At 49.9% G+C, this 67,948-nt stretch overlaps 2 protein-coding genes and 1 non-coding gene across 3 annotated transcripts; all 3 read left to right on the forward strand.

Moving 5' to 3' along the window:
- Positions 1 to 1,466: 1,466 nt before the first annotated feature.
- On the forward strand, positions 1,467 to 26,725 carry CFAP45 (cilia and flagella associated protein 45). Its single transcript, XM_052637976.1, has 12 exons — positions 1,467 to 1,520; positions 4,514 to 4,639; positions 7,494 to 7,630; positions 9,864 to 10,008; positions 10,340 to 10,510; positions 11,702 to 11,880; positions 13,920 to 14,049; positions 18,263 to 18,409; positions 20,871 to 20,984; positions 21,573 to 21,766; positions 26,044 to 26,268; positions 26,647 to 26,725. The coding sequence occupies exons 1-12, from the start codon at positions 1,467 to 1,469 to the stop codon at positions 26,723 to 26,725; spliced, it is 1,701 nt and encodes a 566-aa protein (XP_052493936.1).
- Positions 26,726 to 43,638: 16,913 nt separating this feature from the next.
- VSIG8 (V-set and immunoglobulin domain containing 8) lies at positions 43,639 to 51,065 on the forward strand. The gene is made up of 7 exons (XM_052638151.1): positions 43,639 to 43,687; positions 47,242 to 47,417; positions 47,938 to 48,139; positions 48,263 to 48,484; positions 49,218 to 49,337; positions 49,664 to 49,871; positions 50,786 to 51,065. Exons 1-7 carry the CDS (start codon positions 43,639 to 43,641, stop codon positions 51,063 to 51,065), a joined length of 1,257 nt encoding a protein of 418 aa, XP_052494111.1.
- Positions 51,066 to 53,083: 2,018 nt separating this feature from the next.
- Positions 53,084 to 53,240, forward strand: LOC128045907 (U1 spliceosomal RNA). Its single transcript, XR_008199233.1, has one exon. It is a non-coding gene; the product is annotated as a U1 spliceosomal RNA (small nuclear RNA).
- The last annotated feature ends 14,708 nt before the right edge of the window (positions 53,241 to 67,948 follow it).

Here is a 67,948-nt window from a genome sequence, read left to right on the forward strand (position 1 = left end):
GTTAATGATAAAGGCAACAAATCTCTGGAGAAGAGCAGTTCCCAACTTCTGAGGACTTTCTGCAATGTTGCAGTGGGGGTCTCCTTTCACTTATGCTTTTTATGATGCATATTTATCCCTGGATGTCCATACTTATCTCCACCCGGGGATCTAGTGTCTCTTTTGCACATAGGTTTATGGGCCCAGTGCTATGTCTGTGAGGTCCTAGCATCGCACTTGGCATCTAAGGGCTCACAGGAAGTGTTAGTTCTCTTTTTCTCCTCTTTCGAAAATGTCTTATCTCCAAGTCAAATGAATCAGTGAGTTGCACCTGTTTAGAGCTGTGGGCTTCAGCTTACCCAAATCAGGGATTCCCCATCCAAGGGCCACTCAGAGTGGGGCTTTGGTTTGTGGACTGAGCCCTTCTGAAGTCCCTTGGACAGGATAGGGCATATGAGCACCTTTGAGAAGTAGTGGGTCAAGTTAGTGATCTCTGCCCTTTGGCAGGCTAGGGGTGTGTGTGTGTGTGTGTGTGTGTGTGTGTGTGTGTGTGTGTGGTGCTACTTACTAGCTTTTCAGGCTGTTTGGAGGAGTGGGGAGAGGTGATGGTTGGAGACAGGGTCACAATTAGGCACACTTTTAGGACCCTTACAAAAACAATAAATAACATCCCCCAGAAGGAGGGACAGGGCCTTGGTGTTGAGTAGGATGTCATCTTCAAATGGTACCCCACAGATGGCCAACCTGGTTGTTTTTGAGGAGAGAGAGGACCTGAGTGCAAGGCAAGATGCCTGGTACATGGGCATCCCCACCTTCTTCGTAACCAAAAGGAGATAGAATCAGGTCAAGAGCATGAAGCCAGTGGTGAACCTATGTGCGAAAGAAACTAGATCCCTGAGTGGAGAGCACACCCAGGAAAGGACAGGGCTTCGTCTTTGTTCAGTTGACAGGTGTTACAGTTACATCAGGGAAACTCCACACCGCTCTGTTCCAGCCCCGTTCCAGCTCCTTTTCAGCTGTCTTGTTGGAATTGAGCTGAACATCCCGGATCTCAGGACATCTGGCACTGTAGCTTTTGAAGGGCTGCACTCTCTGTGTTCAGAGTCAGGGCACCAGGTCCGCTGCTTTGTTTAGTTAAAATAGTGCCCCCTTCCCCTGTCTCAGCCATAAAGAGAGTTACCTTTTCAATGCAAATCATTATTCAAAATGAGAAATACCTTAAGATGCTAATGCTCACCTGAAATTACTGTTAAACATTTTTGTGAACTTTCTTTCAGTGCCACATTTCGGTTTCGTAAGAGCGTTTTTACTGCAATACTTAGATATTTCTTATAATCTGCTTTCTTTCAAACTTGGTACATTAGGGAGATCACCCTGCATCTATAATGATGTAAAAATCGTATTCTGTTTAACCAGTTAATCTTTCTGTACCAGAGTCTCTCCTGGGGCCCCCAGCAGGGGCTGAATTCTTACAGACCTAGGATGGGATGCTATTTGAAGAGTTAAGGAGTCAGCGAGGTCACCAAAAGGAAAACATAAAGGTTAGGGCTGGCATCTTTTTCTGTCTCAATCCTCTTCTTCCCCAATCATCCTTGTCTCCTCAATGGTCTTTCCTTCCCTACCAGAGATGTCTTCCCTCAAGGAAGATGAGCACTCTAGGCACAGGTCAGCTTCTTGGGGATATTTATAATTTGTTAAGTCATGCAAGAAATAAAACCAGCCCTTCACCTCCTGGAAGAACCTCTTGGCTACTGCTTCTGGCCCAGAGGGATCTAACTTTCCATTTCTACTTGTTCCTTCATGTTTTCTAGTACTTTTATGCAGTGACCTCCCTAATCCTTCTTGTTGCTTTTGGCAAAACTGGTTATTCTAACCCTGGTGTAAGGCTTGTGGCTTCAAAGTCAGCATTTCCCGAGTGAGGTTTCTCAGCCACCCAACCCCAGAGCTCAACGCTTCCTTCTGCTCTGCCCAGCGGCTGCTTTTCTGTGGTCAACATCTGTTTTCCTTCCTCTGTTCTGACTTCGAGGCTCAGGCAGTCGAGTATTTCTTGTGTGACTTCCTCTTGACCTGGGTACCAAGGGCGTAGGAGGGAGATGACACAGTCCCAGCGCTGGAGGATCCTTCAGTCTGGTGGACGCCCAAGCCTGAGGGGAAGGCTGCAGGAGCCCTTGGAAAGAAACAGGAAAACAAACGCAAAACAACAATAATGCTTTCCATTTGTGCTCCAAAGCCCTTTCACCTACGTTATTTTCCCCAGCGCAGACCACATACGTGATGTGGAAAATGTGAAGTGGTGGTATATTCTGGAAAGGCTTCTGTCTCAGTCTGGTCTGCAGACCCCAAGAGGTCGTTTTGCTTGGTTTCATTCATTCATTCTTCATCAAATGCATATCGAGGTCCTGCTACATGCCAGACTCTGTACCTTTCCCCTTGGAACTGACACCATCTCTTGTGATCCGATGCCCTCCATCTTTTCAGGTTATTCCTAAAGCTTTGCCTCAGTCCCACCTGTTGTGGATTCTATTCATTCCTTCTTATTCTATTTTTGGTGGAAAGGGGAGCTGTTGCTCCCCACTCTCCATGTAATAACCCTTCAGAGTCTGTTATTAGGCATCCTTGGGGCTCCTGTATTTACTTTTCATGAATTCAAGCTTTTCTGCTCTGCTGTATTGGGGCTGACAGAGGCTGTAAAGCAAGGCGCCCTCTGTGAGCCTTTTGCTGGCTGTGCCAGGCTGGGAGGGAAGGGCACACTCAGCTATGCTTGTATGGAATGGAGCCAGCCGGAGAATAATTGCCCGATTTGCTGCAAAAACCTGCCACAGGTGGAACAGGTGCTGCAGGGAGTTCTCTGTGATCATGGCAGATTAGAGAGAGCATTCAAAACATATCGTCCAGTGTTTAGTGACCTGGAATGCACGGTCATTTCCCTGTCCACCCTGTCCCCTTGACGGCTGCTCATTCCCAGGCTTGGTCGACCTGACGCGTCCAGCCCTTTGCACCAGGGTCTTCCATCTCCGAGAACTGCAGGAGATGGGGGCTCCTCCAGAATGAGATTTAGGGTAACCCTGGAGTTGTCCCACAGTCCTCACAGAAACCGCCCCCTGGAGACAGACTTCTCTTTAGGCTGAACTGAAGCGAGACTGACCTTGGGGAATGGAGGTTGTGTTAGTCAGGGTTCTTGGTTATGAACAACAGAGCCAGAACTCCAATTTAGGGAGAAGGGAATGTATGGAGAGGATTTTGGAGAGTGCACAGAGTTCACGCCAAGGCTGGGCAGCTAGGCTTGGAAAATGAAAACACACAGGAACTGCAGCCAGAACTGAGGCCCAAATCACAACCCGGCACTGGCCTGGCAAAGACCCTTGATGCCACCCCCAGGGCTGGCACTTTATCATGGCAGCTGCTCCTGGTGCCCTTATCAGCATTGCCGCAGACACAGGGTGTGACTGCCACTGCTGCCTTTGTCAGAAGGGGTTTCCATGTCCCCTTCTTATATCACTAGCTCTCTATTCATTGTCAGGCTTGGGGGAGCTGATGGCTCACCTAGGTCCTTTGCCCAGGCTTGGAAGGCAGCTATCTGATGTTTTCAGCTTCTATGCTCGGAGATGATCCCTGTCTCCTTCAGCTCATTAGATGGGAGAGACAAGGATCCAACTGAGAACAGTACTGGATGGCTAAAAACGGACTCAGGCATGTTCAAGGGGTTTCCCCAGTGACTCAGTGGTAAAGAATCTACCTGCAATGCGGGAGATGCGGGTTCGATCATTGGGTCAGGAGGTTCCCCTGGAGGAGGGCATGGCAACCCACTGCAGTATTCTTGCCAGGAAAATCGAGTGTAGCCTGGCGGGCTACAGTCCATGGGGTCGCAAAGAGTGGAATACGCGTGAAGTGACTGAGCATGCGTGCACGCACATGCGCATTCAAGGAGTCCTGAGAGTCAGAGCCTCCTGGTGGACACAAGTTCAGGGTGAACCTGTTTGCCTGATTGCAGCTGGCAGTCGTTCATCCACTGAAGTTTATCAGGCATCAACCACCTGCCGGCTGTGTGCAGGGTGCTTCTCAGCGTTAGTGTCCTCGGATCCCTACCGTAACCTTGTGAGATGGTGGGGACATGGAGGAGGTCAGATGGTAGCATCAGCTGTGAAGGGGGCTTGGTGTTCAGATGACGAGGTTGGAGGTGACGACACTGTGCCTTTCTGGAGAGGAGAGCCCATGTGGCCTCACAAGAGACTGCTCGCGGGAAATGAGAACTGGGCTGACACTGAATCATCCTCCTGCCCTCCTTCCTTCCCTGCTGCGCAAGGGCTTGGACTTCTTCAGCTCAGAAACCTCAGAAGTCCTCCTTCTTGCTGGGCTGGTGTCCAGGGAAGCCACTGCTCCTGTAGGGCGTCTCCTGTGTTTCAGGATTTACCCAGGTGCTTTCCCAAACACCCACCCAACCTTCCCTCAGCACGGGCTGGCGAAGCGTCTGCCTTACCCTGGGTGCAGATGGCGGTCGGTACTGATGAGCCCAAATTTCTGCCTCTCCTTGCAGCCATTAAGCACAGCTGGCGTGCTGAGCTCCGCCTCTACTGCTTCCAACAGGTCAAGGAGTAGGCCTCGCTATCGGACCAAAGCCCTGAGCTCCGAGGTGGATGAGAGCCTTTTTGGAGCTATCAAGGTAATGGTCACTCAGTCCCTCCAGGGAGCTGTCACCTGGAGGCAGTGACCTGAACTGGCTAGTGTTGCTCAGGACAAAGCTAGCTCTGGACAGGTTACCGCCTCTCCCAGGGAACTCTCAGACTGAAGGAATTGGGGGTTTCTGAGGCTCTAGTGGACAAGCTCAGACACTTTGTGGGGCTCATGTAAACAGGCTACCTGGTTTCCTCCACCCTTGAAATCTTTACATCTGTGCAGCATTTGAAGATGTGTTATAATGCTGAACGGAGGCTCAACTGCTGAACCCTCAGTGTCTGCTCTGCTCAGCGAACGCCCTGTGATGGAAACGTTTGAGTGTCGGTGGCCCAGGCTTGCAGATATAGAACAACATAATTGTTGTTCAACATAATCCCCCCTCCATCCAAGAACAGCTCAGAGTAGAACACAAATCATCCTTCTTTCCCAGCTGCTCAGCTAAAACAGTTACTTTGCTTTGGAAAACGAGCACGTAAATATTTATTTGCAAATATCACCCAGTCTAAGAGGTTGATGACTAGAGGAGGAGAGCCAGAGAGTTACTTGGAGCGATCTTGGTTACACATGACATTCAGAAGGTGGGAAGGAAGGAGAACAAGAGAATGAGATGCGGAGAGAAGAGTGGTGAGAGATTGAGAAAGAAAAGGGACATTGGAGCTGTTAAGAGAGTAAATCCTAAGAGTTCTCAGCACAGAAAAATTTGTCTGTTTTTTTCAATTTTGTATCGATATGAGATGATGGCTGTTCTCTAAACTTACTGTGATTATCACTTCATGATGACAAATAGTTATACTATACCTTAAACCTAAACAGTAGGGTCATGTAGACAAGGCTATGGTTTTTCCAGTGGTCATGTATGGATGTGAGAGATGGACTGTAAAGAAAGCTGAGCACTGAAGAATTGATGCCTTTGAGCTGTGGTGTTGGAGAAGATTCTTGAGAGTCCCTTGGACTACAAGGAGATCCAACCAGTCCATCCTAAAGGAAATCAGTCCTGGGTGTTTGTTGGAAGGACTGATGTTGAAGCTGAAACTCCAATATTTTGGCCACCTGATGCTAAGAGTTGACTCATTTGAAAAGACCCTGGTGCTGGGAAAGATTGAAGGCAGGAGGAGAAGGGGATGACAGAGGATGAGATGGCTGGATGGCATCACCGACTCAATGGACATAAGTTTGAGTAAACTCCGGGAGTTGGTGATGGACAGGGAGGCCTGGCGTGCTGAGGTTCATGGGGTTACAAAGAGTTGGACACAACTGAGTGGCTGAACTGAACTGAAACAGCAGGTCAACTATGTCCCAATAAAACTGGAAGGGAGGGAAAAAGAGAGAAAAAAATAGAGGAAAGGGAAAAAGAAGAAAGACACCAGTAGTGGTTTAAGCACTGGCGTGAACACCACTAGCTGCAGGTGGACCAGGGAGAGAAGAGTTGATGTCTCCCGTTTGTTGCAGTTCAGTTGCTAAGTTATGTCCAATTCTTTGTGACCCCACGGACTGCAGCACACCAGGCTTCTTAGTCCTTTACTATCTCCGGGCATTTGCTCAAACTCATGTCCACTGAGTCAGTGATGCCGTCCAACCATCTCATCCTCTGTTGTCTCCTCCTCTTGCCCTCAATCTTTCCCAGCATCAGGGTCTTTTTGATGTCTACCCTTACCCTTCAGTCTTCTCACTGTGAATCAAAAAGGACTTTACAGATTGTTCCAGATGGGTATCTTTCTGCCTTTAGAAGCTGTTTCCTATTGACAAGGGAAAGAATCAAAGCAATTCACTTTCACTTACAGTCATGTTGTTTATTTGTCTTGAGTCCATGGGGGCTCTTCTAGCTAAAGTGAAGACAGGTTTGGAAATGGCCCACTTCTCCAGATTTAGTCCTGCCGGCTTGCCAAAGGGGGCGGTGGCACACTGCCTATTGCTGGCTCAGTCTTCTGGGATTATTGTTGGACCAGAGTCTCGGAAGCCTCCCAGCCAGCAGCAGAGGGCAGAAGCGGCCTGTGACCTGACTGAGTTGAGCCACTTGGAAGCAGAGACGGGCGCCAGGCGGCAGCAGCACCCCGGGAACGGGTGTGTGCAGTGCCGGTCTCCAGACAGGAAGGGCTCCACCTAAGCCATGCCCCTGCCTGCACTCAGGATCGCAGACACTGTGTTCATGACACATGAAGTCCTCTTCTCTGTGGACAATCCCTGAAACAAATGATTTTGTTTTCTTGTTATCTAACTCCTTCATGGTCAGAAAGTTGAAAAAAACTCATGTATCTAATTTGTGTTTTCCTTGCTGAATTCTAACTCACTGACTGCCTCATCATATTAGATTTAAGGGCAGATCCACCAGGCCATATTTCTAACTTCCCCCATAGGGCTTTTTTTGGGGGGGAGGGGATCAAAGTAAATGAATAATTAGAAAAGACTGAAAATAACAAATATCATAGATTGAATGTGTCCCTAAGGAACTGTATGCTAAAGGCCCTCAATGTGGTCCAAGAGAGCTAATTAGTTTTTCTTTTGTAAATGATGGAGGGAGAAGAACCAAAATACCCCAAGTTTTCATTCCTGATGGTTTCAGGTTAGGAATGGACACACACTAGCAAAACTCTCCCTGGGCCTCCATCCCTCTGGGAGTATCTGCACGAGTTATAGAGAAGCCTTGCTCTCGGAGAGCCAGTTGTTACAGATCACATCTGGCCGCCACGCTGCTTGCTCAGTGCCCTGGCTACTCTGGGTGCCCCTGCAGTCTGGGCTCCAGCTGATTTCCCCTGACGCTGGATGGGGTGGAGATGCCACCCTCCGCTAACCAGCAAGAAGTTGGGTGACCAGCTTCTAAGCTGCCCTTCCTGACCCCCCAGCCCCTGACCCGGAGTGACAGCCCCATCGTGCTGCTCCGAGACAAGCATGCCATTCGGAAAACCCTCACGGCGCTGGGCTTGGACCACAAGCCGGAGAGCATCCAGCTCATCACCCGGGACATGGTCCGGGAGCTAATGTGAGTACCCAGGGCACGGAGCCCTTCTGTGAGGACATGTGTTGGGGGAGGGGGAGCCCACCTGGTCTCGTCCTGTCGCTGCGGACCCCACCTCTTTCCTATCCATTTCCTGCCTTTGGTTCCTTGGTTCCTGTTTCTTCTCCATTTTGACCTGCTTCTCCCCGCCTTGTATCTATTACCGCCACTGCCCTCGATTCCCAGCTACTGGCTACTGTGGGTCCTGTGGGGCTGGTAGAGGGTAGGTTCTTGGGGGAGGGGGTCCCTTCTGAGCCCTGAATAGTGCACTGGGTCGGGGAGGTGTCCAGATGAGTCATTTCCTTCTGGCCGCATCAAGAATCTGAAGCAAAGGAAAAACTGACCGGATGCCTAATTAGTCCCAGGGCTTCTTCCCAGGCTCTGAGGCCAGAAGAGGAAATTCCCCAAAGCTCTGGGGTTCCTTTGGGATTAGGTCAGCACGGCTTCCTGACTGCAGCAGCCCCCTTGCTTGGGCCCTCCTGTGGGGTTAGGCCCAGCTCAGTCACATGAAGGGAGCCAACCCTGTCACTCAGAGGTTTAGCTCTTCTGCTGGTGCTCCATTCTCCAAACCATTCTTCCAACTATGGCTCCACTCATGACAAACTTGCATTCCCAGAAAATGCATCCTGTGTCGCGATCTGGGGAGGCAGGGCTGGTCCACAGGTCCAAGAGCGCCGTCTGGTCAGCTCTGGCGTTGAAGGGCCAGATGTGGTAGCAGCCCTGCAGACACGCTTGTGGCCCAAGAAAGGGCTCCTTCTCTTTATTTATTTATTTGTGTGTTTAGCTGAGTCGGGTGTTAGTAGGGGCACACGGGATCTTCCTTGAGTCCTGAGGGATGTCAGGCTCCAGCGTGCGCAGGCTCAGTGGTTGCGGTGTGCAAGCTTAGTTGCTCTGCCAAATGTGGGATCATAGTTCCCAGCCAGGGAAGGAAACAGCGTCCCCTGCATTGCAAGGCAGAGTCTTTTTTTCTAATGTATTGTTAATTGAAGGATAATTGCTTTACAGTATTGCATTGGTTTCTACCAAACATGCACATGAATCAGCCATGGGTTTACGCATGGCCTCTCCCACTTAAACATCCCTCTCACCTCCGTCCCCATCCCACCCCTCTAGGTTGTTACCAAGCCAAACAGATTCTTAATCACTGGACGACCAGTGAAGTCCCAAGGGCTCCTTCTTGGACTGGTCCAGCCCTAAAAACACGTTGGAGGCCAAGTCTCGGGTAGCTTGTCAGGGTTCTGAGAACAACGCGAGACGCTGTCTCAGATTCACATCATTCCTAGTCACTCCAGATCCCAGGCTGTTTGGGGCCACAGCGCCCAGGGAAAAACAAAGTCTTGGCTAAGCCTCAAGTCCACTTACTCATGTGTCCACCTCCTGGACACCTCTCCCCAACCAGTTTTATGGGATGAGGTTTCACTTCCTGCCTCAGACCATCTGCGTCTGTTTGCCGTGTGCCTGCTAGACGCCCCACCCAGAAGCAGCTTTATGCCCACTCCCCTGGTCCGTCGCTAATGTATGTCCTCTGTTTGTAATCATTATAATTACCTATTGGTTTGTTGAATGCGTTGGGCAGCTAGGAAAGTCTGTAGACATGTCTCTGGCTACTGTTGATTTTAATTAATATTTAGGGTTCAAAGCTTCCCTCTGGGCTGGAGGCACAGGGATGGTTTCGTTCCTCACTGGCCTCCACTTCATCCTCGTCTGGCGTGCCCTTGCCCTTTTTATGTCATTCTTGAGGAATCATCTGTTTTAAAAGTTCAATTCGGCAGCTTTATTTTGAGTCCTCACTCTGTGCCCAGTGCTGAGCCAGAGACCGGGCTGCCTGTGGGATTACAGCAGAGCCTGAATCCCGCAGGAGCTTGTGATCTCGAAAGGCAAACAGACGTTGCCCACAGCACAGGCAGGGACAGCGGAGGGGAGGAGGTGGATGCGTATGGGCACATGGGGGCGGGTGCAGAGGAGGTACCGTGTGACCCGGACCTTTGAGACAAAGTTCTTAAAACGTTCCTTTTTCAGCCGGTGATGCTACTCTACCCTTGCCTGAGGCTGCTTCTCCCCAGTGGACCCATTCCGCTGCCTCTCCTGCCTGATTCTTTGAGGCAGGACGGGCAGCGATGAGGGTGCGGTAGAGAGCAGAGCAGCCTGCAGAGTAGTGCTAAGAGCGCCCCCCCGCCCGCCGCCACCCCTGCCTAATTTTATTCATTCTTTGTGTCAGCATTCCCACCAAGGACCCTTCTGGGCAATCCCTTATCCTGAGCCCTGAGGAGTTTGAGCGGATCAAATGGGCATCCCACGTCCTGACTAGAGAAGAACTCGAGGCCAGGGAGCAGGCCTTCAAGAAGGAGAAGGAAGCCATGGTGGTACCTAACCCCGACCCCATCTTCGCGGAGTGGGGGTTGACGAGAAGGGCTGGGGAGAGGCCAGCCTCCCACAAGACTGGGAGCTTTAGTTAGGGGACCCTGAAGTAAGGTGTGAATGTGCTGAAGAAGATGTGTTACAGAATAAAGATCTGGTGGGAGCAACTGCGGGGCCAGGGGAGGGGTGAGGACGCCAGGCTGGGAAACCTCTGGCCTGTGACAGTGTGATGGGGTGATGTGAAACTCGTCTGAGGTCACCCATGGCAGCCAGGCTAGTGCCCAGGGCACGGAGCGCTGGAGCAAGTCCCCGCTGATGCCAGCGTGGCTCCCGTAGGACACAGTGACCACACGCAAGAAAATCATGAAACAGAAGGAAATGGTTTGGAGGAACAACAGGAAGCTCAGCGACCTGGAGGAGGCAGCCAAGGAGAGGGCCCAGAACCTTCTGCAGAGAGCCAACCAGCTGCGGATGGAGCAGGAGGAAGAGCTGAAGGATATGAAAAAGGTGGGCTCTCCATTCTCCTTCTCTGCTCTCATCTCTCTCTCTTTTTTTTGACCTTGCCACACTCAGTGTGCGGGATCTTAGTTCTCTGACCAGGGGCTGAATTCATGCCTTGTGCAGTGGAAGAACAGAGTCCTAAGCACTGGCCCACCAGGGAATCCCTCCCTCCTCTTCTCTGTTATTCACACGCCTGAAAGCATGGGCTAGAGATGGGGTGCAGGGTTGAAAGGTGAGGGGCTGGCCTTGGCAGGCGAATGGAGTAGATTGGGTTGAGGAGAGCTCTACCTATGGAGTGCCTGCTGTGTGACCTTCAGCAAGTCACTTGCACTCCCTGAGTCAAACTTTCTTCGTTTGTGAAATGAGGGTGGTGAAACTACTAAGCAGCATTATTAGGATGAAATATGCTAATGTATGAGAGATACTCTGCAAACTGCGGGTTGAAAAATACATGTTACTTGTATCTTTATCCTGCTCCTTCAATTCTGGCCACATACAGTGGTGCATACAATGGGGTTCTTCTTGTTGCTCTCAAAGTGCTTCCTTTAGCCAGAGCATAAAGACCAGAGGCCCATTTGAATTCTACTGTGTTACTCATTTGCATGTGGTTCACTTCCCGGCCAAAGGAAAATGCTGACTCCCCACCCTCTTCATCCAGAGTTTCTGTCTCTCAGGCACATCTTCTCTCCTTAATGCTTCCTTTTATTTTCCAAAGCTTTTACTCCACAGCTCTTATTGATGGCTCCTGATTTTTTCATCTCCTTATGTGTCAGGTTGGGCTCTTTTAGCTTAAAAATTCAGTGGCTCGGCCTCTGCAAGAATGTTTATTTTCCTGAAGAGTAGAATTGGGGGGAGGTCTTCATTTGAGGTTCAGGGGTCCCTAAGGGGACCATGAACTTCTAAAGGTTTATGGAAATTTTGTGTGTATAGATGTAAGTGAATTTTATGGAGTAGAAGACCCATAGCTTTCATCTTATTCCCAAAGAGTGATCCATGACCCCCCCTCTGCCCCAAACACCAGACCCAGTACCCTGAAAGATGCTATTGCTTTTCTGGGTTTGTGAGCACACTTGATAGGCTTCTGCTCCCATTTCTCCCCACTCCAGCATCCACATCCCTGTGGTGTATCACCCCACCCCCCACCATCCCCATCCTTACTCCCAGACCTAGTACCGCAAGTTCAATTCCACTCTCCAGATCATCCTCAATGCCAAGTGCCATGCCATTCGGGATGCCCAGATTCTGGAGAAGCAGCTGATCCAAAAAGAACTGGATGCAGAGGAGAAGCGGTTGAATCAGATGATGGAGGTGGAGCGGCAGAAATCTGTTCAAAGGCAGGAGGAGCTAGACAGAAAGAGGAGGGAGGAGAGAATCCGGTAAAGAGGTGGTTGTGGCATTTCCCTCTCTAAGTCTTTTCCATGCATCTTTAGGTCCATATAGCCTTGCAGAGAAGGACATGAGAAATGGTCATTATCATCCTTTGTTATTATTACAAAACCTTTATGGGAATGATTCAGAAAGCCACAGAACGTCTTTTTTTTTTCTTTTTAATTTTTATTGTGTATTGAAGTATAGCCAATTAACAAACAATGTTGTGATAGTTTCAGGTGAACCACAAAGGGACTCAGTCATACATATACATATATCCATTCTCGCCTAAACTCTCCTTGCATCCAGGCTGCCACATAACACTCAGCAGAGTTCCATGTGCTATATGGTAGGTCCTTGTTGGTTATCCATTTTAAACACAGCAGTGTGTACATGTCCAATCCCAAACAACTGTAGAACGTCTTAAAGCTTGTTTCTAAGATCACAACAGGTGTTTCACAATACGGCCCTGATTCACCCTCATTCTGCATCATTTCTTGCCATCCATTCTAGGAGGCTTTCCTTCATGTCCCCTAGCATGCCAGGTCTTCATATAATCTCATTATTTTTTGTTGTTCCCTAGGCTTTGAATACCCTCTCTTTCCTTTTTTCCTCTCCCACCCCGGAAAATGCTCTCTCTTCCTTCATAATGTGGCCTTGCTCTCCCCTCCCCTGAGAAACTTCCCTGACTTCACTGGGCAAGCTTCGAGCCTCCCTGCTCTGGGGCCCCTACACTGTGTTTGTGGTCTGACACGCCCCTCCTTGTGCTGCGGCTCCCTCACCCTCACCAGGCTGTATGCTCACTGAGGACAGGGTCCCTGTCTTGTTTCTGTAGCTTCTAACCTGCCAGAATGTTTGGGCTGTAGTAAATGCCTAATACAAGTTAGAATGAATAAATTTAATCCCCTCCAGTTTGCAGGAAAGGACAAATCCCAAAGCAGGTAAATTATAGAATCATAGTGTCCTAGATTTAGAATGCCAACCATATAATACAAGAATTACCCCTATAAATAGTCCTTGCACCACACTGAATGGCAGTTCTTTCTCCCTATTTGTATTCTGTTCTCTTGCGCCGTTCATCTGTGTACTTCTAGCAGGTACCTGGTCCATACAGTAGGCTCCCATGAAAAGTTTATTTCATGGCTAAATGGCTCTTCGTCTTTTGCACGAACAGTTCCAAGGGAGGGGAAATCCCTGCCTTTTTAGGCAGCTCTAATGAGTTCACCTGGTCCTTATACTGAGTCTAAACCTGCTTCCATGTAACTCTTTTTGCTCGTTGCTCTAGTATATTTCATATGGAGTCATGACGCCATTCAACAGTACTCTCTGAATGTCAGTGTCATACTCCTTCCCACAGATACTTGTCCTCATCTGTGTCTTCTCCCACTCTCCTAGCCTTTACTCAGAGATCATGGGATCTAGATGCTTCCAAGGTTGTTGACATCCCAATAACACAGAGGGAGTCACTGGCTGCACTGACTCTAGAATCTGGTTTCTCTGCTTTCTATTGTTGAGCAAGGGTACTGCTGAGTGTAGAGAATTCCTCAGACTCAGCCCTGTACACCAGCAGCCGATGGTCTTAAAATATGAGATTGGATATAAGAAGGACAGTTAGCTAACTAGGCATGGTAGATGGAGTGGGACGACAAGATACACTGGGTGAGAGCAGATGCTCCAGAGAAAGGAGTTCTGTGGGCTTCTTAACTCTGGGAAATCAGCTTGGGAAGGTCACTCCCTGTGATTACTTTGGGAAGTTTTGGGAGGTGGTAGGATTTCAGAAGACCTCAGGTACTGAAAGGAGAAGGTGTCTTATGGGCACACTCTTGGACAAACAAATGAAGGGAGGGAATCTCAGGAAGGGTGAGCCCCAGAATTAGGAGCTTGGAGGAGAAAGGACTGACCCCGCTTGTGGAACATAGTGGTATTTAGGGGGCATTCATCACGTTGTCCCTACAATGCCTCCCATCGTGGGTGTTATTTGGGTGGAGGTTAGAACAGAGACCTGGACTCTTGGTGTCTAAGACACCGTGGCACTGTTTCTTCCCAGAGGAAGACGGCACATTGTGGAACAGATGGAAAAGAACCAGGAGGAGCGATCGCTGCTTGCTGAACAGCGGGAGCAGGAGAAGGAGCAGATGCTGGAATACATGGAAAAGCTCCAAGAGGAGGATCTAAGGGTAACTGGGCTGCACAGATCATGCCAAGTTCTGCCAGCAACAAAGCCCTCCGACGCTGTGGGGTTGGAGGGGGTGGGCTGATGTTCCGTCAGACACACGCACGTTTCACAACATCATCACCGTCAACTTTTTATTGCCATATGAAACACTTGTTTGGCTGAGGCCTCATGAGGATGAGCAGTGATTTAGATACTGTCCCTGCCTTCCTGGGACTTGGGGTCCAGGACTGACATATCTGTGTAAACGGGCACACCAAGGAAAGATATTGCTGCATGCTTTGCACAAATAAACATAGGGATGTTTTATTGTCTTCCCTCAATTATCTTGGGATATTGTATACTTTGTACATGAACAGCAGCTGTCTTTTAGTTCCAGGCTCTCTGCTGTTACCTCACCCAAGGTACGTTGCATCCCAGTGTCATTAATTGTATCGACAAGCCAAACCTTTTTTCCTGTTAGCCTATCTAAAATTAGTAGGCATCTCCATTGCATAAGAAATAAATAACATAGCTACTCAAACCAAGTAGGCTTAAAAAAATCCCCTTCTATTGGCCTTACTGGATCTTTTGCAATATATGAAAGCCCCTGGCTCAGAGAGGAGGTACATGGCCAGCATTTGGAGCATTTATTCTTTTCCCCCTCAATTTTTTTACTTTGGAAACATTTTGCACACATAGACACATTCAAAGAACTGTACCACACCCATCAGTGCTTCACCTATATTTAATGATTGTTAATTCCATGGAGCTGCTTGTCTCTTTTAGATGTATATACGTATTTTGCTATTATTAAGCTATTTGAAAGTAAGTTTCCCATATCTTGGCACTTTGCCTAAATGCTTCAACTTGTATCTCTGACGAACAAAGACATTGGCTTGTCAGCAGTACCATTATCACATCCCCCCATCAAAATTTTGAGTCTGACCATTCTACAACATCCTTTAATATTTAATCTACATTCAAATTTACCCAGTTGTTCCAAAAATGTATTTGCCATGGTTCATCAGGATTCACACACTGTATTCACCGAAGTCTCCTTTGATCTGGCAGAGTTTCCTTACCCATTCACTGATTTTAATAACACTGATATTTTGAAGTACTCAGGCCAGCTGATTTGAAGAATGCCCCGTATTCTGATTTGCCAGGTTATTGCCTAATGGTGCATTTAACTCATGGAACCTGTATTCCTTTATTGTTCTCCTCTTCCCCCATGTTTATGATGACTGAATCGTCATCTCCCAGTGCACTTGATGGTGAGGGGTGACAGGGGGCCCGGCTGGGTCTCATGGGGAGGGGACCTCATAATTATGAAGGCTTCTCAGAGCGCCTGCAGTCTAAGGAACAGTGTGAGAAGTGGGAGGCAGATCACTGGGTGGCTAGGGAAGATGAGAGGGCAGGCAACTTCGTGAGCTGCTTGAGAAGGGGACCAACAAGGCCAAGAAGACAGACAAGACCTGGCCAAGCTCCTGGCTCAGGAAAGGGCCAGAAAGGATAGGTCTGGGGTAGACATGCAGAATACTGGAGAACCCAAATTCGCTGTGGGGAATGGGCATTGGTGGGCTCACTGAGGGGGCTTTCCAGATGGCTCAGTGGTAAAGAATCTGCCTGCAGTGCAGAAGATGCAAGCGATGCCACAGGTTCAATCCCTGGGTTGGGAAAATCCCCTGGAGGAGGGCATGGCAACCCACTCCAGTATTCTTGCCTTGGAGAATCCCAGGGACAGAGGAACCTGGCAGGCTACAGTCTATAGGGTGGCACAGAGTCGGAGACAATTAAAGCGACTGAGAACACACGCAGGGGCTCATTGAGAGAGTTCCAGGTGTCGCTGAGTCAACAGTTGCTCAGGTGTTATGTCATTGTCCTTTTCTTGTCCTTCTAGGCACTCCCTGAGTCTTCAGGAAGTATTATGGGGCAGAGATAGAAACCTCTGCCTCACCAGTTTAGAACTGCATTAACTCTTTGCGAACAGTGCATGGAATTCTCCAGGCCGGAATACTGGAGTGGGTAGCCTTTCCCTTCTCCAGGAGATCTTCCCAACCCAGGGGTCAAACCCAGGTCTTGCACGTTGCAGGTGGATTCTTTACCAGCTGAGCCACCAGTTTTTCCCACCTTGCTAGCAAGATGGAGAGAGTGTCAGGAGTCAATGTGGGGTTGCTTTGCAATGGCTTCAAAGATGAGAAACAGGGAAAATTCTTTGGTTTCTTGAAAATGAAATGAACCCACAAAAACAAACCAAAAAAAGTAAATAAGCAAAGAAGTAAGGTAATGAATATATGATTATATGTATGTCATAGATCAGAAGTCAGCAGCTTTTCTAGCTTTGAGGGTCAGTGGGTTTAAATACTACCTTCAGATGGTAAAGAACCCACCTGCCAATGTAGGCAGACCTAAGAGACATGGGTTCGATCTCTGAGTTGGGAAGATGCCCTGGAGAAGGGAATGGAAACCCACTCCAGGGTCCTTGCCTGGATAGTCCCATAGACAGAAGAGCCCGGTGGGCTACAGTCCACAGAATTGCAAGAGTCAGACAAAGGATTAACACTTTTGCTTTCACTCTGAATACCAATATCGGGCCTAAAACTGATGGGGGAAAGAAAGGTAAGAAGGAAAGGAAGAAAGGGAGATGAGGAAGAGAGGCTGTGGGATTTGGAGCAGCAGGACAGGGGCTGTGGAGTGAGCCAGGAGGCTGGCGCGTGGAGACTGTGGGGTGCGGGCGGTCATGACTCAGGTGCCACACGGACCTGGCGGGAGGCAGATAGCACTGTGCTTTTCTGTTCAGGAGGCTCCCTGGAGGAAGGGCCCTGAACAGCACAGCAAGCCAAGCTGAGGGAGGGCCAGCAGTGTCGCCTGGGATGCATTAGGGCAGAAGCTGGGCAGATAGGACTGGAAGACCAGTGGGGGTTAGTCTTTGAAGATGTGGAGGCATCTGGGAGCAGTGTGGGAGGTGGGGTGAGTTGACATGTACGAGAGTTTGAAGCAAGGAGTCCAAGTTTGAGAGGATAGGGAGGACCCAGCCCAAGATCCCAGTGCCCCTCCGCATCAGGGCCTGGGGATGTGCTCAGAAGTGGTCTGACCACTGGGCGCTTTCAAAGGGTCCAGCTCATTTCTTAGAAGGGATCTTGTCACTCATGATGATGTGGACTCTGATCTCCATTACTCATTGTGCTTCTGAGATTTTTTTTTTTTTCCCTTTCTCACTTGCCTCTCACCTTCTTCCCCATCTTCCTTGCCTCATTATTGAGTATTTGCTGTTTTCCTCTCAGTATTGGGAAAGAGAAGACATGTGACACGTGGTCCCTGTCCTCTGGCTGGGACAGAATGAACACTCAGGAAGTGGGTGGGCCCCACAAAGCAGCATATAATCAAATCCCAGGAGGTATATCACCATCCTAGGTGCAAAGGGAATTCAGAAATGCAGAGAATGAAAACTTGGGGCAATCAAGTCAGAGTTCCAGAGACAATTGGAACTTTAATTAAGATAGACCGGGTTCCAAAATTCTGGGCTCTGGAGTTTATTAGCTCTATGGACCTGGGCAAGTCACTTAAACTCTGGGCCTCAGTTTTTCCATTTGCATGAGAAAGATAACAAGACCTAATTTTCAGGGTTTGGGGGGTACATTTAGGGATTAGAGGTAGGTTATATAAAGTTATATAAAGTACTTTCTATTCATAAGAATAGACTTCCCTGAGACTTCCCTGGTGGTTCAGTGGTTAAGACTTTGCACTTCCACTCCAGGGCGCAAGGTTTCCCTCCCTGGTCAGGAAACTAAGATACTGTGGCATGGCCCAAAAAAGGTACTCAGTTAGCATCATACTTTATTATTTTAATTATCATTATTGAACAGAGACCAAAAGTTTGGGTTAGAATAGGAGAAGGGAATTGAAGGCAAGAGGAAAACATTATGAACAAGTGATAGGATTTTGCCTGACATGCGGGAGACACTGAGTAGAATTTTAGGAGCCTTTACTCCTTGAGACTGAATAGAGATCAACAGTGTCAAGGCTGCCACAAAGTCAAGGTGGATGAAGACTGCCAAGGGCTGTTTGGCTAGAAGAGGTCATTCGTGATCCTGGAAAGAATAGTTTGAATCAAGGCCAGTAATGAGAACTAGGCTGCAGAGCGTGCATCTCTTTCCCTGCCTCCATCCGTGTCTCTCCATCCTGGTAGGCCAGTATCTTTCTGTCTCTCTTCTTCTCTCTCCCTTTGGTGGCAGGACCTGGAACAGAGGCACCAGCAAAAGCTGAAGATGCAGGCTGAGATCAAACGCATCAATGATGAAACCCAGAGGCAGAAAGCAGAGCTGCTGGCTCAGGAGAAGCTGGCTGACCAGATGGTGATGGAGTTCACCAAGAAGAAGATGGTAGGGACCCGCCTTCTGATGCCTGGGACTTCTGAGCAGGAATTGAATGTCTGTCTCAGGGAGGGGTAGGCATGAGTCCTGAGTGAACTCAGCAGAAGGCAGTCACGTCATCAGCCTGAAAATTCACATCCTTAGTTCAAGGGCCTGGCTCCTTATTCTTTCTACCTGGCCAGTCTCCTTGTTCATTACCAGAGAATAGCCTGCAAAGGACACCCTAATTAGCATGTTATCCTTGTTAACATCTTTGATTGGAATTTGGGATGAGGGTCAGGTTCAGGTAGGGAAGAAAATTAAAACTATTGGTAAAAGTGAAGATTTTGGGGATTCCTCATGACCTGGATAATTATATCTCCAGTAATTATGAGTCAGCTGCCCTGTAAGTTTCTTGTGAAAATTCCTATCTTGGGCACCCTTTACTTGGTGCTAGATTTGGAAAGCAGAGCCTTCAACCACCAGAACAAATACACTGTGGAGCAGAGAGCAATGCATGAGAACAGTTCCAGGGAAATATGCAGCTCGCGAATGCATTGATTCTTTCTGGGGTGATGGCATGATTGGAGTCTGTGAGGAATGGAGGGCAAAGAAAAGCTTTTAGACATGGTCTAGATGGAGTGAACATGGATTTCTGTCAGAAGAGAAGGGAGAAAAGTTACTCAATTCCTCATGTCGCAGTCCTGTCTCCCCTCCTAGCTTTGAGCTTCTGTGATGACACCACACTTCTCTAAGGAAGTCTTACTGGGGGAGGGTGTTGGTACAATTGGAAAAGGCATGTTTGATATACCTCAGTACTCCAAATGCAAACCACAGAAAATGAAGCTCAGCAAAGCTTGCTTATTGGTTCTGGCTTCTTCATTGAATGCCAGCTATATGCAGGCAACAGTGAGAATGCAAGACTTGGAACATGGGTTTCTGCATAATAACGATCATACCACTACCATTTATCAAGTGCTTAGTCTATGCACGGGCTCTGTGCTAAGTGCTTCGTGTGTGTTGTCTCATCTAATCACTCACTTCTTGCAAACCTAGTAACTGAGTGATGGAAAAGATCCTAAATGCCTCAGGGTGTCCAGATACCAGACTAGGCTGAACATACCTAGAATAATACCATGTACCTCATGTGGACGTCAGCAACTGTTCCTGAGTGGATGACGGTGGTGATAATAAGCCAATCACGTGTAGGAGTTGTGAACAGGTCTATTGGCTGCAGCAGAGAGTCTCTGGTGGTTGTGATGGGAAATGAGGTGGTGAGATGATGGAGAGCTGAGAGCAGTTGTTGGGGAGGCCTTGGACCTTGAGCAGCACCGCAAGTGTGGAATGATGAGGAATTGCCCTAGATTTCTGACCAGGAAAGGACAATGTATGACCTTCATACCCAGAAAGGTCATTAGCAGAAGGAGCTGAGAGAGGTGGAGACTGGTAAAGGGATTGGGCACTTGGGCATGACCACAACCCACCATAAGTCTCCAAGGATATCACAAGCCCCTCCCTGACCTCACAGTGGTCTCCACGTTTACAGCTGAGGCTGCCCCTAAAGGCTGCCCCGAAGGCAGAGATAGGTGGTGGAAGCCTCCAGAGTTCCCTGCCCTGCCATATAGGGCAACGCTGAGCAAAGAGACCAGCTTGACACACATCCAGCCATGCACACTTCACAGCAGATAACGCACTGTGGTGCACAGAGTCTAGACAGGTAGAACAAGGCTAAGGAAGATTCTTTATGGGGTGATCACTTTTCCACCCAACTGAAGCCATTCGTCTTATGAATACCCCAGAATGGTAGTTGGGAAGCTGCATATAGAAAGCTTTTAGGGCTATGTCTGCACTTTCAGAGAGGTGGGAAAGGGAACTAATTTTGATGGCTCACTCCTTAGGTAACTGCCAACCACTGGGGGACCGGACATCATAGGGCTGGCCATTTGCCCAAGGACTAATGAGATAACTTCCACCTGCTGTACTTTATAAGACAGGCAGGAAGCCACAGTTCCTATTTCTAGAAACTTGGCCCAGAGGCCTTACAACTTGGAAATTGTGAAGTAGAGGACACAGCATGAAGTCTGGGCTCACCTGTAGGTGAATCTGTCTGGTGGTTTACAAGCTGTGCAGTCTTGGACAGGACCCTTGAATTTTACGAGCATTAGTTTCTTCATATCGAATATCTATCTCATGAGACATTGCGAGGACTCTGGGATATTACAGGAGAAGACACTTTGTAAGCAGTGAAGCATCTTACAAATGCTGATTAGTTTCATAGCTATGCATTGCCAGTCATGTTGCCCTACATTAAAAGGAGTCACACAATTATCCTTCAATTAAAAAGCAATTATCCTTCAATTAAAAATAAATAAATTTTAAAAAACGGAGTCAGGGAGGGGTAGGGGGCATACTGAACAGACAGGGGCTCAGTTTCTTTCTGCAAGGCTGGGGCAGATGGGAGCCATTCTATGAGATCTTTTCTTCCTGGCAGGCCCGAGAAGCAGAGTTTGAGGCTGAGCAGGAGAGAATCCGGAGGGAGAAAGAGAAGGAGATTGCCCGCCTGAGGGCCATGCAGGAGAAGGCCCAGGATTACCAGGCAGAGCAGGTACCTGTTCGATCTTGGCTTCCCTCAGCCCCTCACACCCCCTTAACTCGTCCTTGGACGGCTTGTAAGAGAGCCTCAAGGGTGAGGGTATAGAAGAGAGGATGCGAGGTACCTCAGCTTCAGTAGTTTGAGGATGGAGGGGACACCTATGACAGCAAGCACGGAGGAGTGCATTACCTGCCTAACATCCAAGAGAGAGTTTCGGCTGCCACATAGAGAACTTTCAACCTTAACTAACCATTGAAATGTGTCACGGGAGGAGGAAACTGTGGCATCTCCATCATTAGCAGTTTTTAAAATGAGAAGCAATCGCAGGACCGCCTGGAGGTGTTTGAGGTATAGGGGAAGAACTGGGATAAGCTGGTGGGGTTGGGGGGGAGAAGGACAAGATGACCCTTCGGGGTATCTTCTGACCTGAAAGTTCTATGACAGGTTTCCGTTTGTTCTCTCGTAGCATTATCTTGTTGCTAGAGCAATTCCGGAGGTTTCTCGAAGCAGGCTGGGTCAGCTGGAGCAGGCATCTTCCTAAAGGGACCTGAGGGTGTTTTTTGCGCCCTCACTGGCCTCCCCCACCCTCTCCTTCCCCAGGATGCCCTGCGGGCCAAGCGCAATCAGGAGTTTGCCGACAGAGAGTGGCGCAGAAAGGAAAAGGAAAACGCACAGAAGAAGCTGGAAACAGAGGCCAAGCTGCGGAAAAGTCGACTAGAACAGGTGGCTTTCAAGGAGCACACTCTGGCTGTCCAGGTGCAACGGGACCGGGATGAGTTCGAGAGGATTCTCCGGTAGGAGGGGCTGGGACCCTCGGCTTCCTTTCTGAGTACTGTGGCAGGGATGGTCCGTACTGGTGGACAGGTGCCTTCCGGCATGTCCATAGACAGATGTGCAGCCACCTTGACCGCGCTGATGCGGGGCATTCTACCTCGATGGGTGACTGAAATATTTCAAAGACACTTGAGCCAAGAATTTTATTAGAGAATGGAAATATATTAATAGCACCTGGAATTGTTTAAGGAATTGGGGATTATTGGAATTATTTACCCAGGAGCATTAAAAGCATGAATAAAGATATAACTCTGGGCCCTTCTGCCGTCTCTGTCTCCATGTTCCTCAGCAAGTTTGGGCTGAAACTGCAGCAGGAGAGGTTGAGAACAGAGAACTCACACGCTCAGGGTTGCAAGTCATCAGAGCAGGGCTTTAAGGGAGGTCTTTGCCATTCATTTGACAAATATATATTAAGCACATAAATTCAAGGCTCTGTGCTGGATGCTATGGTCTTGATATTAGAGATGAATAAAACACCATCCTTGCCCATTCATGTAGGAAGGATGTTAGAGACTCATATCTGGATGGACCTCACCTATATGCATCCATCTTTCCTGCCTTGCCAGCTTGTTATCCTTTTACTTTTGTTCTCTCTGTTGGCTCAATGATAATTCCAGCCGTAAGTGGAAGTTAAGTGTTCACATCTCTCACTGTCTCTGTCTCCCTCCTCCTCCCCAAAGGCAGCCAGCAGTCTCAGCAGCTCTACTTTCTACTAGTTAGATCTGCCACCGCCAGATCGGGCCCCTGCGGTGTTCTCCTAGCTCTAACTGTTTTGGCCTAACTGGGAAAGACTCTCTTCTTACTCTGGTTCAGACTCTATAAGATTAAAAAAAGAAAAAAAATTAAAGGAAACAAACTGGGGAATCCCCTGGTGGTTCAGTGGTTAGGACTTAGCACGTCACTGCCTTGTTGGGGAATTAAGATCCTGCGTGCTGTGAAGTGCAGCCAAGCTTAAACCAAAAAAATTAAACAAATAAAGGAAACAAACGAAATTTGAATTGAGGCAGAGTGGTACAAACTGCAGAAATCATGCTCAGATAGATAGAGATTGAGTGGAGCAGCCCGGCTTTCTTGGTCTATATGCTCTCGGTCCTTCTTGCTACTGCCCCAGTTAGTTGCATGCCAGACCAGGCCCCTGGATTCCTGGGCAGAGACAGAACAGTCTATAGGACTCGTCGTCCTTGCCGGAGCTAAGTTCTTGGACTTGTATGGGACTGTGGACCCTCAGCCTACCTCCACTGGCTGTGATGTCCTTTGGCTTTGTAGCTCTCCTTGCCCTCAAGGGTCAGGCCATGGTCTCCAGATACCTGATAAAGATGGCACTTTCCTTAACGGCCCCAAAGCTTCGGCCCCTGGACTCCAGGTTGCCTTTTAGATATCTGCCCTCCCCAGCCTCTGTGCTCTTGGACATCTGGGTTGCCTTTAGCAGTCACTGCTGCTGCTCTTGCTAAGTTGCTTCAGTCGTGTCCGACTCTGTGCAACCCCATAGATGGCAGCCCACTAGGCTCCCCCATCCCTGGGATTCTCCAGGTAAGAACACTGGAGTGGGTTGCCATTTCCTTCTCCAATGCATGAAAGTGAAAAGTGAAAGTGAAGTCACTCAGTCATGTCAGACTCTTAGCGACCCCATGGACTGCAGCCTACCAGGCTTCTCCGTCCATAGGATTTTCCAGGCAAGAGTACTGGAGTGGGTTGCCATTGCCTCCTTGGATTCAGTTCAGTTCAGTTCAGTTCAGTCGCTCAGTCGTGTCTGACTCTTTGTGACCCCATGAATCGCAGCACGCCAGGCCTCCCTGTCCATCACCAACTCCCAGAGTTCACTCAGACTCACGTCCATCGAGTCAGTGATGCCATCCAGCCATCTCATCCTCTGTCGTCCTCTTCTCCTCCTGCCCCCAGTCCCTCCCAGCATCCGAGTCTTTTCCAATGAGTCAACTCTTCGCATGAGGTGGCCAAAGTACTGGAGTTTCAGCTTTAGCATCATTCCTTCCAAAGAAATCCCTATACATGTTGGAAAGAAATTAAAGCCCTACTGTTGCCACTGACCCACTTGTCCCTTCTTTGCTTTGTTTGCCTGGAGCACATGGACTAGTCAGTTATTAACGCTAGACCAGCCCTTTGGAGAAGTTCAGTCTCATTTTTCGTTCTAGGTTAGCATCGGGACCTAGTGTCTCCAGGGCCACGTGACCACCATGGTGGGCACCTCCAAGTGCTAGCAGCGTCTCTGCCATGGCCAGCAATTGAGCTTTTGTTACTTCAAAAGCACGGCCTCCTCTATGGCTTATATATGGACTTCCTGCTTCTGGACAGAGGGATGCCTTTAACTGTCAGCCTGTTGACTAAGCATAAATAGCTGACCTACCCTACTCAGTGGTTCTTGGAAATGCCTGGCAGCTTTCAAAAGGTACTGGTGCCCAGGGACCACAGCCAGAGATTCTCATTGAACGGGTCTGGGATGAGGCCCAGGCACCAGTAGTTCTGAAAGTCCCCAGATGATGGTAATGCAGCCGGGCTCCAGGATCCTAGCCCCAATCCTGTGGAATGACTGGGCTCTTCCTGTTTGGGTTTCCGATTGCATGCCACCTCAGGGGCTGTCTGGTGACACATACAGGTCCCCTGTTTCCACCCTGTTTCACATCATGTGAAACGATAGAAAGCTGTTTTCTATATAGGAACATAATGGCAAGGCAGGCGGGAGAGTCTTCTGCTTTCATAGAAGTGTCAGCAGTTTTCTTTTGATAAACTGAGAAGCCTCTGTAGAAGGTATAGACATTTGGGAGGTATCTGCATGGTGTAAGAGAGTTGCTGGGGGACTTCCCTGGTGATCCAGTGGCTAAGAGTCCACACTCCTAAAGCAGGGGGCCCTGGTTTGATTCCTGGTCAGGGCTAGACCCTGCACGCCACAGTGCAGATCTTGTATATACAACTAAGACCTGGTGCAGACAAATAAGTAAATTAAAAAAACAAAAACAGAGTTGCTCGGAGTTGAGAGGACACGCCATGCATGGCGGAGCTTGGAAGACGACTGAAGGAAGTGAGTCAGGGAAGTGGTGCTCTTGGTTAGGGTATGAGTGACCTCAGTTGAGACATCCTGGCCTAAGATGATTTTACATTTTATTTTTGATTACACTGAGAAAGAAATAAGATGTTAGCTCAAGATGGCCTATGATTGCATTTCCTCTGAGATGTGAGTGCATTTCATTTGAGCTTTTTTTTGTTTTCTGAACATATCTGGTCTACAATGGCCATTTTCCCTTGGGTGTCAGGGTTCAATTAAGTTTTCTTGTGGAAGAGGCTCCTGAAAGAAGTTTAGAGTTGGAGCAGTGAGAGATAACAGGCAAAGTTCCTTCTTCTTCCAGCAATTAAGGAGAGCCAACATCACAGATTTTACTTCTTTGAACTTCCTAAGCATTGTCTTTGTTGGTTTTGTTAATGTCATTATTACTGATAATGGCAGGGATGTAAGGGAGAGAGGGAAAGATATCTCAGAACAAGTGGAGAGGAGTCGGGCATTGTTACCAGAGAGCAGAGGAGGACAATGGCTTCCACTGGGGCTTCCCTGGAGGCTCAGTGATAAAGAGTCACCTGCCAGTGCAGGAGATTCGGGTTCGATTCCTGGTCTGGGAAGATCCCACATGCTGCGGGGCAAGAAAGCCCATGTGCCACAACTGCTGAGCCTACGCTCTAGAGCCTGGCAGCTGCAACTACTGAGCCCGTGTGCCGTGGCTGATGAAGCCTGCCCGCCCTAGAGCCTGTGCTCGGCAACAAGTCAAGCCACTGCAGTGAGAAGCCTGTGACCACAGCTGAAGGGTAGCCCTGCCTGCTGCAACTGGAGAAAAGAAAGAAAACGCCCGAGAAGCAATGAAGACCCAGCAAAGCCAAAAATAAATAAATAGATAGTTTCCAGTGGGTGAAATCCCGGGTGTAGGGCCAGCTACAAAATCTATAGGGCCCGGTGAAAAATGAGAATGTAGAGCCCTTTGTTCAAAAATTAAAATAGCAGAGACTTAGGCCAAGCAAGGGGCCCTTCTAAACATGCCCATGACGGAGTCCCATGCCCATGAACCTGGGCCTGGCTGGGAACAGCCTTTGGGCTTGGTCTCTGAGCCACGGTAAGGGAGGGCTTTGGTCTCTGAAGCATGTTCCTAGAGGAGCCCACCCAGGAACTCCCCCAGACCCTTCCCTGGGCTGGGCCAGCTCAGCCTAGCCCGTTCGACAGTCCATGTCCCTCCTTCAGGGCCCAGCGAGAGCAGATTGAAAAGGAGCGGCTGGAGGAGGAGAAAAAGGCTACAGGGCGCCTGCAGCACGCCAACGAGCTCCGGCGCCAGGTGCGGGAGAACCAGCAGAAGCAGGTGCAGGCCCGGATCGCCACCTTCGACGAGGGCCGGCGCCTCAAGGAGGAGGCCCAGAAGCGGCATGAGCGCATTGAAGACATCAAAAGGAAAAAGCTCGAGGAGCTGAGGTGCACTGGGGTCCCCTCCTCCCCCGTTGCTCTCCCCTTGCCCAGGGAGGCAGCCTGGAATGTGCAGGGTTAGGGGAACGAAGGGACGGTGATAGGGGTGTAGGGAGGGCCTCCTGCCCGACTCCAGGCTCACATGGGCTGTTGCCCTCTGAAGGGGGCTCCTGCAGAATGTTCTGAAGCTGGGACTTCCTTGGTTGGCTCTCTGGGGAACTCCTTAGCAGGATGCTGGAGCCTTGACAGGGATATGTTTGGGGAATGAGTGGTGGGACCAGGCTCAGGGATACAGGTCCCTAGGTTCTTTAAGCCTGCTTCTGCTGTCTCTTTGGTCCCCACCCCACCACCCCCACCCCTTACGCCCACCCTTTGTTTTCCCTGCAGAGCCACTGGCCTTCCTGAGAAGTACTGCATTGAAGCTGAGCGCAAAGCTAACATCCCAGTCAACACTTCTGTGAACTGAGGGAACCCCTCTGCCCCTCAAGATGCCTTCAAGGGGGGCAGGTTCCTCCCCAGCTCTCGATGTCCATAGCTGCTGCTAATCTAGACAGTTCTGCGTTATAGATTAAATCTATTCTACTTCTGTAAGGGTAGTCCAGCTTTCTTGCTGGGGGGAATGTGGCTGCTCTGGACAAAATGGGGAACAAAATAGGTTATGGGGGCTCTGGGCTGTGAGCAGTAAGATGGTCGAGACAGAAATGAAAGGCTTCTCTCTCATGGGCAACCTCCTAAGCCGGGTGGTCCCTTTGTCCTGGGGTCTCCTGGCTTTTGCGGTGACCCTCTGGCATGCTGTCTTCATGTCCACTTTCAGCTCAGTCTTATCTCTGTCCCCACTCTGTGCCAAGTGGAGAGGCATTTCATGGCAAGGAGCTAGAGATGCTGGCTCAGGGAGGGGCTGAGGCAAGGGCCGGGGCAGGAGGTGCCAGAGCTCTTACAGGCACATGCCTGTGACTCAGACCGTGAATGTTGAGAGGGTGACGTTTGAACCTGGGGCTCACCCTCCTGCCTCAGCTCTCTCCTGCCAGAGCCCTTTCAACTTTTGGTAGTCTCACCGCACAGGCACCAGCCCCATCTCCCATCAGAGCACCACCCTGCCTGCCCGGTCCCCTTACCCAACACAGCTGTCTCCTCACTCAAGTGGCCGGCTCTCTTTAGTCCCCCTCACTGCAACAAGTGGGGCTTCCCAAAGCCATCTTTCTCAGTGTTAGCTTGCCTCACTCTTCCTCAAAGTATTCTTCATTCATTCATTCACTCGCCCAAGTATCTCTGAGTACCTGCCAGATGCTAGGTACATTTCTAGTGAAGTCAATGTCCAGTGAACGCAGTGAACCTGGTTCCAGTCCCAGAGAAGCATCTCATCTGTGTCCATCAGTCTGCTCTTGCTTTCCACCAGATTTCTTGTATCTTTAGAAGAGTCTCAGCCTATTTAGAAGGACTTAATGATCAGGCTCCCAGTTTGGACTGTGTACTAGCTTCCAGAGATGGAGCCAGCTCCCCATTTTTGTATGTCTTTGCGGGGAAAGGGCCTCCATCCAGCTCCCATCACTATGGCAACCTCCCTCCCCCTCAGTTTCATTTCTCCAATCTGGAGTCTGGTCTTGTCTCCTTTGGTGGGTCCTGTGCTGAGAGGAGGCAGAGGACAGCTGCCGGGCACATCCCAGGTGTTTACAACACCAGGTTACAAGGGCCTTGGGCAAGAGTCCTTCATTTATAGGACCCAGGGAGTGTGGGCAAGCTGCTTCCTGTGCTGCCTCTGCCTCTGAATCTTCCCCAGGCTCCTTCCTCACCATCCCCACCAGGGAAGACTGCTGTCCCCTTCCTTCCTAAATCAGATGGGCAGCCTCACCAGTCGTGTGGGGAAGAGGCTTTCTCACCTTCCCTGCTCCCTTTCACTTCCCCTAAGTGCATCCCTCGTACCTGAAGAAGTTGGTCTTGTCCTCCAAAGGGGTCTTGTAAAGATGTGGTACCCAGCCTGGGATGGGAGAGACAACATGGCAGCTGCTGAGAGAGCCGGCCAACGTGCTTAGGGTCTAAGTATTCCTAGTTGTTGTTCAGTCACCACCTCTCTGTGACCCCATGGACTGTGGCACTCCAGGCTCCTCTGTCCTCCACTATCTCCCAGAGTTTGCTCAAATTCATGTCAACTGAGCCAGTGATGCCATTCAACCATCTCATCCTCTGTGGCCCCCTCCTCCTCCAATCTTTCCCAGCATCAGGGTCTTTTCTAACGAGTCAGCTGTTTGGAGTGAGTGGAATGGGTGAATTTAACTCAGATGACCATTATATCTACTACTGCAGGCAGGAATCCCTCAGAAGAAATGGAGTAGCCATTGTGGTCAACAAAAGAGTCCGAAATGCAGTACTTGGATGCAGTCTCAAAAACGACAGAATGATCTCTGTTTGTTTCCAAGGCAAACCATTCAATATCACGGTAATCCAAGTCTATGCCCCAACCAGTAACGCTGAAGAAACTGAAGTTGAACGTTTTTATGAAGACCTACAAGACCTTTTAGAACTAACACCCCAAAAATATGTCTTTTTCATTATAGGGGACTGGAATGCAAAAGTAGGAAGTCAAGAAACACCTGGAGTAACAGGCAAATTTGGCCTTGGAGTACGGAATGAAGCAGGGCAAAGGCTAATAGAATTTTGCCAAGAAAATGCACTGGTCATAGCAAACACCCTCTTCCAACAACAGAAGAGAAGACTCTACACATGGACATCACCACATGGTCAACACCGAAATCAGACTGATTATATTCTTTGCAGCCAAAGATGGAGAAGCTCTATACAGTCAACAAAAACAAGACCAGGAGCTGACTGTGGCTCAGATCATGAACTCCTTATTGCCAAATTCAGACTCAAATTGAAGAAAGTAGGGAAAACCACTAGACCATTTGGGTATGACCTAAATCAAATCCCTTATGATTATACAGTGGAAGTGAGAAATAGATTTAAGGGTCTAGATCTGATAGATAGAGTGCCTGATGAACTATGGAATGAGGTTCATGACATTGTACAGTAGACAGGGATCAAGACCATCCCCATGGAAAAGAAAAGCAAAAAGCAAAATGGCTGCCTGGGGAGGCCTTACAAATAGCTGTGAAAAGAAGAGAGGCGAAAAGCAAAGGAGAAAAGGAAAGATATTAGCATCTGAATGCAGAGTTCCAAAGAATAGCAAGAAGAGATAAGAAAGCCTTCTTCAACGATCAATGCAAAGAAATAGAGGAAAACAACAGAATGGGAAAGACTAGAGATCTCTTCAAGAAAATTAGAGATACCAAGGGAACATTTCATGCAAAGATGGGTTCGATAAAGGACAGAAATGGTATGGACCTAACAGAAGCAGAAGATGTTAAGAAGAGGTGGCAAGAATACACAGAAGAACTGTACAAAAAAGATCTTCACGACCCAGATAATCACGATGGTGTGATCACTCACCTAGAGACAGACATCCTGGAACGTGAAGTCAAATGGGCCTTAGAAAGCATCACTATGAACAAAGCTAGTGGAGGTGATGGAATTCCAGTTGAGCTGTTTCAAATCCTGAAAGATGATGGTGTGAAAGTGCTGCACTCAATATGCCAGCAAATTTGGAAAACTCAGCAGTGGCCACAGGAATGGAAAAGGTCAGTTTTCATTCCAATTCCAAAGAAAGGCAATGCCAAAGAATGCTCAAACTACCGCACAATTGCACTCATCTCACATGCTAGTAAATTAATGCTCAAAATTCTCCAAGCCAGGCTTCAGCAATACATGAACTGTGAACTCCCTGATGTTCAAGCTGGTTTTAGAAAAGACAGAGCAACCAGAGATCAAATTGCCAACATCCGCTGGATCATGGAAAAAGCAAGAGAGTTCCAGAAAAACATCTATTTCTGCTTTATTGACTATGCCAAAGCCTTTGACTGTGTGGATCACAATCAACTGTGGAAAATTCTGAAAGAGATGGGAATACCAGACCACCTGATCTGCCTCTTGAGAAATCTGTATGCAGGTCAGGAAGCAACAGTTCGAACTGGACATGGAACAACAGACTGGTTCCAAATAGGAAAAGGAGTACGTCAAGGCTGTATATTGTCACTCTGCTTATTCAACTTATATGCAGAGTACATCCTGAGAAACGCTGGACTGGAAGAAACACAAGCTGGAATCAAGATTGCCGGGAGAAATGTCAATAACCTCAGATATGCAGATGACACCACCCTTATGGCAGAAAGTGAAGAGGAACTAAAAAGCCTCTTGATGAAAGTGAAAGAGGAGAGTGAAAATGTTGGCTTAAAGCTCAACATTCAGAAAACGAAGATCATGGCATCTGGTCCCATCACTTCATGGGAAATAGATGGGGAAACAGTAGAAACAGTGTCAGACTTTATTTTTTGGGGTTCCAAAATCACTGCAGATGGTGACTGCAGCCATGAAATTAAAAGATGCTTACTCCTTGGAAGAAAAGTTATGACCAACCTAGATAGTATATTCAAAAGCAGAGACATTACTTTGCCAACTAAGGTCCATCTAGTCAAGGCTATGGTTTTTCCTGTGGTCATGTATGGATGTGAGAATTGGACTGTGAAGAAGGCTGAACGCCGAAGAATTGATGCTTTTGAACTGTGGTGTTGGAGAAGACTCTTGAGAGTCCCTTGGACTGCAAGGAGATCCAACCAGTCCATTCTGAAGGAGATCAGCCCTGGGATTTCTTTGGAAGGAATGATGCTAAAGCTGAAACTCCAGTACTTTGGCCACGTCATGTGAAGAGTTGACTCATTGGAAAGACTCTGATGCTGGGAGGGATTGGGAGCAGGAGGAGAAGGGGACGACTGAGGATGAGATGGCTGGAGGATGGCATCATGGACTCGATGGACGTGAGTCTGAGTGAACTCCGGGAGATGGTGATGGACAGGGAGGCCTGGCGTGCTGCGATTCATGGGGTTGCAAAGAGTCGGACACGACTGAGTGACTGAACTGATCTGAACTGAATAGCTGTTTGAACTGCGGTCAGATTTCCTTGCCATCAAGGGACTGGTCGCCAGTTGTTGTAGAAAGGGGGAGGCCCCCCTACAGGGCCCAAGAGTGGGCTCTTGTCTAACACTTGGGAAAGAATTGTCTGAGGAGACACATGCTGACAAAGCAAGAGATTTTATTGGGAAAGGGCCCCAGGTGGAGAGCAGTAGGGTAAGGGAACCCAGGAGAACTGCTTTGCTGCTTGGCTCGCAGTCTTGGGTTTTATGGTGATGGGATTAGTTTCCAGGTGGTCTTTGGCCAATCATTCTAATTCAGAGTCTTTCCTGGTGGCACACGCATCACTCAGCCAAGATGGATGCTAGTGGGAAGTGGACGGACACGTGGTGTCTCCTTTCAACCTTTCCGGAACTCTTCTGGTTGGTGGTGGCTTATTAGTTCCATATTCCTTATCGGGATCTCCTGTCATAAAACAACTCATGCAAATGGTTACTATGGTGCCTGGCCAGGGTGGGCGGTTTCAATCAGTGTGGTTCCCCTAACAACTCCCCCCTGAGAGACTTCATACTCAAGATACTTCTTGGGAATTGGGCAGAGGTCTCTTTCTTCTGTAACTTCTTCCTGCTGTGGATGGGTGTAGGCCTGCCTAGCAGAGTAGAAGTCTCTCTCTACCAGATCTAAGTCAAGGTATTTTTTTCCTGAAACCAGCATTCACCCTTGTAATAACAGCAATTTAGTTTGAAACTGTTGGCCCCTCTCAGAGATGAAATAGACAGGGGCCAAACAGGAGACCTAACAGGATTTTCATCTGTGGTGACCCTCAAGAGTCTTCTCCAGCACCACAATTTGTAAGCATCAATTCTTCAGCACTCAGCCTTTATGGTCCAACTCTAATATTCATACATGACTACTGGAAAACCCATAGCTTTGACTACCTGGACCTTTGTCGGCAAAGTGATGATTCTGCTTTTTAAAATGCTGTCTAGGTTTGTCATAGCTTTCCTTCAAAGGAGCAAGCATCTTTAAATTTTATGGCTGCAGTCAACGTCTGCAGTGATTTTGGAGCCCAAGGAAAAAAAAAATCTGTCACTGTTTCCACCTTTTCTCCATCTATTTGCCATGAAGTGATGGGACTGGATGCCATGATCTTAGTTTTCTTAACGCTGAGTTTCAAGCCAGCATTCTCACCCGCCTCTTTCACCCTCATCAAAAGGCTCTTTAGTTCCTCTTCATTTTCTGCCATTAGAGTGGTGTCATCTGTGTATCTAAGGTTGTTAATATTTCTCCTGGCAATCTTGATTCCAGCCAGGTATTTCGCATGATGTACTCTGCATATAAGTTAAATAAGCAGAGTGGCAATATACAGCCTTGTCCTATGCCTTTCCCAATTTTGAACCAGTTGTTTCATGTCTGGTTCTAACTGTTGCTTCCTGACCTGCATACAGGTTTCTCAGGAGACAGATAAAATTCTTTAAGAATTTTCCACAGTTTTTTGTGATCCACACAGTCAAAGGCTTTAGCAGTCAATAAAGCAGAATTTCCGAAATTCCCTTGCTTTCTCCATGATCCAGTGAATGTTGGCAATTTGGCCTTTGATTCCTCTACTTCTTTGAAACCCAGCTTGTACATCTGGAAGTTCTCAGTTCACGTACTGCTGAAGCCTGGCTTGAAAGGTTTTGAGCATCACTCTGCTCCAATGCATTATGCACTGTGTGGAGTGAGTGCAATTTGTACGGTAGTTTGAACATTCTTTGGCGTTACCCTTCTTTGGGATTGGAATGAGAACTGACCTTTTCCAGTACTGTGGCCACAGTTGAATTTTCCGAATTTGCTGACATACTGAGTGCCACACTTTTAATGCACAGTTAATAATACCTGCAGGGACCAAGGAGTGGGTCCTTACTTGTTCCAGGGGACCTTCTTCTCAGGAAAGTTAGAAACGGCCTTGGGTATCTAGAGTTTGCCCAGCTTCTTACCTATGTTATCCAGCTCAGGGCTGGGAGGAACAAGCTCCCTTGGAGTGAAGGTCAAGAAGAAAAGGGCTTGCATGCCCATTGCTAACTTCTGAGCCAGGTAGAGAAAAATGGTCCAATTTTGTGGGTTAAAAGCAAGACCAACACTTCTTCAGAACTCTTTGCAGGTGAAATGGAGCCTGTGTTATGCTGTGCTTAGCCACTCAGTCATGTCCGACTCTTTGCAACCCCATGGGCTGTAGCCTGCCAGGCTCCTCTGTCCATGGGGATTCTCCAGGCAAGAATACTGGAAGGGGTTGCCATGCCCTTCTCCATGGGATCTGCCCAACTCAGGGATCGAATCCAGGTCTCCTGCATTGCAGGCAAATACTTTACCGTCTGAGCCACCAGGGAAGCCCAAAATTGGAGCCTGACAGATCCCAAAGCCTAAAAGTGAGACTGTCTTGACATGGCCTGGCGTGGGCAGCTAGAAGTTACGTGACTGGGGTTTGCTTTGGAGATGGGAGAATGGAGCCACCTCTGATCAAATGAAGATAGTTTGGGGGAAAATCTTAAAGAGTTCTCCCCTCAGAGTTGTCCCCTCTAGGGATTCTCTGAGCTGGCCCATGATGTGAGAGAGGTTTGATTTCTTCTCTCAGGATAACTGAGAAGCCCCACACAGGCTTCTGTGGCTTCAGGACTGGCCTGAGTCATCAGCAGGAATCTAATCCCTAGAAGTGGAGCATTCCTGATAGCCAGGCAGGCAGCTGTCATCTGAGGCCAGCTGGCTGCCTCTGGTCACCTTTTATAAATCCTCCCCCTTTCTCACTGAGGAATGGCAAGGGAGATAATTACAGGGAAAGATTCACTGGTGTTAAATGGGGGCTGGAGGGTTCAGGCTGCGTGATATGGTGGAAGAGCCAGCAAGGGACTGTAGTAAGCCCAGCTTGCGGGGGGTGGGGGTGGGACACGGAGATAAAGAGAGAACATGAAATTGTTTTGAAAGCATAATGGATCTCCCCCCATGACTTCCCACCTGTCCCATTCAGGAACAACCAGCCGCAGACTTGTTACTTGAGGCCGGACTTTTGGGTGGGCAGTGTTTTCCCCTAGGGGTGGCTTCAACTTTCCCTCCTAGGGCTCAGGGGTAGAAATGAACTCTGCTATAGCAGCTTAGGGGTCTCTGGGAGGCTATGAAATTCCAAGCTGTGGTTCAGTGTGGAGGAAATCTGGGGGTAAGTAAGAAGCGCTCATTGGTGTATTGCCTTTGTTTACATACAGATGTTAGAACCTTGCAAGGAAAAAAAAAAAAGTGCCCAAGCTATTAACTTTGTTGTATGAGTACCTGTTTGACTTTGAGTGTCTGATTGACTATGAGTACCAGCTCCCTTTCTTCTGAACGTTGGGTGTTCTGGTTCTTGCAACATCAGAGTGGGCTGGTGCAGCCTGGAAAATCCAGTGGCTGGACGCCACCACAGAGCACTGAGTCAGGTCTGCAGGCAGCTGCCTCCTGGGCACGTGTGCCTATTGCCTGTGTCACACTGCACTGGTGCTTGGAGGCGGTCTCAGAACCTTTGCCCCTGCCGCAGAAGCAACACCAATGGGGCACGACTTAGCAGCCAGCTCTGGTGGCTGAGCCAGGCTGTCCCTGACTCAGTGGGGTCCTGGGATGTCCTCCAGTACCTCCCGAAAGCCTCAGTATCCCCGTCAGTGACTCTAGCCACCTCTGGGCATTAACTGGTCTCAATAAAAGTACTTTGACTAAGCTAGGCACTCAGGATATTTCAAAGCCAGTCAGGGTTTTTGGGGTGAGGAAGGGTGGCAGTTGTTGAGGTGACGGTGGAGGGGAGATGCTGGAGTCTCAGACAAGAAGTCTGGGTGTAGAGTCCATGGAGTGCCTCGCTCTGGTTCCTCACTCGTCCCCCGACACTGCTGCTTCTGGGGACCTAGGCGCCTGGGAGAGGACTGTGGGGAGGAGTGGCTCACTCCAGACCAGACGTCTCACATTCTAGGCTGCTGCCAAGGTGGCCTGCCCCCCTTTCCCTCCCTCTCCCACCCTCTGAGAGAGATCCTGGCAAATCATACCAAGGTTACCTGGGAGAAATTCATTTCCAACATCACGGAAATCTAGAGTCCCAGAAAAGACTAAGTTATTCTTGATTTGACTGGCTTTAAATAGCTTAGACCTTCCCGCTGTCCTCAACCTCCAAGCTCCCAAGCTCCCAGCCCTGCATTTCTTCCCACATTCTCCACATCCTCTTGGGAGCAGGGGAGCCATCACCTCCCTGCGCTTGGATGACTTTGAGACTGTGATAGGAATAGGGTCCCTGGAAAGAGGAGTCAAGGGGCTGAGTGGGAGTGGGGAGTTGGAGAAACTGCCCAGAGCTCATGAGCTTTTTTGTACAGATCCTGGGAAAGACTGCTTTGTCCCAGGAGCTAGTGGGAGTGAGCGCCAAATCATAGAATGTCAAGGCTGGAAACGACATCCAAGACTCTTTTACCCTGGAAACTTCTTTGTAAACTAATCAAATGGTTGGACCATCTGAGCTTGCACACCCTAAGAGATGGGCTGCTCATTACCTCATAAAGCAAAACCTAAACTGTCTTAGATCAACCCCAATGCTCAGAAAGTTCTTAACATGGAGTCACTACATGTCTTCCTGACCATTCTCCAGGGTCATAGTTCTGCTTCTTGGGACCGCATAAAACAAGTTCACGTTTTCTTCATGACGCCCCTCCAGATATCTCCTACCCCAGCTACTATGCAGCCTGACACCCTGGGGGAAGCGTGTGCAGTTCAGGAACACAGTGTTCTTCTGAGCATTTGGTAAGGGGAGAGAGAAGCGTGTTGGAGGGAGGAAGCGGGGGAAACTGGGAAATCTTCCACTTATCCCTTGGGCTGGGCATGTCGCTCTTCTGACAGTTCACACTCTTACCGCCCCAGGCAGCCCTGGCCAAGCTCTGTTGCCTTCGAGCCCCACCCCCTCTGGCACCACCTTCTGCTTTCCCAGTGTCCAGGCAACAGGAAACAAACAGGGAGGGCAGAGTGCGGGCTGGTCGGAAGGGCTTAGTGGGCAAGGCCTTGCAGCAGACACACACCCAGCTTTGCTCTGCTATCTGAAGGCTCCCCACAGCTTCCCTGGCAAATTCCAGGAAAACAAGGCAAGACTGGAAACCACTCAGGAGCAGCGGGCAAGGGGAAGCACAGCTCCCTCTGGGGACATGTGTTGGGGAATCCAGGTGGCAGAACCCAAGGCAAATTTTACTTCTATAAAGTAAAATTATATTTTCAGTTCAGTTCAGTCGTTTAGTCGTGTCCAACTCTTTGCGACCCCATGAATCTCACCATGCCAGGCCTCCCTGTTCATCACCAACTCCCGGAGTTCACTCAGACTCACGGCCATCGAGTCCGTGATGCCATCCAGCCATCTCATCCTCTGTCATCCCCTTCTCCTCCTGCTCCCAATCCCTCCCAGCATCTGAGTCTTTTCCAATGAGTCAACTCTTCACATGACGTGGCCAAAGTACTGGAGTTTCAGCTTTAGCATCATTCCTTCCAAAGAAATCCCAGGGCTGATCTCCTTCAGAATGGACTGGTTGGATCTCCTTGCAGTCCAAAGGACTCTCAAGAGTCTTCTCCAACACCACAGTTCAAAAGCATCAATTCTTCAGCACTCAGCCCTCTTCACAGTCCAACTCTCACATCCATACATGACTACTTAAAAAACCATAGCCTTGACTAGATGGACCTTTGTTGGCAAAGTAATATCTCTGCTTTTGAATATACTATCTAGGTTGGTCATAACTTTTCTTCCAAGGAGTAAGCGTCTTTTAATTTCATGGCTGCAGTCACCATCTGCAGTGATTTTGGAGCCCCCCCAAAATGAAGTCTGCCACTGTTTCCACTGTTTCCCCATCTATTTCCCATGAAGTGATGGGACCGGATGCCATGATCTTCATTTTCTGAATGTTGAGCTTTAAGCCAACTTTTTCACTCTCCTCTTTCACTTTTATCAAGAGGCTTTTTAGTTCTTCTTCACTTTCTGCCATAAGGGTGGTGTCATCTGCATATCTGAGGTTATTGATATTTCTCCTGGCAATCTTGATTCCAGCTTGTGTTTCTTCCAGTCCAGCGTTTCTCATGATGTACTCTGCATATAAGTTGAATAAGCAGGGTGACAATATACAGCCTTGACGTACTCCTTTTCCTATTTGGAACCAGTCTGTTGTTCCATGTCCAGTTCATATTGCTTCCTGACCTGCATACAGATTTCTCAAGAGACAGGTCAGGTGGTCTGGTATTCCCATCTCTTTCAGAATTTTCCACAGTTGATTGTGATCCACTCAGTCAAAGGCTTTGGCATAGTCAATAAAGCAGAAATAGATGTTTTTCTGGAACTCTCTTGCTTTTTCCATGATCCAGTGGATGTTGGCAATTTGATCTCTGGTTCCTCTGCCTTTTCTAAAACCAGTATAAATACTGATACCGAAGATCAAAGTCCTGTTGGACATGTAGGGTAATCATCACAAGGTCTCTCTCTCCCTGCATGCAAACATACACGGTCCAGGATGATCTGTCTTCATTGCCTGGTTTATCCCGGGGTCTAGCTCTGACTCCAGGGGGCACTTGGGCAGATAGGGTAGAAGGTCCCCAGAGGTTCAGTTCTCAAGGATTGTGCCTCCTCAGTCCAAAAATACCATCAGCTGTCTTTTCTAACTTCTCTCTCTCCTCTGCTGTGTCTGCCAGGGCTCTGGTTTATTTTTCAAGGACTGAAATACTCTGCCGGCCACCTCTTTCCACTCTCAGACAAACCAAGTACATCCTTAGTTATCCTTCAGATCGGTGTTTAAAGGTCATTTCCGCCACGCCAGGGGGTCTTGCCACATATGATGGGAGGTCATCAGCCTGTGATAGGAGCTGGTGCCCCTTCCCTTCTCTGTCTCCCCCTCCAGACTGAGCGCTCCAGAAGACAGAATTGTGTTAACCGTTGCTTCCCCAGGGCCTAGACACTAGGCTCGGCTGGTTTGTTGACTGGATGAAGGTTCTGCAAGAAATGGTTGGTCTCGTTGAGGTGAGTTCCCTTTTATCCTTAAGGACTGTTAATTCTTCAGGTTTGTCATCAGGGATTCACACAGTCTTTCAAAGTGAATTCTTCTTTCCTCCACTGTTCCCTTGATAATAATTCAGTTTGTAGTGTTTAAGCAGCCGCACTTTGCTAAGACATTCTGCTGATAAAGTAGGTTAGACCACTCCTTTCAGCGATGCGCACAATTTCGGGGCTGTCTGCTCTTCTGACTGTAGGTCAGCTCCAGGATGTCTCCTGCTGGCAGAAATCTGGGTGTATCCAGGCTCCCTCCTAGGGTCCCCGTTCTTCTGAAGTGGATGAGCAGGAATCACTGAGCCTTGGGAAGCCTGAGCTGAGATGTAAGGAGACCCTGGGTCTCACATCTCAGAAACTCTTGCCCTCTAGCCTTGACCAGGGCCTCAGTCCCTAAACCCTAATCTTGTTTCTGAAACTGAACCTCACTCGTGGATCTTATCCTTCTCTCTGTGTTCTCAGTCGCTCAGTTGTGTCCAACTCTTTGTGACCCCATGGACTGTAGCCCACCAGGCTCCTCTGTTCACGGGATTCTCCAGGCAAGAATACTGGAGTGGGTTGCCATTTCTCCTCCAGGGGATCCTCCCGACCCAGCGACTGAACGTGCATCTCTGGCGTCTCCTGCATTGGCAGGTGGAATCTTTACCACTGAGCCACCTGGGAAGCCTTTTCTAAACTGTAACTCTTCCCTGTCTGAACTCGACATGCTCCCATCACAGCACCTCTACCACCCCTAGGCACCTCCATTCTTCTTGTCCAAGCAGGACGTCACCTGGCGGATCTCTGACACCAAACCTCCACCGAGAGCTGGGATTCCCAGGCTTCTCTGTGCTGTGTACCAGGTGCCTCTGTTTGCCCTCTCTGAGCGTGAGACTGTCTGTCCCATGGCTCTCCTGCCACCAGAGCCTTTCCTCAGAGGTTTTCTCTGCTCAGCACTCCAAGGGTTGCTGTTTGCTCCCTGGATGTCACAGGGGTGAGCCTGGGCCCTGGAGGGGAGATGGGGAGCTTGAAGCTGAGCCTAGGAGGCCTGGGGGAGGGGTTGGGGATAGGTCCAGGCAGATGGGGGGAGCCTGTCGCCCCCCCACGGTGTCCTGGGGTTGGGCTGCCCCTCCTCTCAGAAGCAGCCTCTGGGCCTCTCTGGGTCCTTGTCTGCCTCTTCTCTCTGCCTCTGTACTCCTGATCACGCCTTTCCAAGTTTCTGTCTTTGAGTGTCTGTTTCTGCTTTAGAAGAGAAGCAAATATAACCCAGACTGGCGGTGTGTGTGTGTGTGTGTGTGCGTGCGTGCACGATAGAGGGGCCATTCTCCTCTAGGGAGCTATGGATTTCTCAAAGAAAAACAAGGGGCCCTTTGGGAAATTGGCGCGCTCTGTTGCAGACTGTAGCCTGGATCCTCTGCCTCCTGTCCCTCTCTCAGCTTCTGGGTGGGCCACCTGGATGGCATCTGTGTTTCCCTGCCCGTTTACTAACCTCTGCCTCTCCCACTCTCTCTCTCTCTCTCTATGGGGGCACACAGGGAATCCCAATACTTTCCTGGATCTGCCCAGACATTTATAGGACCTGAAAAGGAAGTGGGTGGGGCAATGGGATGTTTGGGGTGGAGACTGGTGGGGAAAAGGGAGGGAAAAACTGGGGGAGGGGGCCTCCTCCCCCAGGATGAAAGTCACAGAGAAAGGGGGGCTGTGGGCTGGTCCCAGAGGGAAGGGCCATGGGCTCGACTTGTGCTTTGAAAATTGAGCAGATACCCCAATGCCATCACTCCAATACTACCCTCTCAAACCCCTGCAGGGCTCAGGCGCAAGGCAGAAATGTCAACAGCTTCTTTTATGGGCCCCAGATTGCAAGGAGGTGGCAATTAGCCCTCAGTGGGTCAAAGGGGAACAACAATGTGTCCTGCCTTTTGAGACTTTGAGGAGCCCCTGCACGGAGACCTCAAAAGTGGCTGTTCTCTCAGGAGCATCTAGGCCCTTGGTCTCCCCTAGTGCCAATCTCCTCGACTTCAAAACCAGGAACCACCTCACCCAAGTAAAACTGCCTCTGATGGACCCCATCGTCCAGTTCCATTTGGTGTCAGAGCCCCACTCACCGATATAACTTCCTGCATCCCCTCCGCAAACACCCTTCTGGGAGCTTGACCAGATGGTGAGTTTAGGTCATGGAGCAGAATTTAAGAGGTTGTATTTCTTATGCGATTCAGTTGCTTTATATCTTTCAGATAGGCGTGCATGTATTTAGAACTCTTTCCCAAATTTGGAAACCCCACTGGACATGTGCCACTGGTATTATCACAGAAGAAAGGAATGGAAATTCCAGCCAAAGTCAGACTGAATGAATGAAGGCTGAGGTCTTTCTATATCATAAATACATCCTCATTTTTGATCCCCATGAATCCTCTGTCCATGTAACTTTAACCAAAGTTTTAACTCTAACCACAACCTCAGTTCAGTTCAGTTCAGTTCAGTCGCTCAGTCGTGTCTGACTCTTTGCGACCCCATGAATCTCACCATGCCAGGCCTCCCTGTCCTCACCAACTCCCGGAGTTCACTCAGACTCACGGCCATCGAGTCTGTGATGCCATCCAGCCATCTCATCCTCGGTCGTCCCCTTCTCCTCCTGCCCCCAATCCCTCCCAGCATCAGAGTCTTTTCCAATGAGTCAGCTCTTCCCATGAGGTGGCCAAAGTACTGGAGTTTCAGCTTTAGCATCATTCCTTCCAAAGAAATCCCAGGGCTGATCTCCTTCAGAATGGACTGGTTGGATCTCCTTGCAGTCCAAGGGACTCTCAAGAGTCTTCTCCAACACCACAGTTCAAAAGCATCAATTCTTCAGCGCTCAGCTTTCTTCACAGTCCAACTCTCACATCCATACATGACCACAGGAAAAACCATAGCCTTGACTAGACAGACCTTTGTTGGCAAAGTAAGGTCTCTGCTTTTGAATATGCCATCTAGGTTGGTCATAACTTTCCTTCCAAGGAATAAGCGTCTTTTAATTTCATGGCTGCAGTCACCATCTGCAGTGATTTTGGAGCCCCCCAAAATAAAGTCTGACACTGTTTCCACTGTTTCCCCATCGATTTCCCATGCCTATTCTAACTCAAATCCCAAACTCAAGTCTAACCCAGCTCTAAATCCAATCCTAAATCAATCTGAAGCCTGTGTTCGATTGCATTCCCAGGCAAAGCTGTAGATGACACTAAAACCCTGTTCCTTATCAAAACACCAATCCCAGCCATGAAGCCTAGCCTCAATTCTAGCTGTAGTTCTATCCTTAATCCCAACGTTAACTCTCATCCCAACCTCAAATCTGACCTCAGCCTCATTCCTCATTCCACCTAACCTCAATCTTAATCTCAGCTCCAGCCTTCTCTCCAACTCTAACAGTAGCTAAAATTCGGAATCCAGTTAAACTCCAGCCCTACATTTCAGTCTAAAGGAACCACAATCTTACTCCTCTCTTTTCAGACCCCCTCTTCCTGGCCCCACCTGTTCACCCCTCCACCTATCATTGCCTTTCCCCATGAGTGGGTCTCGTAACCCACAGGATTGCTATGCCCTTTTCTTGGTCCATTCTGGACTGAGAGTCTGGATGCCTGCTTGTTCTCCACTTAGTCAGGCCATAGCAGCATCACCTAGACTGAATCTTTGTGTTTTTCCAGACCTCTGTTTCCCCATCTGTAAAGTGGGAATAATGATCTGTGCTCTCCAGAGTGTGCAGGTCAATCCCATAATCCTTACAGTGAATAAGGAAATAAGGACATTTACAGTGTACAACTCGCGGGCCCTGGAGCACCCTGTTATTGTTGGGAGTGCAGCTGAGGGGCTGGAATGCAGAGATTCCAGCGTGGACTCCTTGTGCTTCCTTATTGTTCTATCTTATTTTTCCCAGAGGGGTGGGCCCTGGCAGCGTCCTGAGCCCCGTGACTCTCTCCTAGACTCTTCCCCATCCCCTTCCTGTGCCCCTGTCATCGATGGGGCAGGACCTCTAAGCCTTTGGAGAGGGTTGAATTGTTGAAAAAAGCCACTCATCGCTGGGCCCCTACCACTGCGTATGGGGCAGTCCTGGAGTCTAGGAGAGGCCCAAGACCTGTTCTGGGACCCCCCACCCCCTGGATCAACGAGCAAGGGCTGGCCCTCCATTTTCTCCCCCTGCCCAGCAGGACTTCTCATCCCAGCTCCAACCTGCCTGGAATGGCGGGCGCTTAGTCACCCTGATGACCGTCCACATCAGGAGGGTCCTTGGTTTCCCTGTGCACAGAAGCAAGGGCGCCATTCTGTCCCTGAGGGAAGGGTGTAAAGAGGGGCTTGGTGCCACTCAACAGACACTCTGGTGAGGGCTGTACATGTACGATGGCACGCCCCTTCCCCTGCCGTCCTGGTGCTCATTCCCCAGCAGCCTCTCTCCCGCCCGCCCACTCACCTCACTCCCTCTGCAACCACTGGGCCCTCTCCTCGCAGGCCTCACTGAACTGGTTTTAGTTGCGTGTGGAGCTGGGGGGCTGGATCCCCTGTAACACACCCGGTTCTGCAGGATCCCCTGCACCTGGGGGTGACCCTGTCTCAGGTATAGGCGCAGGGCACAGCTCCAGAGCGGGCAGCCAGGGGAAGAGCCTGCTTCCCCACAGACCCCTCCCCTCCTCCTTTCAGCTCAGGAGGCCTGACGCCCTTTGAAGTCCTGGGTCCCTTTCATCTGGGGCCTTCCCTCCAGTCCCAGCGTCCCCTTCCCTGGTGCCCTTTCCCATAGGTCTTGACCTGGGTGGGAGGGCGTCTGCAGGGTCAGGGAAAAGAGGAGGGCATGGGATTTGGAACCCTGTGTGTCAGACACAGTGCCCTGGGGTCAGCGCCAGCCTTTAGCTCCTGGTCACCCCTCCATCCCCAGTCTGGCTTCCCCTTCTTCTTCTCCATTCCACTGAGGGAAGAGGCAACAAATGAGTGGTGAGGGGTGCTCCGTGGACGCTGTAAAATTGGGCGACTGTTGTCACCCCGAGGATGGGGCCAGGAGGAAGTGGAAGTTTAACAGGTGCCTAATTACAAGTCCCGCTGGCTGTCCTGCGCCTCTCTCAGGATAGGGAAGAGCTTGGGGAAGGGCTGGGTGATGCCTGGGTAGGCCACTCTTTGTCACCCTGCTAATTAGGGCTCCTGGGACTCCTCCCCAAGGCGGGGACCAGGCCCCCTCCCTCCTGTAGAAATAACTCCGGCTGCTCCCCAGCAGAGCACTTGCTGCACCTTCCTGGGCCCTCCGCTCCCCTTCCCTCCACCTGTCCCCACACACCCACAGCCGCCGGCCGCAGCCACCGGCCCCAGGGATCCCAGCAGCCACCGGCCCCAGGGATCCCAGCCCCGGCGGAGGAAGCATCAAACCTAGAGATATGGGAGTCCGAAGAGCATTCCACCTTCTGCTCGCGTGCCTGAGCCCAGGTATGGGGCTGGGCAGGGGCGGGATGCCCACCTGAAGCTGGATGCACAGGAGAAAGGCAATGAGGGGCTCACAGAGGAGCCTGGAAGGTGGGCTCGGATTCCCTGGCAGGGTGCTGCCCACCCTCGCCCTGCTGGGCTGGGGTTTGGATGTTGCCAAGGGGACCTCTCCCCAGGAGAGTCCTGCACTTGAAGGTTTGGGGCATGTGTTCTTGGATGGCTCTTCACTGTGTCCATGAACCTGTGGGGCTCACACACGTTTGGACATGCTGTGAATGGGAGCATAGGGCTCACTAGGAGTTACTATGGGAACTGGGGGTGGGGGCTGAGGAGGAGCCTGGAAAGATCCCTTTTCTATTGGTCTGTGTGCTATTCTCAGTGGGAGGGCCTCCCACCCAGCCCACTTGCCTGAAGAGGGCAGAGGCTTGGGCTGGTGGAGAAAGAATGGGCTGCTTCCAGCAGGACTGGGCCCCTGCACTGTGAGAGCTCCAGGGTAGCACCCAGCCCGTCCAGGGTGAGCCTGGGGAGGGTGGGGAAGGTGACTCCCGGAGCCCCCTCCCTGGGACACACCTGGAGGGCAGGGCTCCGGACTGGACATCGAGGTCGCCTGCCCCCATCTGTGTGGGCATCGGTAGACATGGCTGAGATGCTCTCGGGGTCAGGGTGCAGGCTGAGGGGGCACAGGGGAGGAGCTCAGGGAGGGGGGGAGCCTGTGAGTGACTGCCTTTCTGGCAGCAAGCCTGCAACCCCTTCTCTGTCTGGTGGGAGCTGGCCTGGCTGAGCTTACTGTGGAAGCTGTGCTGTGGGGACCTGGCACATCTCTGTGTGTCGTGTGTACCTTTTGTGGGGGCTGCCGTTTCTCCCCTCCCTTCCCTTCTCCTCCCTTATCTGCAGAAGGAGGGTTCATGGCTCTGGAAGCAGCTTACAAATTCACAAAGGACTTACAAGCTGAGAGTAGACACGGCTATTGAGACATCTGTCCTCTTCCTTGGCAAGCCTGTTGTGATTTCCCTGCCCCTCCTCCAAGTCTCTGCACCCAACTCTCGCTCTTCCACTCTGGTCTTCTTCCATCCCCCCAGCTTCTCTCTCCTCTCACACTCCCTGGACGTACTTCCTTAGGACCACAGCAAGAGGAGTGAAGGTGAGACGCCAGGAATGACTTCCCCAGGAGAGTAAGAGGGCGCAGAAAGGCTGGGAAGAGGTTGGGAGAGATTTAGGGAGACTGAAAGGCTAGGGTGAGGCTCCCTGGCCTGGAACAAAGGCAGACACTCTGCCTAGTGCAGGGTGGAGACGCTCTCTTTCAGTCCTTCCCTCCCTCCCAAGCCCCCTGCCCAGAATACTTACCCTCCTGCCCAGCTGGCTCCCAGGGTGTGGAGAGCATTCTCTTGTTGGTTGCTTTCGACAGACAGTCCTTCCCCAGGGTGGAGCCTCTGCACTCCACTGAGTTCTGGCTCATCTCTGGCTTGCCGGCTTGCCTTGCGCCAGCCCAGGACCTGGCAGATGGTGTTAGGATCCTTATCTCAGGAGTGGGGTGGTGTTAGCATGGCCTGGGGCTAGAGAAGGCATCATCAAGTCCCGTTAGAGCCCCAGCAGCTAGTCTGCCTGCTCTGGGTTACCCTGGAGGCTTGAGCAGGGGTGGGGGGCGGGTTCAGGGCATGGCTGATGGCCCAGTTGGGATCCTGAGGGGCAGGTTCAGTGATGCCTGTGGTGCTGTGGATGTTGAAAGGGCACCTGCTGGCTCTCTAAGAACCAGACTAAGCTTCTGTAGCTTAGTCTTGAATGAATGCACATGGGGGATTGCCAGTGTATGCAGTGGGTGTAACTTCTGGATTAATATGTACCTGTGTTTGTGTGTAGCTGTGTGTCTGTATGGCTGTGTGGATCTGACAGTGTCTGTGTGTACAGGAAGGTGGGACTTCATAGGTAGGTATCCACATTTTGAAGGTGTGGAGTGTGTCTATGTGTTGATGTCTCTGGCTGTGACAATGTATAATCCTGTGTGTGTGAGACGCTCTCTAAGTGTGCAGGTGGTCCCGGGAGAGAGCCAGAGAAGCAAAAGCAGGATGGGTAACTGAGACCAGGGGCTGAGATGCCAAAGGACTCGCTGATTCTTGCAGAGTGAGCCAGGCTGGGCAAGGGGCCGGGGGCAAGGGGGTGCTGGAGACTGGGAGGTGGCATGCGGCCCCCTCAGCCAGGGTTGGGGCCCTTTGGGCACCGCCCCCCCCCCCACCCAACTTCGCGTTCCTCTGTAGGTCCAACCAGTTGGGGCTAGCACTTGCCTGGGGCTTCAGGGGAGGGAGGGAGAGATCAGTCCTGAGCTTCCAGATCCTGGCTCCTCACCCGGGGCTGACTCAGTGAGGCTAGGGCTGGTGGCAGCGGGAGGGGCCCCAAGTGGAGCGAGCATGTGACGGTGGCTGTACCTGAGCCACAGGATCACACAGGGGGCAGGACGCAGTGCACGCAACGCCACATGCCTTCATGCAAGGCTCACCCGTCCTATACTACAGACGACTGCAGCCATGGTCTCAGCACCGTCATTCACTGTCACACACGATGCAGCCAAGCTCCTGGTCTCAGCTGCACAAAGGCACACACTATCACTCAGAGCACTTACACAGCCAGGCACACACTGTCACACGGGCACACAGCCGCAGACATGCACTGTCGTACACAGACACACAGAGACTACCCATTCTTCTTCTCCTTGGGCCGGAAGGGGACTCCAGGGGTCATGGTGTCCATCCTCCTGCCTCTGGACACGACCACTTCACTTGGTCCAGACAGATGTGGCTTTTAACTAGCTAGTCGCTTCCATCAGAGCATTTAACAACTCGACGTGCTCCACATGTCTGCACACACAGGCACACACGCGCTCACACCCACAGGTACTGTCATGTGAATATAGAAGCAGACACTCCACCTAGCCATGTGCATAAATCTCCCTACAGTACACATAAGCAGACACAAACACCCATAAACACACAGTGTCCATATGTGGACATATCCACACACGCATAGATAATCAGGCATACACACAAGCATTCATATTTTATTTTAAAATTTTATTATTTTTATTTTGATGGTGCTGGGTCTTCCCTGCAGAACATGGGCTTTCTCGAGTTGTGGCGCACAGGCTCTAGAGCGTGTTGGCTCAATAGCTGTGGCGCATGGGCTTAGCTGCCTCACAGTGTGTAGGATCTTAGTTCCTCGACCAGGTATCACACTCACATCCCCTGCATTGGAGGGCGAATTCTTAACCACTGGACCACCAGAGAAGTCCCATATACAAGCATTCTTAACAACTATATATATACAATATAGAAACAGTATAGTTGCCATTCTACACAGTTATAGAATACAGACATGCTAACACAAGTCAGCACAGATATGCATTGTTCAAATCATGCACACTCTGAGAGCAGGCCCTACTCCCTGAGGAAACCGCACTGAGGCCTGGGCTGCCACTGACGAGGAATGGTGGAGAGAAGGGAGCTGAAGCTGATCACCCAAGCCCTGGTCCCGCTCCCCTTATCCCATCTGCCCTGCCTGTATCCTAGCACTGCTGTCTGCTGTACGGATCAACGGGGATGGCCAGGAGATCCTGTACCTGGCGGAAGGTGACAATGTGAGGCTGGGCTGCCCCTACATCCTGGACCCTGAGGACTACGGTCCTAACGGGCTGGACATCGAGTGGAAGCAGGTCAACTCAGACCCCTCACATCGGGAGAATGTGGTAAGTGCTGGGTACGTGATTCTCCTTACTCTACACTTCGTAGTATTTACTTGTTGGGCAGCTAGCACACTGCAGGGTAAATAAGAAAACCCAGCCCTTGAACTTTCCCCAAGGCTTCTCAGAGAATGGGGCAATGGGGAGGAGCTGTGTAATTTCCAATCAAGCCAGTCAGTCAGGCCACCTCCCCCCACCCTACTCCAAAAAGACAGACACTGTCCTGGCCCGACCTTATACTTCCAGCTCAGATAGTCTTTGAGTACCATCCAGCTTCTCTGTGTGCCTGTGGCTTTATTCACCTCATCCCATTTAATCCTCGCATGCCCCTGGGAGGTAGCTATTAGGCAGAGAGTGCCTGACTTCATATGATCTCACCCATTCTGTTAAAAGTCAGTGGATCAGGCATTATCACTCCCGTTTTTCATCCAAGAAAGCTGAGTCTCAGGAAAGTTCAGTGAATTGCCCCAGACAGCCAATCCTTGGCTCTGCCTGTCTCACCATCTCTGTTTTCTTCTCTTCACAGTTCCTTAGTTACCAGGACAAGAGGATCAACCATGGCAACCTCCCCCATCTGCAGCAGAGGGTCCGCTTTGCAGCCTCAGACCCCAGCCAGTACGATGCCTCCATTACCCTATCGAACCTGCAAGTCTCCGACACAGCCACCTACGAGTGCCGGGTGAAGAAGACCACTGTGGCCACCCGGAAGGTCATCATCACTGTCCAAGGTATGAGCAGACTCCTCTGGGATCCCCTTCCCCAGACTTCAGAATCAAGGGTGCCTTGGCCACCCTGAGCCTGGCTCTGCCTCTCGGCTGGGCCCTGGCTCACAACTACCCTCTTCCCTGTAGCGCGGCCTGCGGTGCCCTTGTGTTGGTCTGAGGGCCACTTTACACACGGCAATGATGTGGTACTGAAGTGCTTTGCCAATGGGGGCAGCCCACCTCTCACCTACAAGTGGGCCAAGATCAGCGGGCATACTCACCCCTACCGTGCTGGGTCCTACCATTCTCAGCACAGCTTCCACTCTGAGCTCTCCTACCAGGAGTCCTTCCACAGCTCCATCAGTCAAGGTGAGGGGGCCTTGGGAAAGGGGAAGATGGGGATGCTGGGTCCTGCTGGGGCTTCCCTAGCTCATCAGCGGCATCAACTGTGGGAGACTCCTCCTCTGAGCCTGTTCCAGAAGCTGCTATAGAGGGAAGAAGAGAAGGCAAAAGGGGAGAGTCAGTCGAAAGCAGTATGACTAATTCGCAAAGAGGATGGTTTCAGATAGAGCTGGGTTTGCACTCTGGCTGGACCACGACTGGCAGCAAGGCTCAGGCAAGTGGCTTGACCTCTCTGTGCTGTGGTTTCATTCTACGGTACATGAAAAGGGAATGGTAAGGGCCATTCTCCAAGGGTGTGTGAGAATTAAACAGGATGAGGTGTGTAAAGCTGCTGGCACAGAGAGATGCTGACTGGTACTCACAATCAAAGATGATCAGAGCTGGAAGGAACCTTAGAATTCCTCTGGTCTAACCCGGTCCTCACTGTACAAATGAGGAGACCGAGGCTCAGGGAGGGGGCATATTTCCCTAAGGTCAGAGAGTGAAATCATGGTCTCTTTCCTGTTGCTGGGAAAGGGGCCTTCCTTGCCTCTCTTTCAGCAGGGGAAGGTGACTCACCTGGACACAGTGGGGTGGACTTTTGTGTGTACATACACCCTCCTTTCCTGGGCCATCCCGCAGTGGTCTAGGCTGGGGTGAAGCTCTCAAACACCAAGCCCCTTGGCCTCACCATTGCCCTCCGATGCTCCTTCAGTTTCAGGCTTGAACAACGGTGACCTAGTGTTGAAGGACATTTCCTACAAGGATGATGGGCTGTATCAGTGCACAGTGGCCAACCATGTGGGCTACAGCGTGTGTGTGGTGGAGGTGAAGGTCTCAGGTGGGTGCAGGCAAAGGCTCGTTGGCTGGGAGGGTTGGATGGGAGGCAGCTGGGCTGTATTTTGGAGTCTCAGCAGGCTCAGCCTTACGGGTCTCATCAATGCATATAGCTCTGCCAAGGTCAGCCAGGAAGCCCTGGGAAAAACATGCAAATATGAGGCGTTAACTTGCCTCTCCCCATATATTCCTCACTGTGTGTCCAAGGGCCCTGGGACCCCCTGGATCCCCCATCCTTTTTCACACAGAAGCCCTGTGCTTGCCACTCCGGGTTAGCCAAGCACCTGCCAGGCTGCAGAAAGCCTGACTAGTCTCTACTTCTCTCCCCAGACACCCGGCGCATAGGAATCATCATCGGCGCAGTGCTGGGCTCTTTGCTCGCACTGGGATGCCTCTTGGTGGGCATCTGGGGGCTCGTCTGCTGCTGCTGCGGGGGCGCCGGGGTCGGCGGCGGCTCCCGCGGTACCTTCGGCTACGGCGGCGGGGTCGGCCGCGGGGTCGGCGGAGGGGCCTGCGGCGACTTGTCTAATGAGATCAGGTAAAACCTGATGCATGCTGCATGCTGCTGCGCGGCAGGGGACCGGCGCGCTGCTCCCTCTCACCCCTGCCTGCCACCGGCCGGCTGGGACCCCCACCCCTACCCTGCCTGCCATCGCCACGGAGTGCTGGGACCGCAGCATGTCAACTGGCCACTCATCGCATGGCTTTTGTCTTTCCTTCCCCTGCCAGTCTCCACTTCTGCTCCCCTGCCCTCCACATCCCTCGCGCCTTTGCACCTCTCTGTCTCGTCTAGACTGTAAGCTCCTGGAGGGCAGGACCTGTATTTATTTTTTCACTCTTCCCTTGTATCGCGCCGGTGAGAATTCTTGGACATGCCTATTTAAGAAGAGTTCATTAATATTAAGAATAGTGCTAATAACTTCTATTAGAAACAAACTAGAAATAAAAATAGAACAAGACTAGGAGTGCTAATGATTGCAATGCCCTGGGGATGGAGAAAAAGATGGAGAAGATTAAGAGAGGAGAGACGAGAAAAGAGGAAGAGAGAGGGCAAGGTCAGGGTTAAGGAAGGGAAGAAGGTCAGGGAAAGCAGCTCCTTCTGGATCTCCAAGGTTCCCTTTCTATCAGAGCTGGTGGTTCTGCGAAAACATCAGAAGGGGACAGGAGGGCGCCTAGATGCGGCGGCCTGCCCGGCCGTGGGCTGTCCGGCCATGTGTGGACAAGCCCGGTCCGGAGGAGGACGGGGACGGTGGCTCCGGGAACGCTGCGGAGCCGCGGGTCCAGCGAGGGGCAGAGGGGGAGAGTAGGTCGAGGCTGAGGCTGAGAGGCGAGGGGAGGCGGAGGGAGGCGCGGGAGCCGCGAGACTGCCAGGAGCCCCCGGCTCTGCCCAGGCCGCGCCCACGCCGCGCCGCGGAGGAGCCCGCTCACCCGCCCGCCTGTTGTTTTCCACAGAGAGGACGCCGTGGCGCCCGGGCGCCAGGCCCGCGGGCGCGGCAGCCGCGCCACCCACCTCCTGGGGCGCCCGACGCAGAACGTCAGCCACTCCCTGCGCCGCAAGTACGCGCCTCCGCCCTGCGGCGGCCCCGAGGGCGCGGCCCTGGCGCCCCGCCCCGCCCCCGCGGCCGCCGCCTGCGAAGCGGGCCCGTCCCCGGTCCACGTCCAGGTCCAGAGCGCCGAGCCCGCCGGCGCCGCCGAGGGGCCGCGGCCGAGCAAGGACGGGCTGCTGGTGTGAGCGCGCGGCCCTGGGCTGCGCCCCGGCTGGGAGCGGGGCGCGGGGCTCTCTGCTCGCCGCGGGGGACGCGCTCCGGCCGGCGCCGACCTCGGCTGCTCCCGGCCGCGCGGCGGCTGAGGGCTGAGGACGTTTCCCTCGGGAACTGAGTCGAGCGGCTGAGCCGCCTCCTCTAGACGTGGGAGAGGGCGGGAGAAGGCAGGGAAAGGCCATTTGGGCCCGCTCCTCATCCTCGGAGCCTGCAGGCTCCTGGAGAGGGAGAGAGGAGGAAGTGTCCGAGAGCGCACGAGGCCGGTGGCCCGTTTCCCCAGCCGAGGCAGAGAGCCCCGGGGGCTGGGTGGGTGGGGACCTGGACTGAACTGTGAGTGTGAGAGCTGAGCTCTGAGGCAGCAGTGTTAGCACAATAAAGAAAATGTAAGATTCGAGCCTGAGGTGGCTGTGGTTCCGCGGAGGTTTGGGCACGGGGTCAGGGTGGTGGGCCATGCTCAGGGGTAGGGGAGGGGTCGTTGCTTCCTGTGGTCCAGCATCATTTCCTCAACATGTGCCCCATACCCTCCTTGATCGGGAGCAGTCAGAGCTGGAAGGGGCTGTCTAATCCTACCCTTTCCCTAGGCAGATGGAGAAACGGAGACTCCTCAGGCTTGATTTTCAATCCAGAATCCTGCTTTTCTCTTTTATTCCAGAGATCAAAAGAGATAACAAGGAACTGGCAGGCATGACCTCTCTGAATATTCCCTGACCATTCTCAGCATCTTTCTTCCTTCTCCTCTCACCTACCAAATCCCGACTTCCTGATCTCTCCCAGATGTATGCCATCCTTTTCAACACTAGGAAGGGTTTCAGTAGAAAGACTAAATTCATCTAACCTAGCCCCCTTTCTCGGAGAAGGCAATGGCAACCCACTCCAGCACTCTTGCCTGGAAAATCCCATGGATGAAGGAGCCTGGTAGGCTGCAGTCCATGGGGTCGCTAAGAGTCAGGCACGACTGAGCGACTTCACTTTCACTTTTCAGTTTCATGCGTTGGAGAAGGAAATGGCAAACCACTCCAGTGTTCTTGCCTTGAGAATCCCAGGGACGGGGGAGCCTGGTGGGCTGCCATCTATGGGGTCGCACAGACTCGGACACGACTGAAGCGACTTAGCAGCAGCAGCAGCCGCAGCAGCCGCCCCCTTTTTAATGGAAAGGGGATTGACATTTATCGGGCACCCTCTGACTGCCAGGTGCTTTCTGATATTTCGTCTTATTTAATCCTGTGAGGTGCAGTATCCCATTATATAGATGAAGCAGCTGAGGCTCAGAGGTATTAAGTATCTTAACCAAGGTCACAGGTAATAACAGGCATGTTTGACTCTTAGGCATCATGCTTTTTCCCTGACATTTTAATTCCTTCTTCTACATTCCTGACAAAAGATATTTCAACCTCTTCTTGAATACCTGCAGTGGCACCTCCCAAATCAGTCCGTTTGGCCTCTGCCTGTCAGAGATATCTTTCTCCTGTTGAACTCAAATTGGGTCCCCGTGTTGTTTTTATCCCTTGGTCCAAGTGCTACTCTTAGTGAGCCCTAAGCATCACATTCTCAGTTCAACTGCCTCTAATGGACCAAGTGGCTGTACTCCACACTGGATGATTGCAACAGGCACACGACTGGACCTGTGCCTGGTTTAGGGGTTGAGAGTCTTCTGAGGAGAATAGTACTTCAAGGTCACTCTGCTCTACCTGCTTCTGCCCAGCCACCTGCCTCTGAGAGCGTAGCGCTTCCTTTTCTTTGTCTTTTTTTTTTTTTTTTTGGCTTCTTTTTCTCTTAAGGAGAAACAGGGCTCCTGAAGTCTTTCTGCTTTACCCTGTGGCCATGTGAACTGTGGGGAATGGATGGACCTCAGAGTTTGTTGATAGAGGACACTCTGAAACCTTGCTTGGTTGTACGTAACTAGGAAACCCTTCTTGTTGGCTTGGGTACTTGCAAAAGGGTAATGGCATCTCTGGTTCTGCCTTGATAGAGTTGGGGAGAGAAAGGAGAGATGATGGCAGGGGCGACGGTGATCACGAAGGTGGTTTTCCCAGGGCAAGTCTCACCCATTGCACTCTGAATGTGCTGCCCCTGTGATTTACTCAAATGTGGGAAACTCGGTGGCATAATTTGTGCTAGTGGGGGGACTGCATTCACACTTTCTCCTGAAGAAAAACAAAAGAAAGAAGAGACGATTGTGGAACAGAGGGAGCCAGGGAGAGATGTCTTAGAGTGGGGGTTGGGGGGTGGAGGTTGGGATTCTTGAGGATGGATGGGGAGGGATTAAGGGGACTAAGTAAGGGGAGCAGAGAACTGCAGGAACCATCCTTCCCTCATTTATTTGGAGACATTTAACAGCTCCTGTAGGATGATTTGTTCATAGAGAGAACTTCAGCAGGATGCTGGGCCTAGCACATGTTTGCCCTAAGGCTGGAGATTGAAGGGTGACTTGGGGAGGGCTCTCCCAGCCTTAGACCCTCCAGCTCAGCTCCCTGCAAGGAAGGGAGGTACAGAGGCAGCCAGCTGTGCAGGTTGTGTTGAATGACATCATCTTCTCCATTCCAGGAAACAGGGAGCCATGCTCAGACTTAGCCTTCCTTTGAAGGGTGAGAACAACAAGGTGCTGGCAAGAAAAGCTCATTAAGAAGCAGTAAGAGATTTTAGAGAGACTTTGGAAACAACTTTCGGCAGGGTGACTCAACAGGGAAGCCCAGGAAGTTCCTAAATCCCTAAATAAATGATCACTGCACTCGTCACTTCTGGGTGAGAAAGGATGGGAGTTTTTGCTCTGAAGGTTTTGCTTCAGGGACACCTTGGGCTTTTTCATTTTTCCTGCTTGTCAGTATTGGAGCACATTTATGGTAGTAAATGTTTACGAGTGGTTTTGGGAGCGAAGTTGAGTGTGTAGGGGGCCAAAAGGCCCTAATGTGTATCATTTGCTATTGCCCTGATGTAAACTCTCCCACCGTGGCTGACTTCAGGCTGCCGATGTGATGTCCTTGCCGTGGAGTCAGGGGAAGTGTGCGCTATCACACCATCTCTGCAGAAGTAAATAACCTCAAGAATTAAGACAGTCATGAATTGTAGCAGGCTAATTGGGATAGGATGAATTTTGAATGCTTATCTCTTGTGTCTCAGTAGAATTTATTTAATTGTAAATTTTAATACTTTTATTTTTCATAATGGTTGCATTTAACAACTGACTCGCCAAACTTGGGCAGACCATATCTGCAAGCAGGCAGAAGGCTGTGTACACAAATGTTGCTCCAAGCGAGGGAATCTTAAGTGCAGTCTCAAGTTTTCTCTTTCTTCCCAGAGACACACAGAACACCCACTTCCTAGTTCTGCCTTTTGGCATCCCAGCCTTGCCAAAACTGAATTCTAGTTTCTCTAGTCAATAAAAAATTATTCAGACAGTTTATGTGTCCTTGGTAACCATCAACAACATAACTTCCCATCCACACATCTTCCGTGAATGGCTCTCCTAGAACGTCCAACCCTGAGAAATCTACTCATGGACATCCTGAGTCCTTCCTGGCTCAGTTCCCTCTCTGATCCTCTTATTCAGGTTTTAGGGAGTCATTCTCTACTCATCCTCTCTTAAGTCCCCAAAACGTAACTGTGTGAAACCCCAGTGGTTTTTCTTCTGTGCTTCTGGTAGAATAACTATGCTTGCTGCCCCATTACATTTCAAATACTCCAGGCCCAGTCACACTGTGTGACTCTATGGAGGGATTAATTGTTTCCCTTGCTTTGCTGGAAACAAAGGGGTTTGGAGAGCTAATTACTCAATCACAGCTTAGGCAGAATTCTTTTGGAGGTTTAGTCCTGCCCCCTCTGCTTCCCAAGGGAGCCTCGGGTGAGGTTCTGGGTTCATGCTCCTTGTCCATCCAGTCCACCTGGAAGACTCATTTCATTTATTCCTGCTGTGTGGAAACAAAATGGATCCATTCAGTTCCTTGCAGTTATATTAGAAGAACACGCTGAAAGGCAAAGAGCGTTGAGAGGCACGGAACTGTGCAGGCGAGGAGATGGTGGTGGTTTTGGAGGATCTAGAACATGGGCTAGGTCACTGCCTGCCACCAGGGAGCGGGCAAAACAGCCTTCCGCCACCCATCTGCCACCCGAGGCCATTGCCCTCAGCAGCCTTCCTGGATTTATTTTATTTTACTTATTTTATTCCAGATGCATTTTAGAAGGACAGAGGATGGAACACTTAGGGAGGAGACCAAAGCCCTTAACAAAGGCAGGACACTTAGCAGAGGAGGGTGAAGGTGAAATTGTCAAGCTTATTTTTGTAGCAACTGAGTTTGAGGTGATGGTGGACCCATATTGGCTAGCCTGGGGAGAAAAGAAAGAAAGGAAGGAGGAAGAAAACTTGTAGTAAATATTTCTGGTTTAGTCATGTCTTGAGAGTCCCTTGGACAGCAGGGAGATCAATCAAGTCAATCCTTGTTTGAAGGAAATCTACCCTAAATATTCATTGGAAGGACTGATGCTGAAGTTGAAACTCCAATACCTTGGTTACCTGATGCAAAGAGCTGATGTTGGGAAAGATAAAGGGCAGGAGGAGAAGAGAACAACAGAGGATAAGATGGTTGAATGGCATCATTGACTCAATGGACATGAGTTTGAGCAAACCCCAGAAGCTGGTGAAGCCTGACGTGCTGTAGTCTGTGGGGTCACAAAGAGTTGGACACAGCTAAGCAGCTGAACAACAACAACATAAGAAAAAGCCCTAGTTTTGGAGTCGGACAGACCTGGGTTCCTCCTTATTAATAAGTTCCCAAAGCCTCAGTTTCTTCATCTGTAAAATGGAATAGTAAGAGGCTATTTTGTGTGATATGGTTTTAACAGAGCCTGGTACATAGTAGGGGCTTCCCTCATAGCTCAGTTGGTAAAAAAAATCTGCCTGCAATGCAGGAGACCCTGGTTTGATTCCTGGGTCGGGAAGATCCCCTGGAGAAAGGATAGGCTACCTAATCCGGTACTCTTGGGCTTCCCTTGTGGCTCAGCTGGTAAAGAGTCTCCCCACAATGCGGGAGACCTGAGTTCAGTCCCTGGGTTGGGAAGCTCCCCTGGAGAAGGGAAAGGCTACCCACTCCAGTCTTCTGGCCTGGAGAATTCCATGGACTGTATAGTCCATGGGGTTGCAAAGAGTCAGACACAACATAGTAGGGGCTCTGCAAATGGTTGATCCCAAGCCCCTAGTCCTCAATATGTGATTTCAGAGGAGGGCAGACCTGGAGGCAGCGACTTAACCACACGAGGTTGAGGTTGGAGGCTGAGGTAGTGGGAGGTCCTCAGGCAGGGGGAAAGAGTGAGGAGAATGAAGCCTTGGGATTGAATCTGGAGATGCTCAGCATCTAGGGGATTAGGTGAGCAGCCCAGGGACCAGCAAGTAGTAAAGCAGGAGGAGAATCAGGCCTCGCCTCTGAATCCTGGAACTCGTGTGCATATATTAATATTTACGGCAATCCTCCTGAGTAATAGTGATACTACTAATAACAGGAAGCGCCTGAAACACAAGCTCAGCAGGGCCCGAGCCAGGCCTGAGGATGAGCTGCCAGAATTACCAGCGCCGCCTCCCAGGACCAGGGTGTGCCCTCTGTGACCTTTCACATCTGCCTGCTCGCGGCTGCTGGGAATCAGGCCACATCGACTGCCTCCCTGGGCCCAGTGCCGACTGTGGTGCCCCTTGGAGGACTGATGGCCCCTCTCGCAGAGTATTCACCCAGCTCTCCCAAAGCTGAGGAGGGACCCTCCCAGCAGAGGGCACGGAGATTTTCTTCAACATTTTTGGGAGAATCAGCTCCATCTTGAAACTGAGCCCCTTCCGTGCACTACAGGCCCCGCTTGCTGCCTGTCAGGCCCCACAGACACCTCCTGGTCAGGGCACCCTGCCCCCCTGCGCCCACCTTCTGCCTGGATACCACTTGCAGCCATGGGGCGCCTGCCCTCCCTGCTGTGACTTTCCTGAACTTGCAAGTGGCTCCCCTTGAAATGCTCAGTGCTCGGATTCAGCTCCCAACCCCCGCCTGGACTCAGTCCCTTGGTAGAGGCTGTTTTCCTTGCCTGTAACCCTCTCCTCCTCTCACATCCTCTTTCTCATCCTGCATCAGTTCTTCAGAAAGGTGCCCTAGCTATGCCCTGTTCTATGAGGGCAGTCTCCCACATAAAGGGAAGTGGTGTTGACTTTGCTATCTCTGCCCTGTCCTGGGAATGTCCTGTCACCCTCGCGCATCCATCAGACGAGGCTTCCACCGAGTGCAGGGCTGTGTCACCTCTTTTCTCAACATCTACTCCTTTCAAGAGTTCAGAACTTCTCCATGAGCTGACCTTCCCTGAACTTTTGTGATGGATGACAATCAGCCGACAATCAACTCCTCCCCCAACTTGGGGTGACAGTAGCCAATGCCCCCGATGACTTCAGGGGCACATGATGGAGAAAGCCACGAATATCCCCCCAGCTCCTTCTCTAAAGTGCATGTGAAAACTGTTCTCCCTAAAAGGGCCTGGAAGCCAATAAGCAGAGTCAGGCAGGACCTGGGAGATCTCTGGCCCAGGGCGAGTAGACATCAGGCATGGCTCTGCTGAACAGGTCAAGGTGCCCCTGTTCCTTGGACTAACAGGCTCCTTAGGAAGCTCTTTCCTGTACAGTGTGCAGGCTTCCCGTTCAGTCTAGTAAGGACTTGTGGAAATAGATTACTGCCATTAAAAAATTGAGCAACAGGTACTTGGGCAGGAGCCTGATCTGCAGTGATAACGTTGTTCCTTTGGGGAAAGAAGATTCCTTCCTTTCAGTTCTCATTAGCCTTTCTAGGAATGCATCACTCAGTTAGAGAAAGTGACGAAGGAGGGTGGGAGTCATCTCCCAGTTGGCCGCTCCCTTTCTATCTATCCATCCATCTAAAATGGGATATGCCCAGTGGCCTCTGTTGAGTCCCGAATGGCTGGGGTCTTTCCTTCAGTCACACAGCTTGTCCCTATCCTGCTGCTCCTGAGTGTGCAGCAGACAGCAGATTGTCTGTGATCGTTGAATACATCGTATTGAGAACTGCCTGTCCATTTATCTTTGTGTCAGATCTGAACATATGGTCAGTGTATACTTAAAGGCATTGCTTGAAAAATAATGTTAATAAAAAATAGTATACCCCAAATATATAAATAAAATTGATGTGCCTACAAAACCCAAATTTATCCACTCAGGCCAGACCTGTCTCCCACACTGCACACTCTCCTTCCTACTTAGATATGTAACAGACATCTCAACCTCAGCATGCCCCAAACCCTGCCCCTGATGCACTTCCCCCAGCATCTTGCCCACTGCAGTTGATAGCATCTATGTCTTTGCTTAAAACCTTTCTTACACTCACCTGTCTCCCCAACACATCCAATCTGTTAGGAACTGTCTCCCTGCAGAGTGGATCTGACCTCTGACCAGCCTCTCGTCCACCACTGTTATCTGCCGGCTCCCAGCTGCCATCATCTCTTGCCTGGGTTACAGCAATAGTGACTCCATGCATCCCCTTGCTTTCCCTCTTTTTCACGTGCACTTATTCTCAATGGAGAAGCCAGGTTGATATAGAATCTTCCAACTGGGCGCTTTTGGCTTCCTTGCTGAGGGGATGTCTGAAGCATGGTCCCTTTTGTCCACCTGTATGTCCCCAGCTTCTGCATTAGCCACTTAGTGCATTACAACTTACTGTGTGTCGCTGGTAGGACCAGGGCATTAAACCTGATGCTTCCAGCATCTCCCAGCCTCCCTAGGGAGATCATTAATCCATTTGGAAAAATTGAAGAGTGAGGCACATGATTATTGATTCAGTTTCACACAAAGCTGGGAGAAGTGATGCTCTGAGATCCCTTGAAGGAAGGTTTCTTAGAGAAGGAGTGCCTAGGGCTGGACTCCAAAACTTCGACTGGAGAACAAGGTGCATAAATGGATATATTCTAGTCTGGGAGGTAGGGGAAGATCCTGCAAAAATGATCAAAGTGCACGAGCTTGTCGGATTCAAGGACAGGCAAAGGCTGGGCCTGTCTAGAATGGAGGGTGTGGGCTGGGGCTGCTAATTGCTGATTCATCTCCATCTTAAGGACTCCCAGGGTGGGGCTGGGGGACAGGGGAGGTGGGGTGTGTGTGTCAGCTGGTATGCTCCCCGGTAAGGGGTGTGTCCTTCTCCGTGCTCCAGACTGAGGGCCCTTCAGTTCAGTTCAGTTCAGTTGCTCGGTCATGTCCGACTCTTTGCGACCCCATGAATCGCAGCACTTACGTCTGCTGAAAATGACCATGAAGCCTCATCTGTCCAATACTCCAGCTTCCTCTCCATCTTCCCCAGACTTCCCTGACATTCTTCTTAGCTTTAGCATAAAGGACTTGGCTGACTCAGTTCTCCAGGAATGAGGCTGTGCTCTGACGGCAGCATTAAAGCCACGTTTGTCCCCGAGAAAAAGAGGCAACTTGGTGATGAGATGTTTGTGTGTCCCTCCAACTGGGTGCTCGGACAGTCTCATAGGAGACTGTGTCGGGGGAAGGATTTTTACTGTGGTCAGTGATGGCCAGATGGCCACAGCTTCAAGGGATGGTGCACAGGAGATCACTAGTACCCTCCTCTCCCAGCCCAAGGCCCTGATTCATGCTGCCCCAACTCTTGGCCTTGTCCTCCCTTTGCCTAGGTACCCAATGGTCCTTCGGAAAGATAAGAATCATTCCAGGTTCAGAGCACTAGGTACCCAAAGATGGTCTCTGCTTTGACCTTACTCCAACTCTGGGGCCAAGAGCTCCCTGCTGGCAGGCACTGGTCTCCATCCTGGGCAGCTCTCCTTTCCCCAGCCAGCCTGATCTGAGGGGACTCGTCTCCAAGTCCCCTTTCCTGTGCCCCACCCTGCCTTGCCCTCTACCGCCCCCACGAAAGGATGCCCTGAGCTGATTGGTGAGACTGATCTCTGCAGGACAATCATGGTGTCTGGCAATGACTCCTGGAGTGAGTGATGAGCTGCTCTTCTCTGACCAGGACACTGGCTCTGCTTGGAAGGGCTCCCCTGAGACCTCACTGGGGCTCCCCCTGGACAATCTAGGTGGGACTCTGAATGCTGTGGGGTGGGTTGCATTCAGAGAGTGTTGGGGTCCAGGGTGGCCCCTCATCATTATCAACCTCGAGTCTTGAATGTTTCAGGGCTTTCTGGGGTGAGTAGGCAGGACTCAGGCCAGGTGGTAGAGAAACAAACCAGGACAGGATCAGCCGGAGCAGTTTGTGCCGAGCATGCTGTGGGAGGCCCTGTCTGCCTGAGATGTCTTACCGTCCCTACAACCTCAGGTTTGTGTTGGGGTGTAGAATGTAATTCTGGATCTGAATGGAGAAATCTACTAGTGACAGGCATGAAACAGCTGTCCTGAGAGGGAGTGGAGCCGGGGAAGAGGGATCAATGGCTTCTCTTCCTTAAATCGATTTACATTTAAATTATAAGGTTGCATTGTTTGAAATCACCTACATTTGAGCATTCTATTTTCACATGATTTCACACAATACATTGTTCAGCCTCCAAATGTCTTGTTCCTTTTAAAGTCCTATTCTCTGATAATTAAGGGACAATTAACTTCCCCCTAAAACTTGCCCTTCTTTTTGTATTCCCAGTTTGGGTAAGTGGCACCTCTATCTGCCTTGTTCCTCAGGTCCGACCTCCTGCCCAAGTACCCCTCACATATCCCAAAATCTTGTGGTGGCTCACACAGAAAAGAATCTGCCCGCAATGTGGGGAACCCAGGTTCAATCCCTGGGTCAGGAAGATCCCCTGGAGAAGGGAATGGCTACCCACTCCAGCATTCTTGCCTGGGAGTTCCCATGGACAGAGGAGCCTGGTGAGCTACAGTCCATGGGGTCGCACAGAGTCGGACACGACTGAGCTATTAACGCTTTTCACACACTTGTCTGTTCTAGCTCCTAGGTATTTCTCTGGTCCATCCACTTCTCCACCCAAGCCCCTGCGCTTGTGCGCCTCAATTCTAAGCTGTCATCGCATCTTGCCAGGATCCCTTCACTAACTTCATCTTCCCGCATTCACCCTCCTCCCCCCAAACCACTCCCCCCATCCCTGCAATCCATTCTTCACAAGGCCCCCAGAGGGAGCTTTTAAAAATGTTTAAGTCTGATTAAAGTAAGTCTGATTATGTCATTTCCCTTCTTAAAACTCTTCTGTGGCCTCCTTTAACTTAAAAAATTAAATTTTAAATATTACCACGTCCTACCAGACCCTGCATGCTCTGACCTCTGCTGTCTTCTCCCAGAGTCCCCCTTGCTCATTACCCTCCGTCCTTCAGACGTTCGTATATGCCAAGGTCTTTCTAGAAGGGCTTCCGGCTCTCTCATCCTCTTCGTGGAGGACCTCCCTACTTTGCATCGCTAAGTACTGTCCATGCCGGTCTCAGAGGGAATGTCCCTCCTCAGACTGGGCCCTGGGGTTGCCCCTTACCAGCTCTGTTCTTCTCCTTCATTATTCTTGCTCGCAGGGTCCAGGTCTTTTCCTCTCTAGAGCTCAGCACAGTTTTAATTAAGTATTTGTGTGTGTTTGTTTCATGTCTCTCTCTCAATTAGACGGCAAGCTTCCTGGATGCAGAACTCTCTGTCTGTCCTACTCACAGCTGTATTCCCAGCATCTCTGGCATGGTAGCTGCAAAGAGAGAGGTGCTGAGTGATGAGCTGGAGACACGTGGCTCAGTCTTGCACGAAATGAGGGGCTGTTGTTCCCCCACATGATTCCAGAACAGTTCGATTCTGTGCTGCAGTGTGAACTGGGGCTTGCTCTTCATCATGGGGTGGCAGGCGGAGGGTGTCGGTTCAGGAGCTGGATGGGAATCACGACAGAAAAAAATGATTGTGGTCCAGTGGCTAAGACTCTGAGCTCCCAATGCAGGAGGGCTGAGTTCTATCCCTGGTCAGGGAACTAGAGCCTGCCATCTGCAACTAAAACCCGGCACAGCAAATAAATAAGTAAATAAAAAGTCCAGTGAGAGGGGTCCCCATATTCAGGCCCACTGTTAACTTTTATAATAATAAATAAGGCTAACAAATAGTTACATAAAACATGTCCTAGCTTCTTCCTTTGACACCTATCTATACCTTCAAAATGGCCTGGAAGGCTAGAAATCTTTGACTATGGGGGTTTCATACCAGAACTTGGAAGCATAGGAAGAACTGGCCCGTTGCCCCAGAACCAAGGCCAGCTCACTCTTTTGTTGGCAGTTTTAATCTTCAGTGAGTAACATAGGAACAGAAAACAGGACGTATTTATTCCATGATAGCTCCTAAGGAGGTGGTCCTGAGGCCTGCACTCTCCAAGGCCTCCTGGCTTCATCCTTTCCAAGGCCAGGTTGGTCAGGATTTTCTTTAGTTCTCTGAGTGCTACAGACTGAACGTTTATATTCCCCCAAATGCGTATGCTGAAATCTAATCCCTAGTGTGATGGTATTTGGAGGTGAGAACTTTGGGAGGTGATTAGGTCCTGAGGATGGAACCCTCAGGAATAGAACTGTGCGTGTGTGATCAGTCATGTTCGACTCTTTGGGACACCATGGACTGTAGCCCACTAGGCTCCTCTGTCCCTGGAATTTTCCAGGCAAAAATACTGAAGTGGGTTGACCATTCAGGAATAGGATTAGTGCCCCTAAAAAGAGACTCCAGAGATCCCTCACCCCTTCTGCCATGTGAGGGCACAGCAAGAAGACAGCTGTCTGTGACCCAGGAAGTCTGGCTCTCACCAGACACTGAATCTGCTGGTGTCCTGATCTTGGTAAATTCTTTTTGCTGCCTTAGTTAGAACCAGAGTCGGTTTCTGCTGCTTGCACCTGAAGATAGCATCCCATTATTCTTAAATATTTTGAAGAGTGTGATTTTTAAACGCAGTATGTATCGCATTCACTTATTTGGCTGATATCCTGTTGTTTTGTGCTTTCCTGCCAATAGCATTACTACTTGTGACCCATCTCTCCTTTTTTTCAGTTCTGACGCATTTCCTGAGCACATACTTAGCAACATGGCAGAAGCAGGCAAGCTAGAGTAAATATTCTTCATAGGAAGTATGGCTTGTTTTTGACACCTTGGTGGAATCCTTTCATCGTGCATTTTCCCTACTGTTTACTCATTCATTAACTTAGAATTCATTCTTAAGACTGAGAGGAACTTAATGTTGTTGGGAGGATCCTATGGTTTGTCTAAGGCAGGAATGGCATCTTGGCTTCCAGCTTCAATTGATTGGTCAGAGTTTCATGAGTGTTGCATAAAGACTCAATGGGAAAAATGTGTCATAATTAATTGTCTGGATTTGACATGGTCACGGAAGGCAGAAGTCTGGATACATGTACCACGTATTTGTCATTCCCAATCTAATGCAACTTCCCACCTCGTCTGAAAAGTCTCTGGTCTATGATATTACTCTGAGATGGTTTCTGCTTAAGCATGTTCATTGGAACAGATCATTTCATGTGTGGATTTCTCCATTTGTTATTAAGTTCTTCCCTGGGAGTATGGTGCAGGTAAGGGGCTCGGCTGATTTAGATGAAGTGAAGCTAGCTCTGACTCTGCCACCTACTAGTTATGTGACTCTAGGGAGTAACAGTCTCTTTGGGTCTTGGTTTTCCACCTGAGAAATGAAAAACTTGAACTGAGTAACCACAAGGTTTCCTTCCAGGTTTAAGATCCTATTATTCATATGAGTCAGTATCTGCCTCGCAGAGACACGTTCCATGTGTTCACTTACACAACCAGGCTTCTGTGAGAGCTCTGCAGACATTGGCCTTCTGAGTTTTCTGTTCCTGCTAAACACGACCAGTTTCTTTAATCATGTCTGATATGATGAGGTTTCCAGACTTTTCACCATTCTGGTTATTCTCCTGTGGACATGAGTTTTCCAGTGTCTCCTTGGAGGTGTGGCTCCCAGAACCAGACCTGGGCTAGTGGTGCAGTGGGGTATCCCCACTCATTACCCATGTGCTCAGCCTCCTGGCCAATGGGACCCACGCTGACCAGTGCACAGTCCACTAAAACTTCCTGAATCTAGGGCTACATGTTTTGGAGGCCCTCCTTCAAGCTGTCTGCAGGACAGATGGAGGGGGCCGTGGACTCATATCTGAACCGATATGGTGCTTCCCCCAAAGACCAGTAAGTAGCCAAGTGCTGATGAACTGAACATGTGCTACTTCTTGATAAACACAGAAGAAAGATTTGCCAGAGATGTCATTAATGTTTGCAGTGGTTGGTTTTAATTGATCAATTTTAAAAATAGAAGAATAGTTGATTTATAATAGTATACATTATATTTATAATATTATATATAATATTTATAATATAATATGTTATAATATTTATATTACATGTTATAATATTTATAATATTACATGTTATAATATTTATAATATTATATGTTATATATAATATATTTGTAATATTATATATATGGTATAGATAATATATAATATATATTTGTAATATTATATATATCAAGTGTACAAGACTGCAATTCAATATTTTATAGGTTATACTCCATTTAAAGTTATTCTAAAATAATGACTATACTTTCCTATGCTGTACAGTATATCCTTGTAGCTTATTTATTTTATACACAGTAGTTTGTACTCCTTAATTCTCTACCTTTATCTTGCCCCTCTCTCCTTCCCTCCCAGTGTTTTTGTTTGTTTGTTCTTTAAATGAGGCATTGGGCGCTCATGTCTCCGCTGCTGAGAACATGCGTCTCTGGCCCTTCTCTCTTGCTATTCTGCTCCCCACTCTCATTCTCTCTGGCTCTGTGGCACACGACTCCCTTGCCTTAGTGGCTCTTGTATTTACGCAGAAGGACAGGTGCAAAGGTTCTTGCTCACAGGAAATACAAGGAAAAACAAATGCATATTTGGAGAGGATTCTGCTTTGTCCATGAGCCTACTAGAGATGATGATGCCAAAATCATTATGGGAGGACTCTGACCCTCAAACAGAAGAGGGCCCTCTGGCTTCCCTAACCCCAGGGACAGGATGTTCTGAAGACCACAAAATCCCAAGTGCTGTGGCCCTGCACCATCACTAGGGCCCTCCCCTTTCCTTCCCCACCTGCTTTGTTTTGACCCAGTTGCCCTGGCCTCTGCTCTGCTCATCATAAACCCCAATCATGGTCCCACGTCAGGGCCTTTGTATCTTCTGCTTTCTGGAATGTTCCTCACCTAGCCACTTTGTGGCTTACTCCACTGCATTTGGACTTCTGTTCGTACATCACCCCATTTGTTCTCTGAGGTCCCCTTCTCCCCAACACACCATTTTCTAGTCATCTACTGTGCCATCTGTCTTAGCTTTCTTAGCAAAGCCTATCCACATGTAACATGTGCTTCAGTTCAGTTCAGTTCAGTTCAGTTCATTTCAGTCGCTCAGTCGTGTCTGACTCTTTCGACCCCATTAATCGCAGCACACCAGGTATCCCTGTCCATCACCAACTCCCGGAGTTCACTCAGACTCATGTGCTTACTTATATTATCTAGAATATAAACTCCATGAAGGAAAGACATTGCTTTATTCACTACTGATTCCCCAGGGCCTTGAAGTATACCCAGCACATGCTGTGCCCTCAATATTTGTTCTTATGTGATGTCAATCCCAGTGCTTATCAACACAAACACTCTTCTCACAGAAGCTCTTTGAGGTTTTCAGTAGCTGGTTAATTAGTCCACCAGTGGGCAAGTGAGTCACTGGGGATGGGAATGTCCGTTTATTTGAGCAGCGTGGATTTGTTCAAAGGCTCTGGTGCACCACACTACAAAACCACCATCTACATGAAGTCACCAGGGGTTACTGTGTGAAGGGAGAACTGTGAGTCCCACCTCATCCAGAGCCGCTCTGATCTGAGGTGAGGCCCCAGAGATGAAGGCAAGAGAGAAGGCGAGTGGTGTGTGTGTGTTTCGCCCATACAACCACCGTGGCTCATTGCTAGACCTTGGGCTTTCTCTTTCACATCAGTTTTAGAAACCAAAGCCGGTTTTGCATGACTCATTGACCGGGCAACGGGAATGCCCTGGGAGGCTGTGGGAGCAATATTAGCTGTCGTGGTCATGTGCACCGTTCAAGTGAACTTGGGAGAAGGTGATGAGAGAGAAGTGGATGCAGAAGAAGCATGAGGTCTAGGTGAAGCCGTTGAGCAGCAGAGGACCTCTGAGCAGAGCCAACAGACAGGGAAATTCCAGGACCAGTCGAGTGGAGGAGTGGCCGTGTGACTCTAGAGGCCAGTTGAGCTGACCATTTTGTCCAAGGTGATGTGACTGCCCAGGAACTGGGGAGAAGAGGGAAGCTCTTTGCACAGAGCTGACATCTGAGAGGAGGGATTAAAGCATTCCTGGGAAAATACCTCAAAATCTATCCCTGTTTCTTCTATGCTTCCTTCCTCTATCATCAAGACTTGCGTGAGGTCCCAGAAAAAAGTCCTATTACACCTGGGAGGAAGTAACTCTGAACCTTACCATTTACTAATTCCTAAGTGTCATGTACAGTTGTGAGAGTTGGACTATAAAGAAGGCTGAGCACTGAAGAACTGATGCTTTCAAACTGTGCTGCTGCAGAAGACTCTTGAGTATCCCTTGGAAAGCAAAGAGAGCAAACCAGTCAATCTTAAAGAAACTCAACCCTGAATACTGTTCGGAAGGACTGACGCTGAAGCTGAAGCTTCAATACTTTGGCCACCTGATGCGAACTGGAAAAGACCTGATGCTGGGAAAGATTGAAGGCTGAAGGAGAAGAGGGTGACAGAGGATGAGATGGTTGGATAGTATTACCAATTAACTGGACATGAACTTGGGCAAACTCCAGGAGATGGTGAGGGACAGAGAAGCCTGGTGAGCTGCAGTCCATAGGATCTCAAAGCGTTGGAACTGACTTGGTGACTGAACAACAAGGGTAAGTTTAGCTCTTCAATCTTATTTTTTTTTTTCTTCCAGTGACAGTACTCCAGAGCTTTTCTGGATAGAACTGCTCAGTGGCAGGCTGTGTTTTGCAAAGATGGCTGCAATAATCCCTTCCATCTCAATGCGTTCCTTTTGAAGTGACCTTGAACATCTTTCCATTGAGTGGTGAGTCCCTTGAACTTGGGTGGATCATCTGCGCTTGCAGCTGAAGATGAACATGACAGATACTACGATGCCTCAGCACACTTTCCCTCCATATTTTCCCTTCTGCTTAGCTTTTCCTGGATCCTCCCTCTCTCAGTGTCAGACAGAGACACTCATTCTGAGCTGAGCTGCTTTTCTTAAAGTTGTGCAAGAACTTCCTGTTGGCTGGGCAATTTTTTATTTTTTGACTGTGCACAGCCAATGAGATCCCAGTTCCCCAACCAGGGATTGAACCCGTGCCTCCTGCCGTGGAAGCATGGAGCTTTAACCACTAATCTGCCAGGGAAGTCCCATGGCTGGGCAAATTTAATCTCTCTTTTTCTGATTACTGTGCTAGACAGTGAGGAGAGAATCTCAACTCCCCTCCCCACCCCAGCTCCAGCAGGAGGTATGATAGTCAGTCTTGAGGGTGAAGATGTCAATTAAAACTATGTTACCTACAAAATGTCACCCATCCCAAGCAAGAGATGTCAACCATTCTTTGATCATCTAGAACTGTAAATTACCTACGAGGACCATGAATTTGGATGACCTGCAAGTCCTTCAAGGCCAGAAAGAGAAACCCTTTGACCCCCATTTCTCTTCATCAGGTTCTAGACCTTTTCTTATGATAATTCCTTGGCTTGGGGGAGCCGTCAGGGTCTCAGATAACAGGGGCTGGAATCGGGCCTGGAAGTGGGTGATTTTCTAATGTCTTTTAGAGGCTGGGACCCAGGTTGGAGGGACTCCTTTGATGCTGGCT

This window comes from Budorcas taxicolor, chromosome 3 (genome assembly GCF_023091745.1).
Source record: "Budorcas taxicolor isolate Tak-1 chromosome 3, Takin1.1, whole genome shotgun sequence".
Taxonomy (NCBI): Eukaryota; Metazoa; Chordata; class Mammalia; order Artiodactyla; family Bovidae; genus Budorcas; species Budorcas taxicolor.

What these genes read in the sequence shown, in the direction of transcription:
- VSIG8 (XM_052638151.1), top strand. Translation starts at nt 43,639, where the DNA reads ATGGGAGTCCGAAGAGCATTCCACCTTCTGCTCGCGTGCCTGAGCCCA. An exon ending in GGTCATCATCACTGTCCAAG is followed by an intron (nt 48,140 to 48,262) that starts GTATGAGCAGAC and finishes TCTTCCCTGTAG; the next exon opens with CGCGGCCTGCGGTGCCCTTG. An exon ending in GACTTGTCTAATGAGATCAG is followed by an intron (nt 49,872 to 50,785) that starts GTAAAACCTGAT and finishes TGTTTTCCACAG; the next exon opens with AGAGGACGCCGTGGCGCCCG.
- CFAP45 (XM_052637976.1), top strand. Translation starts at nt 1,467, where the DNA reads ATGCTATTTGAAGAGTTAAGGAGTCAGCGAGGTCACCAAAAGGAAAAC. An exon ending in TCCAAGAGGAGGATCTAAGG is followed by an intron (nt 14,050 to 18,262) that starts GTAACTGGGCTG and finishes CTTTGGTGGCAG; the next exon opens with GACCTGGAACAGAGGCACCA. An exon ending in AGTTCACCAAGAAGAAGATG is followed by an intron (nt 18,410 to 20,870) that starts GTAGGGACCCGC and finishes TCTTCCTGGCAG; the next exon opens with GCCCGAGAAGCAGAGTTTGA.